The following is a 58,921-nucleotide window of genomic DNA, read 5'->3' on the forward strand; positions in this document are numbered from 1 at the left end:
GTGTGCAGTGTTATAGTCCCTATGGGAGCTATAACACTGCAAAAAAAAAGTGAAGATCATTTAACCCCTCCCCTATTAAAAGTTTGAATCACCCCCCTTTTCCCATAAAAAAAACCAGTGTAAATAAAAATAAAAACCATATGTGGTATCGCCGCGTGCGGAAATGTCCGAATTATAAAAATATATTGTTAATTTAACCGCACGGTCAATGGCGTACGCGCAAAAACATTTCAAAGTCCAAAATAGTGCATTTTTGGTCACTTTTTATATCATGAAGTCCTATCAATGCAAGTACCGTTAAAAACTTCAGATTATGGCGCAAAAAATGAGCCCTCATACCGCCCCATACGCGGAAAAATAAAAAAAGTTATAGGGGTCAGAAGATGACAATTTTAAACATATTAATTTTCCTGCATGTAGTTATGATTTTTTCCAGAAGTACGACAAAATCAAACCTATATAAGTAGGGGATCATTTTAATCGTATGGACCTACAGAATAAAGATAAGGTGTCATGTTTACCGAAAAATTTACTAGGTAGAAACGGAAGCCCCAAAAAATTACAAAACTGCGTTTTTTTTTTTACATTTTGTCTCACAATGATTTTTTTTTTCTGTTTCACTGTAGATTTTTGGGCAAAATGACTGACGTCATTACAAAGTAGAATTGGTGGCGCAAAAAATAAGCATCATATGGATGTTTAGGTGCAAAATTGAAAGAGTTATGATTTTTTAAAGGCAAGGAGCAAAAAACAAAAGTGCAAAAACGGAAAACCCCCCGGTCCTTAAGGGGTTAAGGACCCAGAGCTTAACTGTAAGCCCTGAGTCAGCTCCCTTTCTATAAAGCGATAAAGCGGGGCCATGGCGTGGGACCCGTGGCTAATAGCGAGCAGCACTGATCGTGGTGCCATGCGCTATTAACCCTTTAGACACGGCGTTCAAAGTTGACCGCCGCGTCTAAAGTGAAAGTAAACTACTCCCGGCTAGCTCAGTGGGCTGTTCGGGACCACCGTGGCGAAGTCGCAGCGTCCCGAACAGCTGGAGGACACAAGGAGGGTCCCTACCTTTCTCCTGCGTGTCCGATCGCCGAATGACTGCTCCGTGCCCGAGATCCAGGCATGAGCAGTCAAGCGGCGGAATTATTGATGAATGTTATCCTATAGGATAACAATGATCAGTGTAAGAAATCAACGTGTGCAGTGTTATAGCCCCCCTTTTCCCCATTTAAAAACAAAACAAAACAGGATAAATAAAAATAAAACATATGGTATCGCCGCGTGCGGAAATATCCAAATGATAAAAATATATATCTAGTTAATTAAACTGCACGGTCAATGGCGTACGTGCAAAAAACCTTCCAAAGTCCAAAAGTCCATGATCATAAAGTCCAATCAATATAACAATGGTACCGCTTAAAACTTCAGATCACGGCGCAAAAAATGAGCCCTCATACCGCCCTGTACGCGGAAAAATAAAAAAGTTACAGGGATCAGAAGATGACAATTTTAAACGTATACATTTTCCTGCATGTAGTTACGATTTTTCCAGAAGTGCGACAAAATCAAACCTATATAAGTAGGGGATCATTTTAACCGTATGGGCCTACAGAATAAAGAGAAGGTGTCCCTTTTACAAAAAAATTTACTGCGTAAAAAACGGAAGCCCCTAAAATTACAAAATGGTGTTTTTTCTTCAATTTTGTTGCACAATGATTTTTTTTCCGTTTCGCTGTAAATTTTCGGGTAAAATGACTGATGTCATCACAAAATACAATTGGTGGCGCTAAAAATAAGCCTCATATGGAGTTTTAGGTGCAAAATTGAAAGAATTATGATTTTTTTAAAGGTAAGGAGGAAAAACAAAAGTGCAAAAACAGAAATAAGGGGTCCTTAAAGGAGAACTCCAGAATAGAAAAATTATCCTCCATAGTGCCGGCAGTAAAAAAAATTTCCTTCACTCCCCCGGTGCCTCCGGTAACCCACTCCTGTCTCCGCCGCGATCCTCTTCCTGGTTGCTGGTGGTCGGCGGGTCATACTGCACTCAGCCAATCACCGGCCGCAGTGAAGTCCCGACTCGGCCGGCGATAGGCTGAGCGGCAGTGTGAGAACGCTTAAAGGGGTACTCCGGCGCTTAGACATCTTATCCCCTATCCAAAGGATAGGGGATAAGATGCCTGATCGCGGGGGTCCCGCTGCTGGGACCCCCTCAATGCAAGCCTATGGGAGGGGGCGTAACAGCTGTCATGCGGGGCAGAGCTTTGACGTCACAATGCTCCGGCCCCGTGATCAACAGTAATCAGACCCGGAGCGAACACGTTCCGGAGACTGATTTTAACGGGGTGCAGCGTGCAAGATCACGGGGGTCCCCAGCGATCAGGCATCTTATCCCCTATCCTTTGGACAGGGGATAAGATGTCTAAGCGCCAGAGTACCCCTTTAAGCGTTCTCACACTGCCGCTCAGCCTATCGCCGGCCGAGTTGGGACTTCACTGCGGCCGGTGATTGGCTGAGTGCCGTATGACTCGCCGACCACCGGCAACCAGGAAGAGGATCGCGGCAGAGACCCGAGTGGATTACCGGAGGCCCCGGGGTAGTGAAGGAAGGTATGTACCTGTTTATTTTGTTACTGCCGGCAGCATGGAGAACAATTTTTCTATTCTATTTCTATTAAGGGGTTAAATATACGTCCGTGGTCGTTAAAGGGTTTCTCCGCTCCCAAGCGTCCAGAACATTGAGTTCCGAATGCTGGGTGTGGGCTTCCGTGCTTCCACAGCCCCCTGGACATAAATTTAACCCCTTAAAAAGGTTACTCTGCTCCCCAGCTACCGAAACATTGAGTTCCGAATGCTGGGTGTGGGCTTCCGTGTTCACGCCCGCCCCCTCGGGGCGGGCGTGAACACGGAAGCCCACACCCAGCATTCGGAACTCAATGTTCCAGATGCTGGGGAGCGGAGTAACCTTTTAAAGTGGTTAAATTTACGTCCAGGGGTCTGTCGGAGCGGGACAGGAGCCCCTACGTTGTAAATTTTCACAATAGCTCAGTCACACAACCACAAGTGGACTTAGATTTTATACAGCACTCAAAATCTACGTCCTCCTTTATGAGGGACGGGCAAGGAGGGCGTTGTGAGGGAGGGGCAAAACTGTGCCCCGCCCATCTCTGCCGTCTCCTCCACTCACTGTGTGAGGAAATCTCAGAACAGCTGAGGGGAGGGGCCAACGTGACACTGCATGGGGCGCAGATCTGCACCTCACAGCGGATCCCCACACAGACGCCATAACAACAAGACGAAAACATGGCGGCCACAACCGGATACTCACCTGAGGTGACCGCTCCTTAGGCCTCGGGTCTTATTTGCGCTACGGAAAAAGAAACGGCGGCTGAATCTACAAAGAGAACAGGGCGTCGTTACCGGAGGACACCGCGGCGCACGGAGGACGGGAAAGAGACGGGGTTTCTAGGAAGAGCAACAGGGGCGGCGTGACGACACCAGCGGGGCGGAGCTGGCGCGCGGCCGCTGGTTGTGGACGGGGCGTGTTTTTTTTTTTCCCGCCTCTCGTGTGAGCCGCGGAAATGTGTGAGGCGTTATGTCTGTCCGACCCCGCATTACCTCACGGGAGACTGTGGAGAATATAGTAATACCGCTGCCTGATACACGGCCTGGCTATCAACAATACATTCACTTTGTGCGTTTGTGTTCTGTCTCATGGGGCCACAATAAGACACCAACTCTTGTTCCTAATTTTTCTTTTTTTTTTGGTCTCAAGACACAGATCGGAGGGTTTCGGGTTCATAAATTCTCGTTGAGAAAAGCTATGTGTGTGTAGATTGGTTCTATTGCCTTGTTTTTGTGTCTTGGCGCCAAGATTATCATTTTGTCGTGCGCCCAATGGTACTTTGGCTGTCATAACATTCTGGAGTTAGTAAACACAGTTTTATGTGTGGTTTGGGCTTACGTGGATTATTTGCGACCTTTTGGGAACCATTTGCGTCATAGTTAATTCGTGACCGCTGCGCTTTCGTGACTCATCGACTCTTGTAGAACGCTTTGCTTTCTGGTCTATTTTGATTGTCATGCGACTTGAGCGTAAAAAAAGCCACTGCGCTAAACTTTTGCAACAACTACATAAAAAAGCTCATCAGCTTAATAAATTCTCCCTAATTTTCCTCCTCAATGATGCGATTTTTGTGTTATTTAACCCCCCTTAAAGGGGTACTGCGCCCCTAGACATGATGATTACAGGGGTCCGGCTGCTGGGACCCCCGGCGATCTCCGAACTGTCACGCTTCCTCCATTCATGTCTTAAGGGCGGTGTGACGTCGTGATCACAGAAGCCCCAGGCTTTCGTGTCCGTAGCAGCCGGACCCCCGCGATCAGACATGTTATTCCCTATCCTTTCGGTAGGGGATATTCATGTCTAGGGGTGGAGTACCCTTTTAAGTACACAGGGATTTTAATTTTTTTTTCTTTATTACCTTCTAAGTGTACGAGAACACTGCACTCCTGCCCCTGTTTATGGTATATGTCGGCACCCTGCACAAAACAGTATGCTGACCTATACTGTTAAAGGGGTAGTCCAGTGGTGAAAAACTTATCCCCTATCCTAAGGATAGGGGACAAGTTTGAGATCGCGGGGGTCCGACCGCTGGGGCCCCCTGCGACCTCTCTGTAGGGGGGCCAGGCTCTCTGGCCAGATAGCGGGTGTCGACCCCCGCACGAAGCGGTGGCTGACACGCCCCCTCAATACATCTCTATGGCAGAGCCGGAGATTGCCGAAGGCAGCGCTTCGGCTCTGCCATAGAGTTGTATTGAGGGGGCGTGTCGGCCACCGCTTCGTGCGGAGGTCGACACGCCCCCTTCCCGCGGGCTGTAGGGGCTCTGTACAGGAGAAAGCAGGGGGCCCCAGCGGTCGGACCCCCGCAATCTGCAACTTATCCCCTATCCTTAGGATAGGGGATAAGTTGTTCACCACTGGACTACTCCTTTAAGGCTGCAGTAACACCACATTTTTGCAATACAGTGCCCGTATCAGGTTTTTGATGAAAAACTGATTCCTCAAAACCTGACTAAACTGTATCAAAACGTGTGTACAAATTTTAACCCGTATACGGTTTAACCCCTTAAGGACTCAGGGTTTTTCCGTTTTTGCACTTTCGTTTTTTCCTCCTTACCTTTTAAAAATCATAACCCTTTCAATTTTCCACCTAAAAATCCATATTATGGCTTATTTTTTGCGTCGCCAATTCTACTTTGCAGTGACATTAGTCATTTTACCCAAAAATGCACGGCGAAACGGAAAAAAAAATCATTGTGCGACAAAATCGAAAAAAAATGCCATTTTGTAACTTTTGGGGGCTTTCGTTTCTACGCAGTGCATATTTCGGTAAAAATTACACCTTATCATTATTCTGTAGTTCCATACGGTTAAAATGATCCCCTACTTATATAGGTTTGATTTTGTCGCACTTCTGGAAAAAATCATAACTACATGCAGGAAAATTTATACGTTTAAAAATGTCATCTTCTGACCCCTATAACTTTTTTATTTTTCCACGTATGGGGTGGTATGAGGACTCATTTTTTGCGCCGTGATCTGAAGTTTTTATCGGTATGATTTTTGTTTTGATCTGACTTTTTGATCACTTTTTATTCATTTTTTAATGATATAAAAAGTGACCAAAATACGCTTTTTTGGACTTTGGAATTTTTTTGCGCGTACGCCATTGACCGTACGGCTTAATTAATGATATATTTTTATAGTTCGGACATTTACGCACGCGTCGATACCACATATGTTTATTTTTTATTTTTTTTACACTGTTTTATTTTTTTTATGGGAAAAGGGGGGTGATTCAAACTTTTATTAGGGAAGGGGTTAAATGACCTTTTATTAACACTTTTTTTTAAAAAATTTTTTGCAGTGTTATAGGTCCCATAGGGACCTATAACACTGCACACACTGATCTCTAATGCTGATCACTGGCGTGCATTAACACGCCTGTGATCAGCATTATCGGCGCTTGACTGCTCCTGCCTGAATCTCAGGCACGGAGCAGTCATTCGTCGATCGGACACCGAGGAGGCAGGTAAGAGCCCTCCCGGTGTCCGATCAGCTGTTCGGGACGCCGCGATTTCACCGCGGCGGTCCCGAACAGCCCGACTGAGCAGCCGGGTCACTTTCACTTTCACTTTAGAAGCGGCGGTCAGCTTTGACCGCCGCTTCTAAAGGGTTAATACCGCACATCGCCGCGATCGGCGATGTGTGGTATTAGCCGCGGGTCCCGGCCGTTGATTAGCGCCGGGACCGACGCGATATGATGCGGGATCGCGGCGCGATCCCGCTTCATATCGCGGGAGCCGGCGCAGGACGTAAATATACGTCCTGCGTCGTTAAGGGGTTAAAAAAGGATGTCCGATTGCATCCTTTTTTTAATTTAAAAAAAAAGGCATATTTAACTTTTCACTCCATTATGAATAAAGTTTCACTTGTTTGATTGAAATTCCAAGAAAAAAAACTGCAAAGTCGAAAACCGGATGGAACCGTACGCACATAACATTCTGTACGGTTCCCATTGATTCCCATGTTTAAAAAAAACGTATACGGTTTAATACAGTTTTTCACCGGACCAAAAACCGTGGAAGGCTACGGTTTTGGTTACGGGAAAAAAACTGACAAAACCGTACAGGCTGCAAAACAGACACAACCGGATGCATCTTTTGGCATATGGTTTTCAATGGAGAGTCAATGCATACGGTTTTCAATACGGTTCCATATGATTTTCACATAGAAAATGTATACGGGAACTGTATTGCAAAAACGTGGTGTGAATGCACCCTAAAGGAAAACTGTCGGCAGAGTCATCCAGTGGTCCTGGCTGGTAGTTTGAGTGACGCTGATTAAAACAATTCCTACCATTCCCAAATGCATTGCAGCTTTCCTCTGTTATCTTCATAATTGCAATTATACAAATGAGCAGTTGCATGGGTGGAGTTGGCGGCCTGTTCGTTCAGCCCGCTCATACATATTGGCGGGGTGTTACTGTTTTTGTATTGTATCTTTTCAGACAATGACATTATCTTTATTCTGTAGATCCATACGGTTACAATTTATATCGACATTAGGTTTTGTTTTATTTTACTACTTAAAAAAAAAATTCTGGGGAAGATTTGTCAAGGGATTTAGATGTGTTTTTTTTTTTTTGCTTACAAAAGTCGCACGTGTGCATAAGCAACTTCTCTGGGACTTTTGTGGGTAAGCAAAAAATACCAATCAGCCCTACATAAGCAATTTTCAGTTTTCACTTTGCGGTGGTCGGGAATTCATCAAGCGTGAAAGTCACACGTAAGTAAAAAAAAAAAAGTCGCAGACCACCTTCAAAAAGTCGCAAGTGTAAGCCAGGTCAGACCTGGCTTATAAACTTGCTTTTGATAGCATTTTGAAAAAGTCGCACAAAAAGTCAGTTGTGACTTTTTGCACAGCTCAGCTCCCCGACACCCGCTAACATCTACCACCTGCCCACAAGCTGTTGGGACTACAACTCTTAGCATGTCCTCACTGCAAGGGCATGCTGGGAGTTGTAGTCCGGTAATAGCGGGTGGGTAGTAGATGTGTTTGGTGGCCGTGGAGAGAGGAGCTGTGCAAAAATTGCAACATTTTGTACAACTTTTTGCACAGCTCCGCTCCCCTATCACCCACCCGTTAGCTGTTGCAGAACTACAACTACCAGCATGCCCTTACAGTGAGGACATGCTGGGAGTTATATTTACAACAACTTGTGGGCGGGTGGTGGATACGGGATACGCATAACCTGCTGACAGTAATATGAAATTAGAACACTGTAATTTCATATTTTCTGTGCAGACCTGTGATTGGTCCAGACCTCCTGGCCAATCACAGCTACCAGAGGGAAATATGAAATTACAGTGCCATAACTTTATTTTCCTCTCTCGGAAGCCAGGGAGCGGAGCACAATGCGGTCGCTTCCCTGTCACCCGCCCGCGCCCCACTTCTACAACTCCCAGCATGCTCTTACAGTAAGGACATGCTGGGAGTTGTGCGGCGCAAGCGGAAGGAAGATGTGCGGGCGGGTGACAATCTTGTCATCCGTACATCTCCCTCCTGCCCGGGCTGCACGACTGTAACTCCCAGCATGCCCTTATAATAAGGACATGCTGGGAGTTGTGGTGGTGCGGGCTGGTGATTGTCTCCTGCCTGCACCGCACAACTACAACTCCCAATGTGCCCTTACAATAAGGACATGCTGGGAGTTGTAGTTTTGCGGGTGGGCGTAAGATTTGCGGTCGGGTTACATGCTTTTCACCTGCCCGCACATTGTGCTTCCGCCTGACCGATCCGCACGACTACAACTCCCATCATGTCCTTATTGTAAGGGCATGCTGGGAGTTGTAGTTGTGCGGTGGAGAGTGAGAGATGTGTGGGCGGGTGACAATAAATGTGCTAACCTATTTTTCGTGTTTTTTTTTCTTATTTCAGATCTGTATATCCTGTGGACTACTAAATAAAAGTTTTTTTTAAACGTGTTGTGTTCTTTTATTAAATTTACTTTACAGGCTTAGTAGTGGAAGCTGTCTTATAGACAGAATCCATTACTAGGCCGGGGCTTAGCGTTATCCCCAAAAACAGCTAGCGCTAACCCCCAATTATTACCCCGGTACTCACCGCCCCAGGAGTATTGGGAAGAGGCAGTACCAATAGGCCCAGAGTGTCAAAAATGGTGCTCCTGGGCCTAGGTGGTAACAGGTTGGTGCTATTTAGGCTGGGGAGGGCCAGTAACAATTATCGTTGCTTTTTTTTTTTTTGAATATTTAATTATTTAAGGGGAAAAAAAAAAGTGTGTGGTTCCCCATATCTTCATTCTCAGCACAATACCAACCCAGCAGCAACAGCCTGACGTTACCAGGGTGGGCGAGGATCATTGTTACTGGCCCTCCCCAGCCTAAATAACACCAACCTGTTACCCCCTAGGCCCAGGAGCACCATTTTTTGGGGCTAACACTAAGCCCTGGCTTAGTAATGGATTCTGTCTATAAGATGGCTTCCACTACTAAGCCTGTAAATAAAAATAAAAAACACTTTTATAAAACTTTTATAAAAAAAAAAAAACACTCCCCAACAAGACTTGGTAACCATTTTATTGATATTAAACAAAACGCTGGTTATCAAATCTGTACACCAAATCTGAAGTAGTCCACAGGATACACGGATCTGAAATGAGAAGAAAAAAAAAACAAATAATGGGTTAGTACATTTATGGTGAAAAAAGTGGTTAAAAAAATTGTAATAAACACACATATATATTTATTTATCGTGACTTAAGGTGGGGTTATAAAGTTGTGTTCTGAAGTCGTTTATAGGTTTTTGCTTATGTGTGCTAAAAAAATGTTATTAAAAAATGTTTTAATGTATTTTTTATTGTATCAGCCAAATTTATCAACCCCCTGTGATAGTATGATACATATGTCACACAAAAGCTAAAAAAAAAAAATGCCTACAGAACTCGCTTACCAAAGCAACAATGATAAATGTCCCCCTCTAACTTTTTATAAGAAAATTAGTATGCTTATGGCATGTCTTTTTTTTTTTTTTTTTTAATTAAAGAATATTGAAACAAATAGTTAACAACATTGGCTCACAAAAAAGGTAAACCACGCGAAACAATGAGCGGACATGTCCACATAACCCCTTAAGAACATGTGCCGTAAATGCAGCGAGGTACCTCAAGCACAGCGCCATACATTTAAGGTGCGGCTATGAAGCGAGCAGAGAAGCTGTGCTCGCTTAATGCGTGACAGCTCCCGGTGGCTGTCAGCAGCCGCAGATCAGCTGGTTATGGCGGACATCAGTGATTGCATTGATGTCCGCCATTAACCCCTCAAATGCCGTGGTCAATAAAGATCGTGGAAGTGTGGCACTTAAAAAGGCTGATCTGAATGCCCGCGACACTGCTGTGGGGATCAGATCCGCCAAGATGGCGGATGGAGGACCCCTCACCTGTCTTCGCTGCTCTCCTGGGATCTTCTGCACTGATCTGCCTTCTAGCAGACCAGAGAAGAAGATTGCCAATAATACTGATCAGTGCTATGCATAGTCTTATCAGTGTTAGCAATCTAATGATTGCTATAGATAGACCCCTATGGGAACAAAAACATTGTAAAATAAATGTTAAAAAAGTTAAAATATATGTGAAAAAGCCCCTCCCCCAATATAGATTTAAATCACCCCTATTCCCCATTAAAAAAAAAAGTGTAAGAAATTATAAATAATAAACATATTTGGTATCCCTGCGTGCGTAAATATCCGAACTGATCCCGAATGGTAAACAGCGTAAACGTAAATAAAAATGAAAAAGTCAAAAATTTCAGTTTTTTGACCACATGACATTTCAAATTTTTTTTTTATAAAAAGCGATCAAAAAGTCAAATATGTGCACAAGTGATACTAAAAAAAAAACGACAGGTCATGGAGCAAAAAATAAACCCTCACACATCCCCGTGTACGGAAAAATGAAAAAGTTATTAGAGGTGGTCAAAATAGGGCAATTATAAGCTACTGATTTTGTAAAAAATATTAGAGATTTTTTTAACCTGTTGGGGACGGAGGGCGTACCTGTACGCCCTTCGCCCACTCCCTTTCTATAATGCGGGGCCAATGTGTGGGTCCAGCCTCTAACAACGGCTGGGACCCGTGGCTAATAGTGCACTGCACTGATTGCGGTGCCGCGCACTATTAACCCTTTAGAGGCGTCGTTCAAAGTTGAACGCCGCGTCTAAAGTTAAATTAAACTAATGCCGGTTAGCTCAGTTGGCTGTTCGGGATCGCCAAAATCGCGGCATCCCGAACAGCTGTAGTGCCTCCTGGTGACCGATCGCTGAATGACTGCTCAGTGCCTGAGATCCAGGCATGAGCAGTCAAGCGGCAGGATCATTGATCAATGGTTTCCTATGAGAAACCATTGATCAGTGTAAGAGATCAGTGTGTGCAGTGTTATAGCCTCTTATGGGAGCTATAACATTGCAAAAAAAAAGTTAATCACCCCACTTTTCCCATTAAAAAAATAAAATAAAAATAAACATATGTGATATTGCCGCATGCGGAAATGTCAGAATTATAAAAATATATAGTTAATTAAATCGCATGGTCAATGGCGTACGCGCAAAAAAATTCCAAAGTCTAAAATAGTGTATTTTTGGTCACTTTTTATATCATGAAAAAATTAATAAAAAGCGATCAAAAAGTCTGATTAATACAATGGTACCGCTAAAAACTTCAGATCACGGCGCAGAAAATGAGCCCTCATACCGCCCCGTATGCGGAAAAATAAAAAAGTTATAGGGGTCAGAAGATGACAATTTTAAACATATACATTTTCCTGCATATAGTTATGATTTTTTCCAGAAGTACGACAAAATCAAACCTATATAAGTAGGGGATCATTTTAATCAAATGGACCTACAGAATAAAGATAAGGTGTTATTTTTACCGAAAAATGTACTGTGTAGAAACGGAAGCCCCCAAAATTTACAAAATGGTGTTTTTTCTTCAATTTTGTCGCACACTGATTTTTTTTTCCGTTTCGCCGTAGATTTTTTGGTAAAATGACTGATGTCATTACAATTAGAACTGGTGGCACAAAAAATAAGCCATCATATGGATTTTTAGGTGCAAAATAGAAAGGGTTTAAAAGGTAAGGAGGAAAAAACGAAAGTGCAAAAACTGAAAAACCCTCCGTCCCCAAGGGGTTAAAAGCAGTACAATAATAGAAAAATATGTAACCATGGGTATCATTTTAATCGTATTGACCCAGAGAATAAAGAAAACGTACAGAGTGAAAACCAAACAACCCCCCAAATTTTCTAAATTGTGAATTTCGTTTAAATTTCTTTACACAAAATGTTTAGTTTTTTTTCGGTTTACCATACATTTAAGGGTAAAATCAGTGATGTCATTACAAGGTACAACTGGTCACGCAAAAATCAAGAAAACAAGCCCTTCATATGGGTCTGTGAATGGAAATACACTGCCCAAAAAGATAAAGGGAACACTAAGATAACACATCCTAGATCTGAATGAACTAATCGTATGAAATACTTTCGTCTTTACATAGTTGAATGCGCTGACAACAAAATCACACAAAAATTATCACTGGAAATCAAATGTATGAACCCATGGAGGTCTGGATATGTAGTCACACTCAAAATCAAAGTGGAAAACCCCACTACAGGCTGATCCAACTTTATGTAATGTCCTTAAAACAAGTCACAATGAGGCTCAGTAGTTTGTCTGGCCTCCACGTGCCCGTATGACCTCCCTACGACGCCTGGGCATGCTCCTGATGAGGTGGCGGATGGTTTCCTGAGGGATGTCCTCCCAGACCTGGACTAAAGCATCCGCCAACTCCTGGACAGTCTGTGGTGGATGGAGCGAGACGTCCCAGATGTGCTCAATCGGATTCAGGTCTGGGGAACGGGCAGGCCAGTCCATAGCATCAATGCCTTCCTCTTGAAGGAACTGCTGACACGCTCCAGCCACATGAGGTCTAGCATTGTCTTGCATTAGGAGGAACCCAGGGCCAACCGCACCAGCATATGGTCTCACAAGGGGTCTGAGGATCTCATCTCGGTACCTAATGGCTGTCAGGCTACCTCTGGCAAGCACATGGAGGGCTGTGTGGCCCCCCAAAGACATGCCACCCCACACCATTACTGACCCACCGGCAAACCGGTCATGCTGGAGGATGTTGCAGGCAGCAGAACATTCTCCACGGTGTCTCGAGACTCTTTCACATCTGTCACGTGCTCAGTGTGAACCTGCTTTCATTTGTGAAAAGCACAGGGCACCAGTGTCGAATTTGCCAATCTTGGTGTGCTCTGGCAAATGCCAAACGTCCTGCACAGTGTTGGGCTGTAAGCACAACCCCCACATTGTAATGTATGGCACAATAGTATCATTATTTACATTTTTATATATCTTTTATGATACATGTGATTATTATCACTTTAGCAATTATCACGCACTGTCTATGTAGATAATGTTCTGTATGCTATTTTTATTTTTTTCACTCATTTATTCACATGTCTATAAATGTATTGTATGTTTATTATTGCATTCACAATCTATATATAAAAAACTCAATGTGTATATGTATGTACAGTATGTATGTGTGTATGCTCCAACACATATTTATTTTTATTTACATGTTTTTTATTTATTTTTTATGGGAGAAAAGGGGGTGATTTGAACTTTTATTAGGGAAGGGGTTAAATCACATTTACTAACTCTTTTTTTTTTTTACACTTTTTTTTGAAATGCCCCCTATGGAGGCTTTAATATGCAGTACATTGCAGACACTGATCAATGCTATGCCATAGCATTGCATTGATCAGTGTTATCAGCTGTCAATTGCTCAAGCCTGGATCTCAGGCTTGGAGTGATCAATCACTGCCGCGGTTTAACAGCGGTGGTCCCAATCAGCCCGACTGAGCTGCCGGGAATGCATTTTTTTACATTTTAGACACGGCGATCAACTTTGATCGCCACATCTAAAGGGTTAATAGCGCATCAACGCGATTGGTGACACTCTCTATTAGCCCCGGTTACTGGCTACTGTTAGTTGCCAGGACCGACCCGATATGATGCGTTATATTGCTGGAGCGGGCGCAGGATGTACAGGTACGCCCTGTGCCCCCAAGAGGTTTAGTCCCATGCAAGTATATATGACTTGCAGTACTTTACTCCAAGCTCTGCATCTCCTGGTGAGTGTGTCAGTCCCCACCTGAGGACGGGAAATGAGGAAAGGGATATGAGGGCAGGATATGAGGATGAGATATGAGGATATGAGGATGACGTATGGGGCCAGGATATGAGTACAGGATATGAGGACAAGATATGAGGTAAGGGATATGAGGGCAGGATATGAGGATGAGATATGAGGATAGGATATGAGGATGGGATATGAGGTCGGGATATGAGGACGGGATATGAGGTCAGGATATGAGGTCACAATATGAGGAACGGGATATGAGGACGGGACATAAGGACTGTATATGAGGTCAGGATCTGAGGAAAGGGATATGAGGTAGGGATATGAGGACAGGATATAAGGATGGGATATAAGGACAGGATATGAGGACGGAATATGTGGTCGGGATATGAGGATAAGTTGTTACGGCGAGCGCTCCGGGTCCCCGCTCCTCCCCGGAGCGCTCGCTTCACTCTCCCCGCGGCAGCGCTCCGGTCACGTCCTCTGACCCGGGGCGCTGCGATTCCGCTGCCAGCCGGGATGCGATTCGCGATGCGGGTAGCGCCCGCTCGCGATGCGCACCCCGGCTCCCCTACCTGACTCGCTCTCCGTCTGTTCTGTCCCGGCGCGCGCGGCCCCGCTCCCTAGGGCGCGCGCGCGCCGGGTCTCTGCGATTTAAAGGACCACTGCGCCGCTGATTGGCGCAGTGGTCCCAATTAGTGTGTTCACCTGTGCACTTCCCTATATCACCTCACTTCCCCTGCACTCCCTTGCCGGATCTTGTTGCCTTAGTGCCAGTGAAAGCGTTCCTTGTGTGTTCCTTGCCTGTGTTTCCAGACCTTCTGCCGTTGCCCCTGACTACGATCCTTGCTGCCTGCCCCGACCTTCTGCTACGTCCGACCTTGCTTTTGCCTACTCCCTTGTACCGCGCCTATCTTCAGCAGCCAGAGAGGTGAGCCGTTGCTAGTGGATACGACCTGGTCACTACCGCCGCAGCAAGACCATCCCGCTTTGCGGCGGGCTCTGGTGAAAACCAGTAGTGGCTTAGAACCGGTCCACTAGCTCGGTCCACGCCAATCCCTCTCTGGCACAGAGGATCCACTACCTGCCAGCCGGCATCGTGACATAAGTACTTCCTCTTATGTTGGTTTTCCTCCCCCACTAGAATTAGGTTGGAAAAAAAACGGGCAACACCGATTACTCAGCTAGTATAAGATAAGTAATATGTTATAGCCTGTTTTATTTTTGGCTGTATTTTTATGTTTCACTTAATATTATTGTGACGGACTGACTCCGCCAAAAGTGACTTCTCCTTCTGGATGACAAGCCCCAGCCTATCACAGGCAATATCCCCAGGCAGAACTAGAGATTATTGCATCCTTGTACCCAAAGAACCAGGCAACACCAGTCTTCAGGTATAAAATCAGAACTGTTTATTGTGGAACAAGTGTCTTCTTTTATAGGAAGGACATCACAGGGGAAGGGTCAGTAAAGACAATATAGGTGACAGGTAGTCTGGGAGATAATCCAACAAAGGTAATACAGGTGACAGGTAGTCTGGGAGATAATCCAATAAAGGCAATACAGGTGACAGGTAGTCTGGGAGATAATCCAACAAAGGTAATCCAGGTGACAGGTAGTCTGTGAGATAATCCAATAAAGGCAATACAGGGGACAGATAGTCTGGGAGATAATCCAACAAAGGTAATTAGCTCTCCTTATTCAGTGCCTTGAGTGCAAAAGGTGTATTGTGCACAGAAAGTGTATGAAAACAGTAAATTAAAGTATTTTAACTCTGAGCTTTATGTCACTGGACAACATAAACTGAGGGGTACAAATAGTGATGTCCTAAAGTCCATCCAAGTAGGTAAGGTGACTCTAGGATCCGTCACAATTATAATATGAGGAAAACAAAATCCTCTCACTTGATTGCACTGAGCACATTATTGAAGGGGTTATCCGGTGAGTTCAGGAGTGCACATGCGCACTGTGCCTGCACTGGATGTGTCTCGCTCCGGTAGTCAGGATGTTCACGGAGCATGCCCGAACACTAGATGTTCTGGACCTGTGCTGTATGTCAATGATGCGAAGGTGGCGAGATATGCAGTTTCCGGTCGGGACAGGAGCATGCTCCCGTGTCCAGAAGTCAGCGGTTGGCTTGCAGGAGAACACTTAGTTAGGGGGATATATAAGGACAGGAGAAATGTTGCGCTGAGCGCTCCGGCCACCTGCTTCCTCCGGCGGGCCCGGGATTCGCATCGAGGGACGCGCCCGCATGCGAATCTTGGGCCGTCTCTTACCTTCTGCTCCTGCTGACTTACCCGCTGCCTCTGTTCTACGGAGCGTGCACCGGAGCTCTGAGATTTAAAGGGCTAGTACGCCCTAATTAGTAACTGCACCTGTCCCTTCCTCATAAGTTTTTGAACCTTCCTCTACCTGTTGCCGGATCTTTGTGTGCCCTGAGCCTCAAGAGAAAGCGTTCCTGTGTTTTGCCCTGCCTGTGTTCTGACCTTCCGCTTTGTGACCTGACCTTGCCACCTGCCTGTAGACCTCCTGCTAGGTTTCCTGATTACTCATCTGAGCCGCCTGCCCTGACCTTCTGCTATTATTGACCACGAGTTGTCTCAACCTACCTGTGCCACTTAATACCTCGGCTGCCTGTGGGGGAAGGGTAGTGTCCTTGGTGCCGTCTGCCGCAGCAAGATCATCCCACTTTGTGGCGGACTCTGGTGAAAACCATTGGCACCTTAGACTCCGCTCCCTGGTACGGCCCAAGCCATCTTCCTCACAGGTCAGTAGATCCACCTACCACAGCCGTTACAGTAAGATCCGGCCATCGATCCCACTGGGGTGCCTCTGCCTGATGTCTCAGATCTTTCTACCGTTGTTGCTCAACAGTCGCAGCATTTAGCTCATCAGGTGCAACAGCTGACACAATTGTCTGCCATGATGAAACAACTTCTTGCCGCTCAGCAGCAACAACAGCAACTGCAGCCGCAACCTGCTCCTGTTTCTCCTCCTGTACCTGCAGCTCCTGCTCCTTTCGGATCCAATCTTTGGTTATCCTTGCCCACGAAGTATGGAGGAGAGTCTATGTTGTGTAGAGACTTCGTGACTCAGTGCTCTATGCATTTGGAGCTCATGACTGATCAGTTCCCTATGGAGCGAGCTAAAGTGGCGTTTGTGGTCAGTCTATTGTGCAGAAAAGCCCTGGCCTGGGCTACTCCTCTCTGGGATTGTAATGACTCGGTCTCCTCTAACCTGCTGGCCTTCCTAGCTGAATTCCGCAGTGTATTTGAAGAACCTACACGAGCCTCCTCAGCTAAGACGGCTCTTCTGAACCTCTGCCAAGGGAATTCTTCCGTTGGCAACTACGCGGTTCAATTCCGCACTCTTGCCTCAGAACTGGCTTGGAACGATGAGGCCTTGTGTGCTACTTTGAAAAAAGGATTGTCCAGTAGAATCAAGGATGCTCTCGCTGCACGAGATCCTCCTCCGTCAACCCTGAGTGAACTTATCCATTTAGCCACCCGAATTGGCGTGCGTTTTGCCGAGAGGCAAGAGGAACTTCGTATGGAAAGAGAACCTGCCTGAAGACGGCGATTTCCTCATCTGGTACCTGTGTTCCAACATCCACCTTTACAGTCTTTGCCTCCTGCCAAAGAGGCTATGCAAGTGGATCGTTTTCGCCGAAAGCAGCTGGAAAGATCCCGTTGACACATTGGGAATTTGTGCCTATATTGTGCCAGTCCTGAGCACTTTCTCAAAGACTGTACTATATGTCCTCAGCATCCGGGAAACGATCGCACCTTGGACATGTGGGAGAGGCGACCCTAGGTGTGAATACTACCTCTCCTCCTTTGACCATGCCGGTTCAAGTTTATACTCCGGCCAAGTCATCTTTCTCCGATTCTGCCTTTTTGGACTCTGGTGGTGCTGGATATTTTATTGATGCCTCCTTGGTCCATAAACATCGTCTCCCTGTGTCTCGGCTTCCTACGCCTTTGTACATTTCTTCTGTCAATGGAGAAAACTTAAACTGTACAGTGCTATTTCTGATTGCAACCTCTCATTATGCAAGTGGGCGTGTTACATAAGGAAAACATTTTGTTCTATGTGCTACCTTATTGTACTTCAAAGCTTCTTCTCTGTCTTCCTTGGCTTCAACGTCACACTCAACTACTCGAGGTCATCCGCTGGGGACCTTATTGCCAAAATAACTGTCTAGAGTATACCCTGCTTAAGTTTTTCTCACCGCCTTCTTCTATGCCAAGGCCTGCCTCTTCCATATCAAGATTATTCAGACATATTCTGTGAAAAGCAGGCCGAGATTCTTCCACCACATCGTCCCTACAACTATCCCATTTACTTACTGCCTGGGACCACGCCTCTCCTTTATCAATTCCTGAGACACAAGCCATGGCAAAATATATTCAAGAGAACCTCCAGAAGGGCTTTATCCGAAAGTTCTCTTCTCCTGCCGGAGCTGGATTCTCCTTTGTAGGGAAGAAGGCTGGTTCTCTCCGTCCTTGCATTGACTACAGGGGACTAAACAAGATTACGATCAAAAATCGCTATCCTCTTCCTTTGATTTCTGAACTTTTTGATCGTCTTCGGGGAGCCAAGGTCTTCTCCAGGTTGGATTTGAAGGGAGCATATAATCTTATTCTTATCCATGAAAGGAGACGAATGGAAGTATCTCGTGATGCCTTTCGGTCTCTGTAACACTCCAGCAGTCTTCCAAGAATTTGTCATCAATATCTTCCGAGATCTTCTCTACACGTGTGTTGTTGTGTACCTTGATGACCTCTTGATCTTCCCACCCAACTTCGAGGAGCATCGCTCTCATGTCCGTCTGGTCCTACAGCGCCTCTGGGAGAATCATATTTATGTCAAACTTGAGAAATGCCTATTCGAGAGATCAAGTCTGCCGTTCCTGGGTTACATTGTTTCCCATGAAGGTCTTCAGATGGAGCCTGACAAACTGACTGCTGTGTTGAATTGGCCTCATCCTACCATTCTATGGGCTATTCAACGTTTTCTTGGGTTTGCCAATTATTATCTTCAGTTCATACCCCATTTTTCTTCCTTGGTTGCTCCAATTGTGACTCTCTCACTAAGAAAAACTGTAACCCTAAGTCTTGGCCTCCTGAGGCCGAAGAGGTCTTTACTTGCTTAACCCTTTAAGGTCTGAACGTTTTTCCGTTTTTGCACTTTCGTTTTTTCCTCCTTTCAAAAATCATAACCCTTTCAATTTTGCACCTAAAAAATCCATATGATGGGTTATGTTTTGCACCACTAATTTTACTTTGTAATGACATCAGTCATTTTACCCAAAAATCTACGGCAAAACAGAAAAAAAAATAATTGTGCGACAAAATTGAAGAAAAAAACGCCATTTTGTAAATTTTGGGGTCTTCTGTTTCTACGCAGTACATTTTTCGGTAAAAATGACACCTTATCTTTATTCTATAGGTCCATACAATTAAAATGATACCCTACTTATATAGGTTTGATTTTGTCGTACTTCTGGAAAAAATCATAACTGCATGCAGGAAAATTTATACTGTCACGCACGTGGATGTAGGCTGTCATGAAGCAGATGACTCGGACCGTATCGGGGAGTGGAGTCTAAGGTGCCGCTGGTTTTCACCAGAGCCCGCCTTTGGTCGCTACCCCCGACACAGCTCGACCACACAGGTAACTGGGCAAGGCGAGGTACTGTAGGATGAGGCTGTAGCGTAGTCAAACGTAGCAGAAGGTCAAGGCAGGCGGCAAAGGTTCGTAGTAAAAAAACGAAGCAGGAAGGTCTGGATACACGGGAATGGCAAAACAGGCAATGGGAACGCTTTCTCTCAAATCTTTAGTGCAAATGGCACTGAAGATCCGGCAGGGGTGTGTGGGAGATGCAGCACCTTATAATGTGCTGTCAAGTGCGTTTACTAATTATGAGCGTACTGTGGCTTTAAATTTCAAAGCTTCGGCACGTGCGCGCCCTAAGGGACGGGTACGCGCGCCGGAGCTGAGAGAGTGAGGAAGCTGCAGGAGCGGGACTAGGTGAGCGACGGGTCAGGGTTTGCATGCGGGCGCATCCCGCGACACGAAACCCGACCCCGCCGGTGGTCGGGGGCACTGCGCTCCCAGCCGGTGCTTGTGGCCAGGGCGCAGTGTGTAACAGTACCCCCCCCCTTTGGTCTCCCCCTCTTTTTACGGCTCAAGAATCTTTTGAGAAGATCTTGATCTAAGATGTTATCCTGTGGTTCCCAAGACCTCTCCTCTGGTCCAAACCCCTCCCAATCTACTAGAAAGAAGCGTTTTCCTCTGATGAATTTGGAGTCTAGAATTTCTTTGACCAAATATACATCCGAGGTACTCGAAATGGGAGTAGGTGAAATGTCCTTTTTTGAGAAGCGGTTATAGATGACGGGTTTCAAGAGGGAGCCATGAAAAGAATTTGGGATCCGAAGGGAGATGAGGAGAATAAGCCACTGGATTTAGGCTTTTCTTGACTTTGTAAGGACCCAAAAAGCGTGGACCCAGTTTGTAACAGGGTACTTTGAAGCGTATGTATTTAGATGACAACCACACCTTGTCCCCGGGTGAGTATTCAGGAGGAGGACGCCTTTTCTTGTCCGCTTGAAATTTCATACGGGTCATGGCACGAAGAAGGGAGAGACGAGTCTTCTTCCAGATGGAGGAGAAGTTCCGTACAAGTTCGTCCGCCGCCATAGGGACACCGGAGGGAGTAGACAAGGACAAAGGTGGACGAGGAGGGAGTCCATAGATTACAAAGAAAGGTGAAGATCCTGTGGATTTGGTATCCTTATGGTTATATGAATACTCTGCCCAGGGTAGTAGATCAGCCCAGTCATCTTGGCTTGCAGAAACAAAGTGACGAAGGTAATCTCCCAAGACTTGATTCACCCTCTCAAATTGACCATTAAATTGGTGATGATAGGCAGAGGAGAAATCCAGTTTAACTTGAAGATGTGAGCAGAGTGCCCTCCAGAATTTGGAAACGAACTGGACTCCCCGGTCAGAAACAATATGTTTCGGTAGTCCATGGAGACGGAAGATATGGGAAAGGAACTGTTTTGCGAGTTGAGGAGCAGATGGTAGACCAGACAAGGGCACAAAGTGAGCCATTTTAGAAAATCGGTCCACAACTACCCAAATTTCCGTATTGCCGTTAGAAGAAGGTCTGTAATAAAGTCCATAGCAATGTTAGTCCAGGGCAGGCCAGGAACAGGTAAAGGATGTAGAAGATCGGCTGGCTTGGCGTGTGGTGTTTTGTCCCGGGCACAGACTGGGCAGAAACGAGCAAAGTCTGTGTCATCCCTTTTCAGAGTGGGCCACCAATACTGTTGGGATATTAGTTGCAAGGATTTACAGATACCGGCATGACCAGCCAACAAGAGAGGAATGGCCCCATTTCAAGACTCGGGGTCTCAGATCAATAGATAAATAAGTCTTCCTGGGGGAAGATGCCGAATACTTGCTGGTGCTGCGGAAATAAGACAATCGGGAGAAACAATATGTTGAAGATGTGATTCCAGGTCTTGTACTTCAGAAGATCTTGATAGAGTGTCAGCTCGAAGATTCTTCTCTGCTGGACAGAAATGAATAAAAAAATTTAACCTGGAGAAGAATAGGGACCAGTGAGCCTGACGAGGGTTGAGACGTTGGACAGACTGAAGATAGAGTAGATTCTTGTGATCCGTGTAGATGGTAATTGGATGCACAGAGACCTCTAAGAGATGTTGCCATTCTTCCAAGGCCAACTTAATAGCCAGGAGCTCACAATCTCCTATAGTATAATTTCTCTCCACTGGAGAGAAAGTCTTAGAGAAAAATCCGTAAGTCACAGTCCAGCCCTTGGAAGATCTTTGTGTCAAGACTGCTCCTGCACCAACTGAAGATGCATCCACCTCCAAAGTAAATGGCTTGTCCGGATCCGGTCTTGAAAACACCAGAGCAGAAGCGAAGGCAGACTTTAAATGCTTGAAGGCTTCCTCGGCCTCTGGAGTCCAGGCCTTGGGATTGGCAGTTTTCTTGGCAAGGGACACGATGGGGGCAACAAAGGTGAATTAGTGGGGAATAAACTGCCGGTAATAATTGGCAAAGCCAAGGAAGCACTGAATCGCTTTCAGACCAGAAGGTTGAGGCCACTCTAGTACAGCAGATAATTTGTTAGGATCCATTTGAAGTCCTTGACTGGTAACAATGTACCCCAGAAACGGTAGACTGGTCTTTTCAAAAGTACACTTTTCAAGTTTTGCATAGAGTTGGCTGTCTTAGAGATGCTGTAAAACTTGACGGAGATGGAGACGATGAGTGTAAAGATTGGGCGAATAGATGGGAATGTCATCCAAATAGACAACGACACAGGAGTAGAGAAGGTCCCGAAAAATTTAATTGACAAACTCCTGGAAGACTGCTGGAGCATTACATAGTCCGAATGGCATAACAAGATACTCAAAATATCCGTCTCTAGTATTAAACGCAGTCTTCCACTCGTCCCCTTCTCTTATACGGATCAAATTATAGGCACCACAGAGATCCAGTTTGGAGAAAATCCTGGCACCTCTCAGCCGATCAAACAATTCCAAGATTAAAGGAAGGGGATAACGATTTTTTACTGTAATTTTATTCAGTCCTCGGTAGTCGATGCAAGGACGCAACGACCCATACTTTTTTTCCACGAAGAAGAACCCGGTTCCGGCAGGAGAAGAGGATTTCCTGATGAATCCCTTCTGAAGATTCTCCTGGATGGCCTGGGTTTCAGAAACTGACAAGGGGTAAATTCGGCCCCTGGGAGGTGTGGTGCCAGGCAGTAAATCAATGGGACAATCGTATGGACGATGTGGAGGCAAGACTTAAGCTTGCTTTTCACTGAAGACATCAGCAAAGTCCTGGAGGAACGAAGGTAAACCTGGCAGAAGACTAGATGAAGGTTTCAACTTGGTCACACGTATATGTATACAATGGTTGTTGCAGTACGGGCCCCAGCGAAGAACTTCTCCAATTTTCCAATCAAGCTGCAGAGCATGGAGTTGCAACCATGGCAGGCCAGGCAATAGAGGAGAAGTGCAGTGTGGGAGAACGTAGAAAGACATGTTCTCCCTATGGGAGACTCCGACTTGCATAGATAATGGTTCTGTGCGATATAGCCTTTCTCCATTGACTGTAGAGATATACAGTGGTTTCAAGAGGCGGGACACCAGCAGATGATACCTATGTGTGGTAAGCTTGTGGGGGTGTAGGGTATATGGGGTGTAGCTGTGCAGTAACTAAAGGGTGCTGGTTTAACCCTTAACTGTCGTGACGCCAGGGTGAGGGCTCCTCTGTATATGCTTGTCCTATCGCCACCTGTCCCTAGAGCGATAGGGAGGTATAATAAAGGAATGTCCACAACCGTTGGTTTCAGAAAACTGTCGTAACTTTTACTGCAGGTTTTATGCAGAATCAAACAGGAACAGTCTTTGTACAATCAGAGTCTATGAGGATCCTGACAGTTGTTTGGGGCTTTGAGAGTTTTAAGTTCAGGAGATTTATATGCGCTGTTCTGCTGGATTTAGGGGAGTTTAGGTCCAGCAGTCAGATTTAAGCGTGGAGAGGTGGAATTCACACCTAGGGAGGCCTCTCCAACAAACCCTAGGTGCGAGCGTTTCCCTGTGGCTGAGGACGCAGAGGACAGTCTTTATGGATGTGGTATGCACTGGCGCAGTATAGGCATAGATTTTTGGTTCATCGGCGAGTTCTTTCCTGCGGGGTCAGGCGAGACCGATCCACATCCACTTGCACAGCCTCCACTGCGGGAGGCAACATAGTAGGTTGCGAAGGTTACTGGAAGACTGGTGCCAGACGAGGAAAGCGCCGAGGTCGTGCAGATTCCCTTTCTTGTCACAGTTCCTCTCGTCGCTCAGAGAAACGGATATCAATCCGGGATGCCAATTGTATAAGTTCATTCAGGTTAGATGGCAATTCCTGGGCAGCGAGGACATACTTAATTTGACTTGATTGTCCTCTCTTGAAAGTAATGGAGAGAGCTTCATTATTCCAAGACAACTCCGACGCCAGGATCCGGAACCGGATGGCATACTCGCCCACAGTGGAGTTGCCCTGGGAAAGAATCAGCAAAGCTATCTCAGCAGAGGAAGCTCGGGCAGGTTCTTCAAAGACTGTGCGAAATTCCATCAGGAATGGCTGGAGATTGGTAGTGATAGCATCACTGCGATCCCACAGCGGAGTTGCCCAGGCCAAGGTCCTACCAGATAGGAGACTGATGACGAAGGCTACCTTTGCTCGTTCCGTGGAGAACTGGTCCACTATGAGCTCAATGTGCATGGAGCACTGCGTCACGAAACCACGACAGGACTTGGGATCCCCCTCAAACTTCTGGAAGCGACAGAGTTTGGTTCTGGAGGAGACTGCAGCTGCGGGAGGCTGTACTGGAGCTGGAGGAGGCTGTGGCAGGTGCTGCTGGGCAGATAGCAACTGCTGCATCATGGCGGATAGCTGGTTAAGCTGCTGTGCTTGCTGGGCCAACTGCTGAGACTGAAGCGCAACAATAGAAGCAAGGTCCGTTTTGTCAGGCAGAGGAACCCCAGTTGGATCCATGGCCCGATCTTGCTGTCATGCACCTGGATGTAGGCTGTCATGAAGCTGGAAGTGGATCCTCCACCTGTGGGGCAGAGGACTCAGACCGTATCGGGGAGCGGAGTCTAAGGTGCCGCTGGTTTTCACCAGAGTCCGCTGCAAGGCAGGATGGGCTTACTGCAACAGGCGACACCCAGGTCGCTACCCCCGACAGGGCTCGACCACGCAGGTAACTGGGCAAGGCAAGGTTCCGTAGGATGAGGCTGTAGCGTAGTCAAACATAGCAGAAGGTCAAGGCAGGCGGCAAAGGTTCATAGTCAAAAAACGTAGCAGGAAGGTCTGGATACATGGGAATGGTAAATCAGGCAATGGGAATGCTCTCTTTCTTAGGCAAATGGCACTGAAGATCTGGAAGGGGGGGGAGGGGCAGCAACTTATAATGTGCTGTCAGGTGCGTTTACTAATTATGGGCGTACTGGCCCTTTAAATTTTAAAGCTCTTGCGCACGCGCCCTTAGGGACGAGGACGCTTGCGCCGGAGCTGAGAGAGTGAGGAAGCTGCAGGAGCAGGACTAGGTGAGTGATGGGCCAGGGTTCGCATGGGGGCGCGTCCCGCGATGCCAATCCCGGCCCCGCCGACGGTCGGGGACACGGGGACGCTGCGCTCCCGGCCGGTGCTTCCGGCCGGGGCGCAGTGTGTAACATATTTGTTTAAAATTGTCATCTTCTGACCCCTATTTTGGAATTTGGATTTTTTTTTGCGTGTACGCCAATGACCGTGCGGTTTAAAGGGGTATTCCAGGCAAAACCTTTTTTTTATATATATCAACTGGCTCCGGAAAGTTAAACAGATTTGTAAATTACTTCTATTAAAAAATCTTAATCCTTCCAGTAGTTATTAGCTTCTGAAGTTTTCTGTCTAACTGCTCAATGATGATGTCACGTCCCGGGACGTGAGTCATCAGAGAGCAGTTAGACAGAAAACAACAGCTCAACTTCAGAAGCTAATAACTATTGGAAGGATTAAGATTTTTTAATATAAGTAATTTACAAATCTGTTTAACTTTCCGGAGCCAGTTGATATATAAAAAAAAAAGTTTTGGCCTGGAATAACCTTTTAATTAACTATATATTTTTATAATTCGGACATTTCCACACATGTTTATTTTCATTTTCAATGTTTTTTTTTTTTTTTAAATGGGAAAAGGGGGGGGGGGTGATTCAAACTTTTATTAGGGAAGGGGTTAAATGATCTTTATTAACTTTTTTTTCCACACTTTTTTTTTGCAATGTTATAGCTCCCATAGGAGACTATAATACTGATCACACTGATCTCTTACATTGATCAATGGTTTCTCATAGCAAACCATTGATCGATGATTCTGCCGCTTGACTGCTCATGCCTGGATCTCAGGCACTGAGCAGTCATTCGGCGATTGGACACCCGGAGGCAGGTAGGTATACCCTCCTTGTGTCCTACAGCTGTTGGCGACTTCACCGCAGCGGTCTCGAACAGCCCCCTGAGCTAGCCGGGAGCAGTTTAGTTTCACTTTAGATTAACTATGAACGCCGTGTCTAAAGGGTTAATAGCGTGGGGCACCGGGATCAGTGCCGCACGCTATTAGCCATTGCTAGGTGCCGGGCCCGATCCGCTATGACGCGGGGCCACGTCGTGGTCTTGCGATATAGATCAGGAGCGGACTCAGGGTGTAAAGGTACGCCCTGTGTCCTTAAGGAGTTAAAGTCTGCATTTGCACCCGTCCTTTCTAGACCAGATCCAGAAAACCCCTTTGCTTTGGAAGTGAGAGCATCATCCGTAGGAGCAGGTGCGGTTTTTACTCAGAAAAACTCCAAGGGCAAGATTGTAACCTGTAGATTCTTCTCTAAGACTTTCTCGCCTGCTGAGAGGACTACTCTATTGGAGATCAGGAAAATGTCTTGTGGACAGATAAGACCAGGATAGAGCTTTTTGGTAAAGCCCATCATTCTACTATTTACCGAAGATGGAATGAGGCCTACAAAGAAAAGAACACGGTACCTACAGTGACATATGGTGGAGGTCAGTGATGTTTTGGGTTGTTTTGCTGCCTCTGGCACTGGGGGCCTTGAATGTGTACAAGGCATCATGAAATCTGAGGATTACCAATGGATTTTGGGTCGCACTGTACAGCCCAGTGTCAGAAAGCTGGGTTTGCGTCCGAGATCTTGGGTCTTCCAGCAGGACAATGACCCCAAACATACGTCAAAAAGCCCCCAGAAATGGACGACAACAAAGTGCTGGAGAGTTCTGAAGTGTCAGCAATGAGTCCAGATCTAAATCCCATTGATCACGTGTGGAGAGATCTTAAAATTGCTTTTGGGAAAAGGCGCCTTCCAATAAGAGAGACCTGGAGCAGTTTGTAAAGGAAGATCGGTCCAACATTCCGGCTGAGAGGTGTAAGAAGCTTATTGATGGTTATAGAAAGAGTGGTCCAACATTCCGGCTGAGAGGTGTAAGAAGCTTATTGATGGTTATAGAAAGACACTGATTTCAGTCATTGTTTCCAAAGGGTGTGCAACCAAATATTAAGTTAAGTGTGCCAATAATTTTGTCCAGCCCATTTTATGGAGTTTGGTGACATTATGTCCAATTTGCATTTCTCCTCCCTTTTATGGTTTAGTTTCAATACACACAAAGGGAATAAACATGTGTATAGCCAACATTTACGGCCATGACTGTACATGTCATTTTTGACATTTTCCTGACGTATCCATGCCTTGGAGACACCAATCATGCTGTAAACAAGGCCTAAACTGTGCCAGATTGGTTTAAAAAGTGAAACGGCAAAGAATTTTCAAAATAATTTTTAGTTGTTTGCACTATGTGTGCAAATTTATTCATTTTTTTTAAAGGGGCAGGGGGTTAAATTGGCAGTCACACCCCCTCCCGTAGACTTTCATTGAGGGGGCAGGGCCCCCGCAATCAGACATCTTATCGCCTATTCTTTGGACAGGGGATAAGATGTCTAGTGGTGGAGTACCCCTTTAATCTTGCTCCCGCTGGATTTTTGACCATTACCACCCACTCTTGCAAGGTGGGGAACCCTCTGTGCCATTTTGTCACCCCTTGTGCCATTTTATCACCCCTGTGGCATTTCATCACTCCCGTGCCATTTCATCAACCCCGTGCCATTTCATCACCCCCTGTGCCATTTCATCACCTCCGTGCCATTTCATCACCCCTTATGCAATTTCATCATCCCTTGTGCCATTTCATCAACCCCGTGCCATTTCATCACCCCCGTGCCATTTCATAACCCCCGTGCCATTTCATCACCCCTTGTGCCATTTCATCACCCCCGTGCCATTTCATCACCCCTTGTGCCATTTCATCACCCCTGTGCCATTTCATCACCCCTGTGCCATTTCATCACCCCTTGTGCCATTTCATCACCCCCGTGCCATTTCATCACCCCCGTGCTATTTCATCACCCCTTGTGCCATTTCATCACCCCTTGTGCCATTTCATCACCCCCGTGCCATTTCATCACCCCTTGTGCCATTTCATCACCCCTGTGCCATTTCATCACCCCTTGTGCCATTTCATCACCCCCGTGCCATTTCATCACCCCATGCAATTTCATCACCCCCGTGCCATTTCATCACCCCTGTGCCATTTCATCACCCCTTGTGCCATTTCATCACCCCCGTGCCATTTCATCACCCCGTGCAATTTCATCACCCCAGTGCCATTTCATCACCCCTTGTGCCATTTCATCACCCCCGTGCCATTTCACCATCCCCTGTGCCATTTCATCGCCCCGTGCCATTTCATCACCCCGTGCCATTTCATCACCCCGTGCCATTTCATCACCCCCGTGCCATTTCATCAGGTGTGCAGGATTTTGCAGGACCTGCCTTATGTTCTGTGGCCACCCGCTCCCAACTGCAACAACCTCATTACAGCCCGCAAGTTTTTTTTTTATCCCGAAGCAGAGCGCCACTCCAGACTCACTGAAAGAATGCACATTATTTCAGTAGAATTCCGCACGGACTGCATTGCTGCCACTGGGGACGGCGCAGACACAATCTCTACTTGGAATATCTCTGGGCAGTTATTCCGTAATGTGAATGCTCCCCTATTGTTGATGTTTTTGAAGCAAAGCTGAAAAAAAACCAGATAAAAATTAATTAATTAAGTTAATAAAACATGTGAGGGTCTCTTCACACAGGCGAAAAACTTCTTTGAGAAAACTGTTCAAAATCATCTGTGATGATTTTCTTGCTGATTTTGGTTCCTTTTACAATGTTACTTTTATTTTGTTGCTTTTGGTGCACTTTCTTCATGCCACTCTTTTTATGTTTTTATATTGCTGATTATAGTGCATTTTTATGTCTCTTTTATTTAGCTGATGCTGGTAGGGTTTTTTATGTTATATTTTGCTAATAATAGAGCAGTTTTTTATGTTGCTCTTATTTTGGCTTTTTTTTAGATTGCTTTCATTTGTGGCCTTTGGTGCGCTTTATAATGTGGCTTTTACTTTTTGCTTTTTTTATGTTGGTTTTTTTTGCCTATTTTGGTGAGGGGTTTTATGTCGCTTTTATTTTGCTTATTTTGGCATCTTTTTCTGTAGCTTTTATTTGGCTATTTTTTGTGCAGTTTATGTCACATTTATTTTGATGATTTTGGTTCAGTTTTTTTATTTTTATTTTGCTGACCGCTTCAAAAACTGACCCATGCTTTAAGCATAAAAAAATGTATTGAAAATAAAGAAATGAAATGACTTGTTTCAGCATTCCCAATTGAAACTTATAGGAGATTCATTTTAGATAAAAACACGCAGTTTTTGACACATCCATAACTGGACAGTTTTAGCCCTTATATAATTTTATTATTTTGTTATTCACAGACTGAACCCCAATAATCTCATCTAGAATATTCCGTCGCCCCATCTTCATTACAGTCAGTTTCGCGCTTTCCACGATATTGTCCCACTTCACCAGCCGTAGTTCTCCATCCCGGAAGTGAGGACGGCCGTGTCGTCTAGGATTGTGGTCATTGTAGTTCCGCTTCCTCCGCTTTACTTGTCTGTGCTGTGACTGCAGAACTACAGGCGCCATGTTTTCCCATGATCCTCCGCGCTGCCCGAGCAGCCTGCTCTGGAAACATGGCGGCGCCGTTGGTCCTGGTGTTGCTGGTGGCGGTTACCGTCAGGGCCGTGCTGTTCCGCTCCGGTCTGGCCGCCTTCATCTCCGAGCGGGTGGAGGTCGTGTCTCCGCTCAACTCCTGGAAGAGAGGTGGGGAGGGCGGCGGCGGCCATGACAGGGGCCGGGTGTACGGGGGTGATGGGAGTGTGAGAGGGGGGGATGACGGGAGTGTTAGAGGAGGAGGGGGGGGATGACGGGAGTGTTAGAGGAGGGGGGGGGGGGATGACGGGAGTGTTAGAGGAGGGAGGGGGGGGATGACGGGAGTGTTAGAGGAGGGAGGGGGGGGATGACGGGAGTGTTAGAGGAGGGAGGGGGGGGTGATGGGAGTGTTAGAGGAGGGAGGGGGGGGATGACGGGAGTGTTAGAGGAGGGAGGGGGGGGATGACGGGAGTGTTAGAGGAGGGAGGGGGGGGGATGACGGGAGTGTTAGAGGAGGGAGGGGGGGGATGACGGGAGTGTTAGAGGAGGGAGGGGGGGGATGACGGGAGTGTTAGAGGAGGGAGGGGGGGGGATGACGGGAGTGTTAGAGGAGGGAGGGGGGGGGATGACGGGAGTGTTAGAGGAGGGAGGGGGGGATGACGGGAGTGTTAGAGGAGGGAGGGGGGGGATGACGGGAGTGTTAGAGGAGGGAGGGGGGGATGACGGGAGTGTTAGAGGAGGGAGGGGGGGATGACGGGAGTGTTAGAGGAGGGAGGGGGGGATGACGGGAGTGTTAGAGGAGGGAGGGGGGGATGACGGGAGTGTTAGAGGAGGGAGGGGGGGGATGACGGGAGTGTTAGAGGAGGGAGGGGGGGATGACGGGAGTGTTAGAGGAGGGAGGGGGGGGGATGACGGGAGTGTTAGAGGAGGGAGGGGGGGGATGACGGGAGTGTTAGAGGAGGGAGGGGGGGGATGACGGGAGTGTTAGAGGAGGGAGGGGGGGATGACGGGAGTGTTAGAGGAGGGAGGGGGGGGATGACGGGAGTGTTAGAGGAGGGAGGGGGGGGATGACGGGAGTGTTAGAGGAGGGAGGGGGGGATGACGGGAGTGTTAGAGGAGGGAGGGGGGGGATGACGGGAGTGTTAGAGGAGGGAGGGGGGGGGATGACGGGAGTGTTAGAGGAGGGAGGGGGGGGGATGACGGGAGTGTTAGAGGAGGGAGGGGGGGGGATGACGGGAGTGTTAGAGGAGGGAGGGGGGGGGGATGACGGGAGTGTTAGAGGAGGGAGGGGGGGGGATGACGGGAGTGTTAGAGGAGGGAGGGGGGGGGATGACGGGAGTGTTAGAGGAGGGAGGGGGGGGGATGACGGGAGTGTTAGAGGAGGGAGGGGGGGGGATGACGGGAGTGTTAGAGGAGGGAGGGGGGGGATGACGGGAGTGTTAGAGGAGGGAGGGGGGGGGATGACGGGAGTGTTAGAGGAGGGAGGGGGGGGGATGACGGGAGTGTTAGAGGAGGGAGGGGGGGGGATGACGGGAGTGTTAGAGGAGGGAGGGGGGGGATGACGGGAGTGTTAGAGGAGGGAGGGGGGGGTGACGGGAGTGTTAGAGGAGGGAGGGGGGGGAGGTGACGGGAGTGTTAGAGGAGGGAGGGGGGGGATGACGGGAGTGTTAGAGGAGGGAGGGGGGGGGATGACGGGAGTGTTAGAGGAGGGAGGGGGGGGGATGACGGGAGTGTTAGAGGAGGGAGGGGGGGGATGACGGGAGTGTTAGAGGAGGTGGGGGGGATGACGGGAGTGTTAGAGGAGGTGGGGGGGATGACGGGAGTGTTAGAGGAGGTGGGGGGGATGACGGGAGTGTTAGAGGAGGTGGGGGGGATGACGGGAGTGTTAGAGGAGGTGGGGGGGATGACGGGAGTGTTAGAGGAGGGGGGGGGATGACGGGAGTGTTAGAGGAGGGGGGGGGATGACGGGAGTGTTAGAGGAGGGGGGGGGATGACGGGAGTGTTAGAGGAGGGGGGGGGGGGATGACGGGAGTGTTAGAGGAGGGGGGGGGGGATGACGGGAGTGTTAGAGGAGGGGGGGGGGGATGACGGGAGTGTTAGAGGAGGGGGGGGGGATGACGGGAGTGGGAATACTGGGGTGTGAGGGAGGTCATCAGGACCAGCACCAATCGCATGAGTTTATTAAAAATAAAAAAAATTCCAGAAAACTTACCATTGCCTGTGACTTAAAGGGGTACTCCGGAGGAAAACCTTTTTGTTTTTTTTTAAATGAACTGGTGCCAGAAAGTTAAACAGATTTGAAAATGACTTCTATTAAAGAATCTTAATCCTTCCAGTACTTTATAGCAGCTGTATGCTACAGAGGAAATTCTTTGCTTTTTGAATTTCTTTTTTGTCTTGTCCACAGTGCTCTCTGCTGACACCTGATGCCCGTATCAGGAACTGTCCAGAGCAGCATAGGTTTGCTATGGGGATTTTCTCCTGCTCTGGACAGTTCCTGATACGGGCATCAGGTGTCAGCAGAGAGCACTGTGGACAAGACAAAAAAGAAATTCAAAAAGCAAAGAATTTCCTCTGTATCATGCAGCTGCTAAAAAGTACTGTAAGGATTAAGATTTTTTTTAACCTCTTCAGGACACAGGGCATATGGATACGCCCTGCATTCCGAGTCCTTAAGGACACAGGACGTATCCATATGCCCGTGGGAAATCCGGTCCCCACCGCTAGCCGGTTGGAATTGAAAGTAAAACTATCTTTAGTGTGGCAACCACTAGGAAGGCCAAACTGCAACTCCCAGCATGCCCAGACAGCCAAAGTCTGGGCATGCTGGGAGTTGTAGTTTTGCAACATCTGGAGGGTCACAGTTTGGAGACCACTGTTACAGTGGTGCCCAAACGGTAGCCCTCCAGATGTTGCCAAACTACAACTCTCGGCATGCCTCGACTGCCCAGGCATGCTGGGAGTTGTAGTTCTGTAACATCTGTCCCTTCAGATTTAGCAATTTTCATGACATTTTTGATTATTGCTCTACTTTGAAGCCCTTTAATTTTTTCAAAAAGCAAAAATATGTCCATTTTATGAGGCCAACATAGAGTGGACATATTGTATTTGTAAATAAAATTTATTTGGAATATCCATTTTCCTTACAAGCAGAGAGCTTCAAAGTTAGAATAATGCTAAATTTTCAACATTTTCATGAAATTTTGGGATTTTTCACCAAAAAAGGATGCAAGTAATGCCGAAAATAAAGTAGAACATGTCACGAACAAACAATCTCAGAATCAGAATATTCAGTAAAAGCGTTTTTGCGTTATTAATTCGTAAAGTGACAGTGGTCAGAATTGCGAAAAAGGGCTGCGTCCTTAAGGGGTTAATAGAAGTCATTTACAAATCTGTTTAACTTTATGGCACTAGTTCATAAAAAATAAAAATAAATTCCACCGGAGTACCCCATTAATTTTTCCACCGGAGTACCCCTTTAATAGAGAGAAGCTCCAGCTGCCGTGTCCGTTCTGACCTGTAGTCATGGAGGCGCTGTTCTCTATTATCGGGTACAATGTTCCTCATTATAAATGTCTCTCTTGCAGTTGTAGAAGGAATGGCCCTCTTGGACCTGGATGTTTCGCCGTACTCAGGAGACGTCTTCCATGAAGTGAGCGTCCATAGATCTGTCCTCTTCTGTCACGTTTGTACAGTGGTTGCCACTTTGCAGCACACTCCATAGGCTTTTACTTACTGTTCACATTATAAATTGCTCTTGTGTTAGCGGGTACATTAACCCCTTAATGACGCAGGCCGTAAATGTACGTCCTGGGCCGGTGGTACTTAAAGGAGTAGTCCAGTGGTGACCCAGTGGTGAACAACTTATCCCCTATCCTAAGGATAGGGGATAAGTTTGAGATCGCGGGGGGTCCGACCGCTGGGGCCCCCTGCGATCTCCTGTACGGAGCCCCGACAGCCCGCGGGAAGGGGGCGTGTCGACCTCCGCACGAAGCGGCGGCTGACAAGCCCCCTCAATACAACTCTATGGCAGATCCGGAGCGCTGCCTTCGGCAATCTCCGGCTCTGCCATAGAGATGTATTGAGGGCGCGTGTCGGCCGCCGCTACGTGCGGGGGTCAACACCCGGTATCTGGCCGGAGAGCCCGGCCCCCGTACAGAGAGATCGCAGGGGGCCCCAGCGGTCGGACCCCCCGCAATCTCAAACGTATCCCCTATCCTTAGGATAGGGGATAAGTTTTTCACCACTGGACTACCCCTTTAACACACCAGGACGTACATTTACGTCCTGTACATGACCCCGAACTTCGGAGCGATAGCAGCCAGGAACCCGCCGGTAGTGGCCGACATCCTCGATAGCGCGGATGTCTGCCATTAACCCCTCAGATGCCGTGATCAATACAGATTACGGCATCTGCAGCGCTGTGGTCACTAAAATGGATGATCAGTTCGCCCGCAACGCTGTCGCGGAGATGCGATCTTCCAGAACAGCAGATGGACTTCCCCTCACCTGCCTTCCACGGGTCTTCTGTTCTGCATCATGAAACAAAGCTGCTACATTAATGTTAATTATAGAAAGAAATTATTATATAACTAATAACTCTATTAATTTTAAGATTGAGAATGCACACTGCACACCTTGTTAATTTTAGGACACGTACATGCTGCAGCACCCACTACATTTTAAAATGAACGTTGTGGTAAAATAGAATAAGGCACAAAATAATTGTGTAAGAATTTTTACAGACCACGTAAATATCCCGTATGTGGCACTAAAATTTTTCCTTAGAAAAAAGAAACCTCCATAGTAAAACAGCTTCATGCACATTTTGGGGGGGGGGGGGGGGGGTGTAACGTACCGAGACGTTTTTTTTTTGTGGCTTCACTATTGTTTGTGCCTGTTGGTTCTGCGCTGTCTTCCTTCCTGACGTAAACTCCGGCCTCAGCGCAGCAGCGCAAGACTCCGCCCACCAACGTCACAAAATACAGGCTCAGAATGAAACAAAAAAGCCTCCAGAGTACGGATATTCATGGTGCGGCATAGTATGTTTTTAATATATTTTTATTTTTTTTCTGAGGAGGGGGGATGGGTTGTTGCGGGATAGTTGGAGTGCAGCTATTTAGTGCCAGTCAGGTGTCACCCGATGCGGTACGCGTCCCCCCCCCCCCCTCCCACTCCCCCCCCCTCCTCACTCTCTAGTAACGCTACCGGCAATAAAGGGTAGATAAAGAACTTTGACTATTAAAGGGGTACTCCGCCCCTAGACATCTTATCCCCTATCCAAAGGATAGGGGATAAGATGTCAGATCGCCGGGGTCCCGCTGCTGAGGACCCCGGGGATCGCTGCTGCAGCACCCTGCCATCATTACTGCACAGAGCGAGATCACTCTGTACGTAATGACGGGCAATACAGGGGCCGGAGCATCGTTACGTCACGGCTCCGCCCCTCGTGACGTCACGGCTCCGCCCCTCATGACGTCACGGCTCGCCCCCGTCAATACAAGTCTATGGGAAGGGGGCCATAGACTTGCATTAAGGGGACGGGCCGTGATGTCATGAGGGGCGGAGCCATGACGTCACGCTGCTCCAGCCCCTGTATCGCCCGTCATTACGCACAGAGCGATCTCGCTCTGTGCAGTAATGATGGCGGGGTGCCGCAGCGGCGATCCCCGGGGTCCCCAGCAGCGGGACCCTGGCAATCTGACATCTTATCCCCTATCCTTTGGATAGGGGATAAGATGCCAGGGGCAGAGTACCCCTTTAACATAAGGGAAAACTTTTCTGCTTTAAAAAATGCTTTTGTAAACGGGTTTCCCGTGTTTTGCATACGTGCAATTTATTTATTATGGTCGTGCGACTATTTGATAAATACTTTTGCTTACATGCAACCTAAGTTTAAAAAAAAATTCATATAAAAGCCAAACGTCTGAAAAGAATGATAAATATCCTTGATTATGTTTTTGGCCGAAACCATCCTGAAGCACTAGTATCCATTATGGAGACAATGGCGGATGTGAACGCGGTCTTATACGTTTATCTTGTGTCTATTATAAATAAGATTTCCATCATGGCTCCCACAATGCTAACCCCGCTGTCGTCTTCCCTTCCCGCAGACGCCGCTTATTGTTTATCTTTTCCATTTCCTGGTGGATTACTCAGAGATCGTCTTTATGGTGAGTAGACCATGACAAGGAACGTGGACTGTGTTGGTTGTGGCGCCCCCCTATGGTGACCTGAATGTGGGTGTAGGCAATAATGTCTTTTCTTCTCTTCTCAGATTACGGATGCACTTACCGCCGTTGCACTTTATTTGGCAGCCCAAGAATATAACAAAGTGTTGGTAAGATGTATTTCTATGTGTATATTGTTTATGGGCTGGGGGGGGGGGCAGACCACTCTGAGTATGGTAAGTTGAACAGCAAGAGCCCCATACAGGACATTGTAGGGTGTTGCCCATTAGGGCCCCCCATGATCTCCTAAATCAGTGGTCTCCAACCTGCGGACCTCCAGATGTTGCAAAACTACAACTCCCAGCATGCCCGGACAGCCAACGGCTGTCCGGGCATGCTGGGAGTTGTAGTTTTGTAACATCTGGAGGTCCACAGGTTGGAGACCACTGTCCTAAATGGTTCCAGCAGACAGCGCCAAAAATGTACTAACCAATATTTTGTGTTTTTTTTCTTCTTCCTGAGCGCTTTGCCCCCCTTCACCTTTGGAGATTAACAGAAGTGATGGACCAATTTGGCCAATACAATTCAGTAATGTCCTTAAAGGGGTATTCCAGGAAAAACTTTTTTATATATATATATATAATATATACTGGCTCCAGAAAGTTAAACAGATTTGTAAATTACTTCTATTAAAAAATCTTAATCCTTTCAGTACTTATGAGCTTCTGAAGTTAAGGTTGTTCTCTCTGTGCTCTCTGATGACACCTGTCTCGGGAATCGCCCAGTTTAGAAGCAAATCCCCATAGCAAACCTCTTCTAAACTGGGCGGTTCCCGAGACAGGTGTCATCAGAGAGCACTTAGACAGAAAAGAACAACCTTAACTTCAGAAGCTCATAAGTACTGAAAAGATTAAGATTTTTTAATAGAAGTAATTTACAAATCTGTTTAACTTTCTGGAGCCAGTTGATCTATAAAAAAAAGTTATTTTTCCTGGATAACCCCTTAAGGACGCAGGACGTAAATGTACGTCCTGGTGCGGTGGTACTTAACGCACCAGGACGTACATTTACGTCCTGTGCATAACCGCGGGCATCGGAGCGATGCCCGTGTCATGCGCGGCTGTTCCCGGCTGCTGATCGCAGCCAGGGACCTGCCGGCAATGGTGACGCCCGCGATCTCGCGGGCATCCGCCATTAACCCCTCAGGTGCCGGGATCAATACAGATCCCGGCATCTGCGGCAGTGCGCGATTTGAATGAATGATCAGATCGCCCGCAGCGCTGCTGCAGGGATCCGATCATTCAGAACGCCGCACGGAGGTCCCCTCACCTGCCTCTGTACGGCTCCCGGCGTCTCCTGCTCTGGTCTGTGATCGAGCAGACCAGAGCAGGAGATGACCGATAACACTGATCTGTTCTATGTCCTATACATAGAACAGATCAGTATTAGCAATCATGGTATTGCTATGAATAGTCCCCTATGGGGACTATTCAAGTGTAAAAAAAAATGTAAAAGTAAAAAAAAAGTTAAAAATCCCCTCCCCCAATAAAAAAGTAAAACGTCAGTTTTTTCCTATTTTACCCCCAAAAAGCGTAAAAAAAATTTTTTATAGACATATTTGGTATCGCCGCGTGCGTAAATGTCCGAACTATTAAAATAAAATGTTAATGATCCCGTACGGTGAACGGCGTGAACGAAAAAATAAAAAAGTCCAAAATTGCTACTTTTTTAATACATTTTATAAAAAAAAGTTATAAAAATGTATTAAAAGTTTTTTATATGCAAATGTGGTATCAAAAAAAAGTACAGATCATGGCGCAAAAAATGAGCCCCCATACCGCCGCTTATACGGAAAAATAAAAAAGTTAGAGGTCATCAAAATAAAGGGAATATAAACGTACTAATTTGGTGAAAAAGTTTTTGATTTTTTTTAAGCGCAACAATAATATAAAAGTATATAATAATGGGTATCATTTTAATCGTATTAACCCTCAGAATAAAGAACACACGTCATTTTTACCATAAATTGTACAGCGTGAAAACGAAACCTTCCAAAATTAGCAAAATTGCGTTTTTCGTTTTAATTTCCCCACAAAAATAGTGTTTTTTGGTTGCGCCGTACATTTTATGATATAATGAGTGATGTCATTACAAAGGACAACTGGTCGCGCAAAAAACAAGCCTTCATACTAGTCTGTGGATGAAAATATAAGAGTTATGATTTTTAGAAGGCGAGGAGGAAAAAATGAAAACTTAAAAATTAAATTGTCTGAGTCCTTAAGGCCAAAATGGGCTGAGTCCTTAAGGGGTTAAAGGTGTACTCCGTGGAACACAACTTATCCCCTATCCCCAGGTCCGCTCATGATCTCCTATACAGGGCCCAACTTACCATTCAGACACTTTTCTCCTTAGTGCTCCGGCTGCCACTTTCGGAGATGCGCTTGTATGACGGCCCACTCAGCCGGTGATTGGCTAAGCTGGGCTGTCACTCCTGCCAGTCTCTGCAGGTGAGGGTCCAAAGTGCTAAGGAATAAGTTGAGCTGTGAGAACCGGACGCCATACAGGAGATTGTAGGGGGTCCAACTACTGGGATTCCTGGGTTCTCCTGTATGGCATTCGGCTCTTGCCGCTCAATTTACCATACTCCTGAGTGTTCTGGTCCCCCCCCCCCCACCTTCAGAGAAGAATAGGAGTGACGGCCCACTCAGCCAATTCGGCCAATATAATTCAGTGATGTCCTTGCAGGAGTACTCTGCGAAACACAACTTATTCCCTATCTACAGGACCGCTCGTGGTCCCTTATACAGGGCCCGGATCTTGGTGGGTGTAAGGTAGAGATTGGGGGTGGGTGGGAATGGGGTAGAGATATAAGGTAGAGACTGGGTGGGGATGATGAAGGTGATGGAAGTTGCTTAATCTTGTCAGCAAACCATCTTCTCTACTAGTGATCTGTCTGGAGCCTGTTCGCCCTGTGGGCCCTCATGTTACTACTGCTCCAAACACCTCCTGAGGGTTTGGTCAGAACGGCCTAGATGGTGGCAATCCATCAAAACGTCCAATAATATGTCTCTCCGTCAGATATGCAAGATGACTTTGAGTGTCTTGTAGAGACATATTGATCTGTCACCAAGGTACACTACCAAAAAGTAGCCTCTGAGAGTCTTTTTGTAGAGCTGCGAGACAAGACCCAGTGTCTAATCAGACTCCACCTGCCTTAGACAAGATTTCTATCTGGGTACATTATTATTTTGTCAGAGTATGTATATACCTTTATACTGTCTACTCTTTGGGATATAAAAGTGAAGCGCTCAGCAGGGAGATTCAGGCTGCGTTCTGGAGATTGTGGGGGTACTCGGTGGCCAGACCCCCCCCCCCCTCCGAACACTTATCCCCTATCCCTGTTTGGGATTTCTTTATTTTTTAAGCTGGGGTACCCCTTTAACGTAATGAAAGCCAGGATAACAGAGTAACCCTTCGTATATCCATGAACCAAGCCCAGTGCAGCCTGATATCCAAACAACCATTCACACAGGATTATTTACATGCTCTGCTCTCACACTTGACCAATCTTTTCTTTCCACAGTTCAAACAGCAGAAACTTTACCTCCAGCTGAACAAGTACTCCGCTGGAGCTCAAGAACTTCTCAGGACGCCGACAGAAATGTACTACATCCCCCTGAAGGTGGCGCTCTTGTAAGTGTCTTGTGTCGACACATTAAAGTGTAACTGTTAGGCGCTTGCACACTATGGAATATCCAGCCAGGAAAACCTTGGCCGAATGTTCTGCGTTCAGCAGGTGCTGCCGTAATGAGTCGGTGCTATGATGGTGTCTGCACCCGCTGCCCACGTTGATGGCAGTGCAGTTCTGTACGGTCGTCCACAATGCAGCAGAACCCCATAAAAGCTGACCCCCCCCCCCACCCCCCAACAATATCAAGAACGGCGCTTTAATCTCCCTGCTCTCTGGTTCAACCCAGCACTGGTCGGGTGCCATTCTGGAGATCACGGAGACTGATATTTATCTATATATATATAGTGAATATCTTAGGATGATACTTACCTGTATATAGTGAATATCTTAGGATGATACTTACCTGTATATAGTGAATATCTTAGGATAATACTTATCTGTATATAGTGAATATCTTAGGATGATACTTACCTGTATATAGTGAATATCTTAGGACTATTCTTATCTGTATATAGTGAATATCTTAGGATAATACTTATCTGTATACAGTGAATATCTTAGGATAATACTTATCTGTATATAGTGAATATCTTAGGATGATACTTATCTGTATATAGTGAATATCTTAGGATAATACTTATCTGTATATAGTGAATATCTTAGGATAATACTTATCTGTACATAATGAATATCTTAGGACTATACTTATCTGTATATAGTGAATATCTTAGGATAATACTTATCTGTATATAGTGAATATCTTAGGATGATACTTACCTGTATATAGTGAATATCTTAGGACTATTCTTATCTGTATATAGTGAATATCTTAGGATAATACTTATCTGTATACAGTGAATATCTTAGGATAATACTTATCTGTATATAGTGAATATCTTAGGATGATACTTATCTGTATATAGTGAATATCTTAGGATAATACTTGTCTGTATATAGTGAATATCTTAGGATAATACTTGTCTGTATATAGTGAATATCTTAGGACAATACTTATCTGTATATAGTGAATATCTTAGGATAATACTTGTCTGTATATAGTGAATATCTTAGGATAATACTTGTCTGTATATAGTGAATATCTTAGGATAATACTTGTCTGTATATAGTGAATATTTTAGGATAATACTTGTCTGTATATAGTGAATATCTTAGGATAATACTTATCTGTATATAGTGAATATCTTAGGACAATACTTATCTGTATATAGTGAATATCTTAGGACAATACTTATCTGTATATAGTGAATATCTTAGGATAATACTTATCTGTATATAGTGAATATCATAGGACAATACTTATCTGTATATAGTGAATATCTTAGGATAATACTTATCTGTATATAGTGAATATCTTAGGATAATACTTGTCTGTATATAGTGAATATCTTAGGATGATACTTATCTGTATATAGTGAATATCTTAGGATAATACTTATCTGTATATAGTGAATATCTTAGGATGATACTTATCTGTATACAGTGAATATCTTAGGATAATACTTATCTGTATATAGTGAATATCTTAGGATAATACTTGTCTGTATACAGTGAATATCTTAGGATGATACTTATCTGTATACAGTGAATATCTTAGGATGATACTTATCAGTATATAGTGAATATCTTAGGATAATACTTATCTGTATACAGTGAATATCTTAGGATAATACTTATCTGTATATAGTGAATATCTTAGGATAATACTTATCTGTATATAGTGAATATCTTAGGATAATACTTATCTGTATATAGTGAATATCTTAGGATAATACTTATCTGTGTATAGTGAATATCTTAGGATAATACTTCTCTGTATATAGTGAATATCTGAGGATAATACTTATCTGTATATAGTGAATATCTTAGGATAATACTTATCTGTATATAGTGAATATCTTAGGATAATACTTATCTGTATATATAGTGAATATCTTAGGCTGATAATTATCTGTGTATAGCTGTGGTTCCAAGCCGGGGTGATTCCAGCTATTGCAAAACTACAACTCCCAGAATGCCCGGACAGCCAAAGGCTGTCCGGGCATGATGGGCGTTGTAGTTTTGCAACAGCTGAAGGCACCCTAGTTGGAAAACACACCTGCCGGGGCAAGTTGACAAATATTTTAGTGACCTAATGTTAAAATATCTTTTGCAGCTACTTGCTGAACCCCTATACCGTTCTTTCCTGTGTGGCCAAATCTACCTGCGCCATCAATAATGCCATCATCGCTTTATTTATATTGGCTACAGTGAAAGGTGAGTATATACAGATATATACAGATGAGTATATACAGATATATATATACAGATATTGGCCCAGATTTATCAATTTGCTGTAAACCAAAACGGTTTGTCAATCACAGCTAAACTTTCATATCTGGGAGCTCTGGTAAAATGACAGTGGAGCTGTGATTGGTTACTAGGGGCAAATCCAAACCGTTTTGGGCAGATTGATAAATCGGGGCCTTTTATTTAATCTATGCAAAGTATTATTTCCCTTGCAGTGGACACGGCTAAAGCTCATGTTGTAATGTTATATGGAAATTTGGCAAATACGGTTTGGAAGCATATATGGGGGGGCTGCTGACGCAGTCTGTAAATAGGGAGGAGAGCAAACATGGAGGGCAACTCACACAAGCTGTAGATAGGGAGGAGAACACACATGGAGAACAGATCACACAGGCTGTATATAGAGAGAAGTGCATACATGGGGGACAGCTCACACATGCTGTAGATAGGGAGGAGAGCATACATGGAGGACAGATCACACAGTCTGTATATATATAGGAAGGAAAGCATACATGGAGAACAGCTCACACAGGCTGTAGATAGGGAGGAGAGCATACATGAAGGACAGCTCACACAACCTATAGATAGGGAGGAGAACATACATGGAGGACAAATCACACAGACTGTATATAAAGGAAGGAAAGCATACATGGAGAACAGCTCACACAGACTGTATATAGGGAGGAGAGCATACATGGTGGACAGCTCACACCAGCTGTATATAGGGAGAAGAGCATACATGGTGGACAGCTCACACCAGCTGTAGATAGGGAGGAGAGCATACATGGAGGGCAACTCGCACAACCTATAGAAATGGAGGAGAACATACATGGAGGGCAGCTTACACAACTTACAGATAGGGAACAGAGTATACATGGAGGACAGCTCCCAAAGACTACAGATAGGAAAGAAAGCATATGTAGGGCTGCTTGTGCAGTCTGTAGATAGGGAGGAGAGCATACAGTGTGGCAAAAGGTATTTAGTCAGCCACCAATTGTGCAAGTTCTCCCACTTAAAAAAATGAGGCCTGTAATTTTCATCATAGGTTATAACCTCATCTATGAGAGACAGAATGAGAAAAAAATCCATAAAATCACATTGTCTGATTTTTAAAGAATTTATTTGCACATTATGATGGAAAATAAGTATTTGGTCAATAAGAAAAGTTCATTTCAATACTTTGTTATATCCCCTTTGTTGGCAATGACAGAGGTCACATGTTTTCTGTCTTCACAAGGTTTTCACACACTGTTGCTGGTATTTTGTCCCATTCCTCCATGCAGATCTCCTCTAGAGTAGTGATGTTTTGGGGCTGTCGCTGGGCAACACGGACTTTCAAGTCCCTCCAAAGGTTTTCTATGGGGTTGACATCTGGAGACTGGCTAGTCCACTCCAGGACCTTGAAATGCTTCTTATGAAGCCACTTGTTCGCTGCCCGGGCGGTGTGTTTGGGATCATTGTCATGCTGAAACACCCAGCCACGTTTTATCTTCAATGCCCTGGCTGATGGAAGGAGGTTTTCACTCAAAATCTCACGGTACATGCCCCCATTCATTCTTTCCTTTACACGGATCAGACATCCTGGTCTCTTTGCTGAAAAACAGCCCCAAATGTGATGTTTCCACACCCATGCTTCACAGTAGGTATGGTGTTCTTTGGATGCAACTCAGCATTCGTTCTCCTCCAAACATGATGAGTTGAGTTTTTACCAAAAAGTTCTACTTTGGTTTTATCTGACCATATCACATTCTCTCAATCCTTTTCTGGATCATCCAAATGCTCTCTAGCAAACTTCAGACTGGCCCGGATATGTACTGGCTTAAGCAGGGGGACACGTCTGGCACTGCATGATTTGAGTCCCTGGCGGTGTAGTGTGTTACTGATGGTAGCCTTTGTTACTTTGGTCCCAGCTCTCTACAGGTCATTCATTAGGTCCCCCGTGTGGTTCTGGGATTTTTGCTCACCGTTCTTGTGATAATTTTGACACCACGGGGTGAGATCTAGCGTGGAGCCCCAGATGGAGGGAGATTATCAGTGTCTTGTATGTCTTCCATTTTCTAATAATTGCTCCCACACTTGAGTTCTTCACACCAAGCTGCTTGTCTATTGCAGATTCAGTCTTCCCAGCCTGGTGCAGGTCCACAATTTTGTTTCTGGTGTCCTTCGACAGCTCTTTGGTCTTGACCATAGTGGAGTTTGAAGTGTGACTGTTTGAGGTTGTGGACAGGTGTCTTTTATACTGATAACAAGTTCAAACAGGAGCCATTAATACAGGTAATGAGTGGAGGACAGAGGAAACTCATAAAGAAGTTGTTACAGGTTTGTGAGAGCCAGAAATCTTGTTTGTAGGTGACCAAATACTTATTTTACCAAGGAATTTACCAGTTAATCTATTAGAAATCCTACAATGTATGAGTCTGTCTCTCATAGTTGAGGTTATAACCTATGATGAAAATTACAGGCCTCTCATCTTTTTAAGTGGGAGAACTTGCACTATTGGTGGCTGACTAAATACTTTTTTTTTTCGCCACTGTACATAGAGGGCAGCTCACACAGGCTGTAGATAGGGAGAAAAGCATACATGGTGGACAGCTCACACAGGTTGTAGATAGGGAGAAGAGCATACATGGGGGACAGCTGACACAGTCTGTAGATAAGGAGGAGAGCATAAATGGAGGACAGCTCACACAGGCTGTAGATAGGGAGTAGAACATACATGGAGGGCAGCTCACAAAAGCTGTAGATAGGGAGGAGAGAATACATGGAGAGCAGCTCACACAAGCTGTAGATAGGGAGGAGAACATACATGGAGGGCAGCTCACACAGGCTGTAGATAAGGAGGAGAGCATACATGGTGGACAGCTCACACAGGCTGTAGATAGGAAGGAGAGCATACATGGAGGGCAGATCACACAGGCTGTAGATAGGGAGGAGAGCATGCATAGAGGACAGCTTACACAAGCTGTAGATAGGAAGCAGAGCATACATGGAGGGCAGATCACACAGGCTGTAGATAGGAGAGCATATATGGAGGACAGCTCACACAGGCTGTAGATAGGAAGGAGAGCATACATGGAGGGCAGATCACACAGGCTGTAGATAGGAAGGAGAGCATACATGGAGGACAGCTCACACAGGCTGTAGATAGGGAGGAGAACATACATGGAGGACAGCTCACACAGGCTGTAGATAGGGAGGAGAACATACATGGAGGGCAGATCACACAGGCTGGTGATATGAGGGCATACATGGAGAATAGAGAATAAGTGTCCTATCGCACTTCTGTAATCTTTAATGCTTCATATATGAATGTATGGGAAAGGGTTAAGTACAGAATCCTTCTGAAACATCCTTTATTGTGTGTATGTAATAGGTATGATTAGTTAGTGCCGAATTATTGATTCAAATATTGGTCCAGGAAAATTTTGCCTCCATGTATGTTTTTATATTGTTTCGTTATTACAGCATGTTTACTGCGCCCATTACCTGCATATTTGACTTATTTTGTCCTGGTTTCTCCTTAGGTAGCCCACTCCTCAGTGCAGTGTTCCTGTCATTAGCCACCTACCAGTCTCTGTACCCCATTACCTTGTTCCCTGCAGCTCTCTTATATCTTCTCCAGGTACTTCAGTTACTGTCATAATGGTGTAGTAATGTCTGCTGAGTTGACTAAACTCTCATGTAGTAATGTCTGGAGATGACTATACTCTCATGTAGTAATGTCTGGAGATGACTATACTCTTGTGTAGTAATGTCTGGAGATGACTCTACCCTCGTGTAGTAATGTCTGGAGATGACTATACTCTTGTGTAGTAATGTCTGCTGAGTTGACTAAACTCTCATGTAGTAATGTCTGGAGATGACTATACTCTCATGTAGTAATGTCTGGAGATGACTATACCCTCGTGTAGTAATGTCTGGAGATGACTATACTCATGTAGTAATGTCTGGAGATGACTATACCCTCGTGTAGTAATGTCTGGAGATGACTATACTCATGTAGTAATGGCTGGAGATGACTATACTCTCGTGTAGTAATGTCTGGAGATGACTATACTCTCGTGTAGTAATGTCTGGAGATGACTATACTCATGTAGTAATGTCTGGAGATGACTATACCCTCGTGTAGTAATGTCTGGAGATGACTATACCCTCGTGTAGTAATGTCTGGAGATGACTATACTCATGTAGTAATGGCTGGAGATGACTATACTCTCATGTAGTAATGGCTGGAGATGACTATACTCATGTAGTAATGGCTGGAGATGACTATACCCTCGTGTAGTAATGTCTGGAGATGACTATACTCATGTAGTAATGGCTGGAGATGACTATACCCTCGTGTAGTAATGTCTGGAGATGACTATACCCTCGTGTAGTAATGGCTGGAGATGACTATACCCTCGTGTAGTAATGTCTGGAGATGACTATACCCTCGTGTAGTAATGTCTGGAGATGACTATACCCTCGTGTAGTAATGTCTGGAGATGACTATATCCTCGTGTAGTAATGTCTGGAGATGACTCTACTCTCGTGTAGTAATGGCTGGAGATGACTATACTCATGTAGTAATGGCTGGAGATGACTATACTCATGTAGTAATGTCTGGAGATGACTATATCCTCGTGTAGTAATGTCTGGAGATGACTATACCCTCGTGTAGTAATGTCTGGAGATGACTATACTCTCGTGTAGTAATGTCTGGAGGTGACTATACTCTCGTGTAGTAATGTCTGGAGATGACTATACCCTCGTGTAGTAATGTCTGGAGATGACTATATCCTCGTGTAGTAATGTCTGGAGATGACTATACCCTCGTGTAGTAATGTCTGGAGGTGACTATACCCTCGTGTAGTAATGTCTGGAGATGACTATACTCTCGTGTAGTAATGTCTGGAGGTGACTATACTCTCGTGTAGTAATGTCTGGAGGTGACTATACTCTCGTGTAGTAATGTCTGGAGGTGACTATGCTCTCGTGTAGTAATGTCTGGAGGTGACTATGCTCTCGTGTAGTAATGTCTGGAGGTGACTATATCCTCGTGTAGTAATGTCTGGAGGTGACTATACTCTCGTGTAGTAATGTCTGGAGGTGACTATACTCTCGTGTAGTAATGTCTGGAGGTGACTATGCTCTTGTGTAGTAATGTCTGGAGGTGACTATGCTCTCGTGTAGTAATGTCTGGAGGTGACTATGCTCTCGTGTAGTAATGTCTGGAGGTGACTATGCTCTCGTGTAGTAATGTCTGGAGGTGACTATGCTCTCGTGTAGTAATGTCTGGAGGTGACTATATCCTCGTGTAGTAATGTCTGGAGGTGACTATACTCTCGTGTAGTAATGTCTGGAGGTGACTATACTCTCGTGTAGTAATGTCTGGAGGTGACTATGCTCTTGTGTAGTAATGTCTGGAGGTGACTATGCTCTCGTGTAGTAATGTCTGGAGGTGACTATGCTCTCGTGTAGTAATGTCTGCAGGTGACTATGCTCTCGTGTAGTAATGTCTGGAGGTGACTATGCTCTCGTGTAGTAATGTCTGGAGGTGACTATATCCTCGTGTAGTAATGTCTGGAGGTGACTATACTCTCGTGTAGTAATGTCTGGAGGTGACTATACTCTCGTGTAGTAATGTCTGGAGGTGACTATGCTCTTGTGTAGTAATGTCTGGAGGTGACTATGCTCTCGTGTAGTAATGTCTGGAGGTGACTATGCTCTCGTGTAGTAATGTCTGGAGGTGACTATGCTCTCGTGTAGTAATGTCTGGAGGTGACTATGCTCTCGTGTAGTAATGTCTGGAGGTGACTATATCCTCGTGTAGTAATGTCTGGAGGTGACTATACTCTCGTGTAGTAATGTCTGGAGGTGACTATACTCTCGTGTAGTAATGTCTGGAGGTGACTATGCTCTTGTGTAGTAATGTCTGGAGGTGACTATGCTCTCGTGTAGTAATGTCTGGAGGTGACTATGCTCTCGTGTAGTAATGTCTGGAGGTGACTATGCTCTCGTGTAGTAATGTCTGCAGATGACTATACTCTCGTGTGTTCTTCCTTTTTCTCCACAGAGAGAGTTTATCCCTGTGAAGATATCCAGTCCTAGCTTCTGGCTCCTGACCTGTCAGTATTCCTCTCTCTACCTGGGCAGCCTGACCATCCTGATTTGCCATTCCTTCTTCTTGCTGAACTCCTGGGATTTCATACACTCGGTTTACGGCTTTATGTAAGTGTCAAGCAGTTCTCCAGAATATAAGTAATTCTCTGTAGAGCGAATGGAGAAAATGTATAATCCACCTAGGACATCAGCGCAGAGATGGAGCCTTTATTTAATGCATATGGACACGTTTGTACATTAATTTGCTTAATGCAAAAGGTAGTAACTTCCTAGGTTTTGTGCATTAAAAATGTTCCTACCATTCAGCAGAGTCTGTGTAGGTTTTCCCTTCTGAGTATAATAAATAGGAAGCAGAGCATGCATGTAGATGAGCTTAGATGGGCTGGAGATAGGGAGGAGAGCAAATAGAGAATGCCGGATGCATACTGTAGATGGGGAGAAGAGTATACTTGGAGGGCAGCTCACACAAGCTGTAGAGTAAAGCATACACGGAAGGCAGCTTACACAGGCTGTAGGGAGGAGAGCATACATGGAGGGCAAGTCACATTAGCTGTAGATGGAGGGCAGCCCACATATCCTGGAGGTGGGGAGGAGAGCATACATGGAGGACTGCTGATACAGCCTGTAGATAGGGAGGAGAGCATACATGGCATGAAGCTTGTCCAGGCTGTAGATATGGAGAATAGCATACACGGGAGGGCCACTGACGTAGTCTGTAGGTAGGAAGTAGAGCATACATGGAGGACCGCTGATGCAGACTGTAAATAGGGATGAGAGCATACATGGAAGGCAGCTTACACTGACTGGAAATAGAGAGGAGAGAATACATTGAGGGCAGCTCACACAGTAGATAATGAGAACATACATGGATGGCAGCTCATGCAAGCTGTAGATAGGGAGGAGAACATACATGGAGGGAAACTCTCACAGGCTGTAGATAGGGAGCAGAGCATACATGGAGGACAGCTCACACAGGCTGTAGATAGGGAGGAGAGCATACATGGTGGGCAGCTCACAGGCTGTAGATAGGGAGGAGAGCATACATGGAGGGCAGCTCACAGGCTGTAGATAGGGAGAAGAGCGTACATGGAGGACAGCTCACACAGGCTGTAGATAGGGAGGAGAACATACATGGTGGGCAGCTCACAGGCTGTAGATAGGGAGGAGAGCGTACATGGAGGACAGCTCACACAGGCTGTAGATAGGGAGGAGAGCGTACATGGAGGACAGCTCACACAGGCTGTAGATAGGGAGGAGAACATACATGGTGGGCAGCTCACACAGGCTGTAGATAGGGAGGAAATTGGGTTGGCTCCCGCTAGCTCTGTTGCAATCTGTCAGGTGACCAGAAATATAACCCACCAGCAGACTCCAGGAAGGCCACATGTTCCCGAAGCCGTATGCGCTGATTTTATATATACTTTGAAAAGCATTTGAACATTTTATACAGTTCTGGAGCCATGATAACTTAGCAATGCAATGTCACACCCAAGCTGAAACACTGAGTGAGTGTTGACAGAGTTCCTTGGCCCTGCATAGAGAACGGGGTCAGTAATTGTCCTGGAATCTCTCAACTCCACATTTACTTACTATTCGGCCTATATGATCCTGACCAGTCTGTGTGTTTTTCTTTAATTTCTCTTCCAGACTTTCGGTTCCTGACTTGACTCCCAACATCGGCCTGTTCTGGTACTTCTTTGCAGAGATGTTCGCGCACTTCAGCCTGTTCTTCGTCTGTGTTTTTCAGATCAATGTCTTCTTCTACTCTGTGCCACTGTCCATCAAGTTAAAGTGAGTAACAAATTGAGTCATGTCCCAAGTTTTGGTAAATCCTTAAGATTTCTTTACCCCTTAAGGACGCAGCAAAGCGATTTAAACATTTTTATAATCATAACGCTTTAAATTTTCCAACTATAGACCCATATGGGGCTGTTTGTATTTTTTTTTGGGGGGGTTTTTGCTCCACCAATTGTAATTTGTAATGACATCACTTGTTATACCAAATGAAGGTAAGGTGAAACCATAAAAAAATTATAGGCCAAATTGAGGAAAAACACAATTTTGTAACTTTTGGGGGCTTTTGTTTGTACGCAGTGCACTTTTCGGCAAAAATTACACCTTAACTTTATTCTGTAGGTCCAAACAATTACAACAATCCCTAATTTATAAAAGGTTTTTTTTTTATTTTACTACTTTTTGTACTCAAATCATTATGCTTAAAATCCTCCTTCTGACCCCCATGACCCCCATAAATTTATTTTTTTCCTTATACTTGGCTGTATGAGGGTCATTTATTGTGCCATGGTCTGTAGTTTTTATTGGGACCATTTTTGTTTTGATGGGACTTTTTCATCTCTTTTTATTAAAATTTTTCTGCTACATGAAGTGACAAAAATACCCAATTCTGCACCCAGGTCGATTTCTATGCTGACAATTTCTCGCCTGCTACTGTTTTCTGCTGTGAATTTTCTCTGCTCATATGCACAGGTAAAATGGAATACACCAGGTCCTAAGTAGCTTTCTTAGGAAGGTAAACACGTCCTGATATCTTGGCATGTATCAGAATTCACCATGTTAGATGCAGGGGTGCACCGATACCTTGCAGAGAACCAAAAATTATAGGGTTAAAGGGGTTCTCCGCCCCTAGACATGTTATCCCTTCCAAAGGATACCACTGTGACACGGTGGGTCTCCAGCTGTTGCAAAACTACAACTCCCAGCATGCCTGGACAGCCTTTGGCTGCTGTAAGTTTTGCAACAGCTGGAGACACACCGTTTGGGGAAATACTGATTTGGAAGACTAAATGACAGCAGATTCATTATATTCAGGTTTGGTAAATCTTGCTGTAGATCCACTCAACTCTAACTAGAATGTGATGACGATGATAAAAATTATGGTAATAATATTTATAATAAAATATAAATAATAATTATTATAACAATATTAATTATATTAAATATGAATACTATTAATCATTGTACAAAAATATTACAAATAAAAATTAATAAAAATAAAAATTAATCATGATAATAATAATAAATATTGATAATGAAATAAATATCATTAAATTGAAATGAAATAAATTAATAAAATATTAAATACCGTATTTATCGGGTTATAACACGCACCGGCCTATAACACGCACCCTCATTTTACCAAGGATATTTGGGTAAAAAAAGTTTTTTACCCAAATATCCTTGGTAAAATGAGGGTGCGTGTGTGCGCGTGTATACCCCGATACATCCCCAGGAAAGGCAGGGGGAGAGAGGCCGTCGCTGCCCGCTTCTCTCCCCCTGCCTGTCCTGGGGTCTAGAGCCCTGCTGCCGGCCCTTCTCTCCCCCTGGCTATCGGCGCCGCTGCCGTTCTCTCCCCCTGACTATCTGTGCCGGCGCCCCATTGCGCCCTATCCCCGATAGCCAGGGGGAGAGAAGGGGCAGCGGCACCCATTGCCAGCGCCGCTGCCCCGTTGCCTCCCCCCATCCCCGGTTGCATAATTACCTGTTGCGGGGGTCAGGTCCTCGCAGCTTCAGGCCTCCGGTGTGCGTCCCCTGTGTCGTTGCTATGCGCTGCGCGGCGCAATTACGTCACTCGTCATTGCGCCGTGCAGTGCACAGCAACGACGCATGGGATGCACACCGGTGGCCTGAAGCAGCGAGGACCTGACCCCCGCAACAGGTAATTATGCAACCGGGGATGGGGGGAGGCAACGGGGCAGTGGCGCCGGCAATGGGTGCCGCTGCCCCTTCTCTCCCCCTGGCTATCGGCGCTGCTGCCCCATTGCCGGCGCTGCTTCTCTCCCCCTGGCTATCGGCACCGGCACAGATAGCCAGGGGGAGAGAACGGGCAGCATCGCCGATAGCCAGGGGGAGAGAACGGGCAGCATCGCCAATAGCCAGGGGGAGAGAAGGGCCAGCAGCAGGGCTCTAGACCCCAGGAAAGGCAGGGGCAGAGAAGCCGGCAGCGCTGGCGGTCTCTGCACCTGCAAAGCCGCTGCAGTTCATTGATTTAAAGCGCCCACTTTAAATCATTGAACTGTAGCGGCTTATCAGCATATAACACGCAAGTAGACTTTAGGCTAAAAATTTTAAATAAAAAGTGCGTGTTATACGCCGATAAATACGGTATAATATATAATTAATAAATATTAATAAAAACAATAAAATATTAATAAAAACAAAACAAAAAAACAGGAAAACCCATCAATAAGGAAAGTACAATTTACTGTAAGGGCCCATTCACACTATGGAATATCTCCGGGCAGGCATCGCAGTGATGAATCGGCTGTATGACTGCAGGAATTGGCAGTTCTGTGCAATATTCCCCCTAAAGAATGAACATGTTCACTTACTGCTGCAGAATATTTGTCAGTTCGCACAGTGCAGCAGAATCCCAATCCCATAGAAGTCGATGGAAGGCTGCTGCATCGGAATATCTGTAATGTGCATAGGCCTTATTGATGTTTTCCTATATTGCCGCACTTTATTAGCTTTGCTTCTTTTGTTCTTGCAGAGACCACCCAGTGTTCCTGATGTTCATACAGATTGCTATTATCTGCATCTTCAAATCTTACCCCACTGTGGGGGACGTGGCTCTCTACATGGCTCTCCTCCCCATGTGGTCCCATCTGTCAAGGTGTAAGTTTCTGCAGAGCGGGGGCAATTTACAAAGCGGTGTTGCTAAAATATTAAATCACAGGCGGATATTTATATAGGACTAGGAACCTAACAGTCCCCACAGTTGATGTATACCGCTGGTTAGCTTCTGAAATGTAGCTAAGACCCACCAGAAGATAGCTTTGGGGAAAGGCCCAGTTATCCAGCCTATGTTGGTGGCAGTCTGCATTGGTCACTATAGTCCTATGAAGCATTTTGTACAGAACAATCGTTCCAGGCACAGACACTGTACACCTCTAGCCTAGTAACCTTTATGGACTACTACATGGATGCAAGGTATACCCGTGACTTGCCATAATCCTAAAAACACCCGGTGTGAAGTGAGATGCGCAGCTTACCGCAGCCTCTATATCATGATTGGATAACTCTCCCTGTGTCTTTCTCTTCGTACAGTTTTGCGTAACATCTTCATCGTCTCCTGCATGCTGGTGGTATGTTCACTACTCTTTCCAGTCCTTTGGCATTTGTGGATATATGCGGGTAGTGCCAACTCAAATTTCTTCTACGCCATCACGCTCTCATTTAACGTGGCACAGGTGAGTTTTGTTCTTAATCCTTGTTGCTCTTTTACACTAGAGCATTGTTTGCCAGCCAGTTTACTTCCAGCTTTTGCAAAGCTACCACTCCCAACATGCACGGACAGCCAAAGGCTGATGAGATGAGTGGGAAGCCTCGATTTACCTTTCACTGCTCACGTGCAGTGGTCTCCAAACTGCGGCACCCTCAGATGTTGCAAAACAATAACTCATAGCATGCCCGGACAGCCCAAGCCTGCTGAGATGAGGGAAGCCTTTATTTACCTTTTCAGGGACAGTGTGGATTCTCTGGAGATGGCAGACAGGCCATTGGCTGTCCGTGCATGCACACGGGTTGGGAAAAACTGCTGATAAGTTTTACTGGATGACCTTTTTATCACTTTCAGATTCTGCTGGTGGCCGACTATTTCTACGCCTTCTTACGGAGAGAGTACCATCTACACCACGGCCTTTATCTAACCAAGAAAGATGGAACCGAAGCCACCTTAATCTTGAAGTAAAAGCAACTCTGGGCACATGAAGGTTTGTTTACACAGTGGGATGGGGCGAGATGGCGCAGTGCCCACGTGTGGAACAGAGCGGCTCTGTCCAGCCACATCCCAAAGGACAAACAGGGATTGCGTATTAATAATTTTTTTTACAGTCCAGTGATTTTTTTGACAAGGTTAAATCGGCATGGAAAATTACCGTATCCCCCAAACAAACATGCTGCTGTGAAGATCTCTGCTATGCATCAAGCATTGTCGCGAACAGACCATGGGCGTCATTGATTATGGTCAGAAAGTCAACTGAAGGCGACCGTTGTCTTCTTGGTTTCGAGCGTCGGTGTGTGAAACGGTCCCAGTGGCCAAGGGCAGAGATGAGGCCTCAATATAATGCGCTGTGTTTGGATGGAAGGTGAACATTGGATCAGATATGGATGTGCACAGCGCTGTGGTCTACGAGTCCGTCTCCTGCAGGGTTTTTTTTTTCTTCCTTTTAACCCACTCACTTCCTTAACCTTGCTTTTATTTTATAACCATAAACCGTACTTTTTTCAATGCGTTATTCACCACGTGTACAAGCAATACATGGCCAGAGCCTGCCGCTCAGCTCAGGGTGCCAGATACATGCGTGATACGTCCCTTACCTTTATCACCAAATATCGGTTGGGCGCGGTGCGTTTGCGTTGTTGTGTGGAGAAGCCAATAGTCAGATTTATGGTTCACTTCCATTATGGCTATTAGAGGAGTTCTCATGGAATGTGACGCAGATGAGACCTATGGGACCCCCTGCTTATCAACACTGTGAAGGAAACGCGGGGTCCCTGAGGGTCATCGTTGTTAAAGTCCTGGAGAACCCCCTCTAAATCATGACAGTCTGGGCTGTAACACAGCAGGGTTTCCAAGCGGAATCCAGTGTAGAAATTCCATTGCAGCGGCCTCCCATTGTTTTCCTTGGGATTCTGCTGCACTGTTCACACTGCAGACCTTCTGTGGCGGAAAAACCTGCTGGAGAGATTTGTTTATTTTTCCAGCAGAATCCGCTTGGACAGGTATTGCCTGCAATGTCAGCGCTTGCCACACACGGGTTGTCCTTGCGGATATTCTGCTTTCTGAGTAAGCCTATCCATGTTACTGGTTATGTGACATCACTGTGAACTCTCTAGGATGGTGTAAATTTAATGGTGTTGTCGTCTATGCACAGGATATCCAGGATAAGTGATAACTAGCTCATCATTAGGGGCCAGAATGCTGGGACCTGCAGAATTTTATTAAAGGGGTACTCCGCTGCCAGACATCTTATCCCCTATCCAAAAGATAGAGGATAAGATGTCTGATCGCGGGGGTCCTGCATCTCCTAAACAAATGCTGGATTCCTGCAGCAGTTTGTCACGCCATGCCCCCTCCATTCATGTCTATGGGAGGGGGCGTGTTGTCCGACACGCCCCCTCCCTTAGACATGAATGGAGGGGGCGTGGCGTGATGTCACAATCACAGGCTCTCAGCTTTCTGAACAAAATGTTCTGATCACTGGAGCACCGAAGTATCCCTTTAAGGGTCGAGTCACACAGAGCATGAAATACGCTGCGGATGCACCAACTGCAGTTACAAAAGAGTGCTCCCGGTTGGGTAGCTCTGTGTGTCTGCTCTTAGTGGCGGATTTCCCCCTGCGCATCTGCTTTGAGCAGGCACTGTGTCTACAGCGGGAAATCCATGGCTACGAATGGACACACGGCTACCTGGCCGCAGCAGGGAGCTCACTCTTGTGACTGCCGTCGGCGCTCCGGATGTTCTCCATGTGACCCTACTCTAAAACAAGAAATGCCTATACTCTCCCTTCCTCGCTCCCCTGCTTGCTATTAGAGAGAGAGAGAGATATATGAGAGAGAGATATAAATATAGTGATCCCCCTAGAATACCCCTTTAGGGTATGTTCACATGATTGAGATCGATTTGATTTACACTACTATTAGCTTTAAAGGAGTACTCCAGGATTGGAAAACTTTGAGTCCGACCACTGGGACTCCGCGATTTCCCGTACGGGGCCCCGGCAGTTCGCGGGATGGGGGCGTCGCCTGACACGCCCTCTCAATACAACTCTATGGGAGAGTCGGAGCACTGCCTTCAGTAATCTCCGCCTCTGCCGCAGTGCTGTATTGAGGGGGCGTGTCGGCCGTTGCATCGTGCGGTGGCCAGAGATTTGGACACCGTGCGGGAGATCGCGGGGTTCCCAGCGGTCGGACCCCCCTGCGATCTAAAACTTATCCCCTATCCCTTTCCAATACTGGAGTGCTCCTATAATGGATCCTCTGAAATTCTTCAATAGAGGCAGATTGCTGGCAGACCTGTTAAAGTGAATGGTAGTGTAACCCTTGATTTCCCACTGCCAGTTACGCTTTTGCCAACGTACCCTAAAAATGTGACTGATTTTTAAATTAACATCCTCCATGTTACTAAACTTTCCAGTTCAGTCGTATAGAAATCACCATTCACAGCAATGTCCGCGCGTACACACAAGCGAGTGTAGATGTAGATGTTGATGCGGGGGGTGATTTGGCGATTTGGCACCATAGGTCTCGATGACTACACCGAGGCAACACGTAACCGCGAGCGCTGATAATTCTCTGCGTATATATGGCCAGTTAGGAATCAGCTCATCCAAATTCTACCATGTTCACAATGGCTTCTATGTTTGTTTTAGTAGGTGACGGGGACGATCAATCACAAAATAGTAATGCGCAAATTTATTTTTCAGTCCATAATTGTTTTGTTGTTGGCGAGCTTAACCCCGTAGAAAGTGGTACGAACCCAGTTATAGGTCTCCCTCACATATGATGTGAAATACTGGGACAGGGTTTGGAAGCCTTGATCCTGGATTCTCCAGTTACTATGGGGTTAAGCTGAAGCCTTTGCACTGGACATCGCCCCTTTTGCCTCCTATGGTACGTTCACATTTGCGTATTTTGCTACCAATGTTCTGCTGCAGATTTTATGATTCACATAGAGCTTTGTATGCCTCCAGCTGAAGCAAAACTACATCTCCCAGAATCGAGAGCTCTGTTCACATGACGCATAAAAAAAGGCAACACTACCGTGGTATTCTGTGACTAGCTCCATACCCATATAGGATGATGGAAGTTTTTTAGCTTCTGGTATTTGTACAATTCTGTTCACACTCTCCATATGGTTGGACAGTGTTGAAAAACTACATTTCCCAGCATGTCCGGACAGCCTTAGACTGCCTTGATTCGCCTTTCAGGGACAGTTTGGATCCTTTGGAGAAGGCAGACAGGCTTTTGGCTCTCTGGCTATGCTGGAAGTTGTGGTTTTTCAACAGCTGGAGGCACACTGGTTAAGAAACCCTGACTTTAGGGTAGGTGCACACTACGGAATATCCACCCCAGACAAATTCAGATTGGTGATGCCCTCTGCAGCAGCCAGCGATGGCACTTGGGTTGTGCAGATCTGCACCATGCCCACTGCTGGCAATGCAGTCTGTGTGACATTCCTCAACGGAGTGAACCGGTTTATTATTTCTGCATAGTCCAAGTGGAAGTCAGCTGACCTTGGCGTGGTGCACTGCCGGCTCCTATGAAATGCACAAGAAGATTACACCGCCAGCACCTCACATAAACATAAAAACTACTGTCATTGTGGATCCTTAAAAATGTGCAAGAAATAGTCAAACTTAGAGGGGGTACTCTGCTGCCAGACATCTTATCCACTGTCCAAAGGATAGCGAATAAGATGTCTGATCACGGGGGTTCTGCCACTGGGACCCACCGTGATCTCTGCTGTGGCACCCCAGTCATCCAGTGCACGGAGCGATGACTAGCGATGCAACGCTGGAGGCTTGTGATGTCATGGCCACATCCCTCCTTTCAATGCAAGTCTAGGACAGGGAGCCCGACCGGTATTGCGGTATAGAGAAGAATTCATATTGTACAGAAAAAACACACCGATATTTGGTATGAACCGGTATACCGCCCAGCACTACCCTTTAAGGGAGTATCTTGGGGAACTCTCAAACGCATTTCGAGTCTTGCAACTCTTAATCATAATTTCAGAGTTACTATTAAAAGGGGGTACTCTGGGGGGGAAACTTTTTCTTATTTTATTTTTTTTAAATCAACTGGTGCCAGAAAGTTAAACAGATTTGTAAATTACTTTGATTAAAAAAATCTTAATCCGTCCAGTACTTATTAGCTGCTGAATACTACAGAGGAAATTCTTTTCTTTTTGGAACACAGAGCTCTCTGCTGACATCTCTGTCCATTTTAGGAACCGTCCAGAGCAGCTATGGGGATTTTCTCCTACTCTGGACAGTTCCTAAAATGAACAGAGATGTCAGCAGAGAGCACTGTGCTCGTCATGTCAGCAGAGAGCTCTGTGTTCCGAAAAGAAAAGCGTTTCCTCTGTAGTATTCAGCAGCTGATAAGTACTGGAAGGATTAAAAGATTTTTTAATAGAAGTCATTTACAAATCTGTAAAAACAAACAAAAAAAAAAAAGTCAAGACTCGAAATGCGTCTGTTCACCGGGATGCTCTCTTAACCTTTTACTTTTTGTTACTCATGTTAAGGATCCTCATGGTATGTTTTTATGTTCAGAAGGCACCGGCTGTTTGATCCTCGTGGTATTTTTTGTGGCAGAGTCCGGAATTTTTATTTCCACAGCGTAGAATTTTCGCAGTGCGCACAGTGCAGCAGAATCCTATAGAAGTCAATGGGGTGGCTGCTGCTGCTGCTGCTGCATCGGAATCTCTTCCCAGAAATTCCATAGTGTTTATGGGGCCTTACCATATGAAAATCTGGTGCAGAAAATCTGCAGCAAAATCTACACATGTGAATGTTCCCTTATGAATTATATAATGTGCACTGTTTCTGTTTCTGTTTTTTTTATCTGATTTCTCTTTGTACATTTTATTTATTTGTGGGAAACGGGTCTCTAATAAATCAGCTGTAAATGGACCAGCAGAGTTTGTCTTCATTGTTTCCTGCACGCCCTGAAATATGTAGACGGTGTACAGACCTGTAAATTACTAGTAATCCTGGTACGTATCCAGAAAAGACAAATTTATAGCTGTAATTAATGGGGAGTGTCAGCTGCAGTCAGTGCGTGGCGGGTGCCGGCTGCTGTGTGCGCACCTGACCCATGACGTGGTGTCACATCATGAGGGGGCGTGGCCATGATGTCACTACCACTGCTGCAGGAAACTGTCGGGACCCCCTGCGATATCTTATCCCATCCTTTGGATGTCTAGCAGCGGAGTACCCCTTTAAAGTTATACTTTGAGTCCTTTTGATGTAACCCCCACAGAAAGTCTTTGCATGGTGTTAAATCTGGTTAATGTGGAGGCCGGTTTGACATTAGTTAATTGTTTCCGCCGCAGTCGATCCATCGTTCCGGTCGAGTTTCATTCCGGTGTCGGCAAACAAATGTAAATGTGGAGGTGACCGTCCTGTTACGTTTGGCAGATCTTCCTCTCTCGGTG

General features: G+C 45.8%; 1 protein-coding gene across 3 annotated transcripts; it reads left to right on the forward strand.

Annotated features, from left to right (window-relative positions):
• The first annotated feature begins 3,196 nt into the window (after window positions 1–3,196).
• PIGU (phosphatidylinositol glycan anchor biosynthesis class U) lies at window positions 3,197–57,633 on the forward strand. 3 transcript variants are annotated; one of them, XM_056548726.1, is made up of 12 exons: window positions 29,193–29,634; window positions 33,051–33,115; window positions 35,577–35,636; window positions 35,741–35,803; window positions 39,217–39,326; window positions 41,498–41,598; window positions 45,156–45,253; window positions 47,690–47,844; window positions 49,384–49,527; window positions 52,247–52,371; window positions 52,804–52,946; window positions 53,333–57,632. In XM_056548726.1, the coding sequence occupies exons 1-12, from the start codon at window positions 29,466–29,468 to the stop codon at window positions 53,444–53,446; spliced, it is 1,347 nt and encodes a 448-aa protein (XP_056404701.1). In that variant the 5' UTR covers window positions 29,193–29,465; the 3' UTR covers window positions 53,447–57,632. The 3 variants fall into 3 exon arrangements, with proteins under 3 accessions (XP_056404703.1, XP_056404702.1, XP_056404701.1); XM_056548728.1 differs by lacking the exons at window positions 29,193–29,634; window positions 33,051–33,115 and adding an exon at window positions 3,197–3,323 and having other exon boundaries at window positions 53,333–57,633; XM_056548727.1 differs by lacking the exons at window positions 29,193–29,634; window positions 33,051–33,115 and adding an exon at window positions 3,436–3,684 and having other exon boundaries at window positions 53,333–57,633.
• The last annotated feature ends 1,288 nt before the right edge of the window (window positions 57,634–58,921 follow it).

The sequence above is a fragment of the Hyla sarda genome, chromosome 12 (assembly GCF_029499605.1).
Source record: "Hyla sarda isolate aHylSar1 chromosome 12, aHylSar1.hap1, whole genome shotgun sequence".
Lineage (NCBI taxonomy): Eukaryota > Metazoa > Chordata > Amphibia > Anura > Hylidae > Hyla > Hyla sarda.

Excerpts from the sequence above, each read along its gene's own strand:
- PIGU (XM_056548726.1), top strand. The coding sequence starts at position 29,466 with ATGATCCTCCGCGCTGCCCGAGCAGCCTGCTCTGGAAACATGGCGGCG. Across the intron at positions 47,845-49,383 it reads CACTCGGTTTACGGCTTTAT|ACTTTCGGTTCCTGACTTGA; the intron begins GTAAGTGTCAAG and ends TTTCTCTTCCAG. Across the intron at positions 49,528-52,246 it reads CCACTGTCCATCAAGTTAAA|AGACCACCCAGTGTTCCTGA; the intron begins GTGAGTAACAAA and ends TTGTTCTTGCAG.